The 72,089-nt window shown below is 30.4% G+C and overlaps 1 protein-coding gene and 1 long non-coding RNA gene across 3 annotated transcripts; both read right to left on the reverse strand.

The window, feature by feature from the left end:
- Nucleotides 1-23,265: 23,265 nt before the first annotated feature.
- Nucleotides 23,266-36,066, reverse strand: LOC121132088 (aminopeptidase Ey). 2 transcript variants are annotated; one of them, XM_071894119.1, is made up of 14 exons: nt 35,812-36,066; nt 33,573-33,964; nt 32,165-32,323; nt 31,859-32,102; nt 31,564-31,735; nt 31,172-31,499; nt 30,875-31,061; nt 30,621-30,804; nt 30,284-30,559; nt 29,317-29,509; nt 29,104-29,256; nt 28,903-29,040; nt 27,831-27,915; nt 23,266-24,538 (listed from the first exon to the last, which is right to left on the reverse strand). In XM_071894119.1, exons 1-14 carry the CDS (start codon nt 35,866-35,868, stop codon nt 24,398-24,400), a joined length of 2,709 nt encoding a protein of 902 aa, XP_071750220.1. In that variant the 5' UTR covers nt 35,869-36,066; the 3' UTR covers nt 23,266-24,397. The 2 variants fall into 2 exon arrangements, with proteins under 2 accessions (XP_071750220.1, XP_071750221.1); XM_071894120.1 differs by lacking the exon at nt 23,266-24,538 and adding an exon at nt 24,666-25,188.
- Nucleotides 36,067-53,919: 17,853 nt separating this feature from the next.
- Nucleotides 53,920-54,606, reverse strand: LOC121120096 (uncharacterized). Its single transcript, XR_011784362.1, has 3 exons — nt 54,426-54,606; nt 54,163-54,373; nt 53,920-54,099 (listed from the first exon to the last, which is right to left on the reverse strand). It is a non-coding gene; the product is annotated as an uncharacterized lncRNA (long non-coding RNA).
- Between the last annotated feature and the right edge of the window lie 17,483 nt (nt 54,607-72,089).

Below are 72,089 nucleotides of genomic sequence, written 5' to 3' on the forward strand. Positions count from 1 at the left end.
TGGCTACATCAATGATTAAGAGAGCACAGACGCACATCTATTTATAGTATTATTTTTTTTGAAATTCTATTGTTAATTAATAAATTATATCTTGTTCAAGTTAAAAATTCAAAATGTTCAGATTTTAATAGTCTACACGGGTTATGATCAATTTGTGGAAGCCCAAATCGAATAAACACAAGATGTTAGTAGCATATTTTAGTTTTGGGGTGGATAAATATCCCAGGGGGATAATTGACTCTATTTTATGACTTTACACTTTTTGCATGGGTAATCAATTTTAATATTTAATGCACGAATTGTCATTTGTATATCACTGGCTAATCTTCATCATGGAATAATATTTACAAGGTCTTTACCTGACATTGTCAACAATGATTATTATCTAATCAGTCAAATTTTAGCACTTGTTCACATAAAACAATATTATGGTATATTTTTTAATATGTATGAAACAATAAGGTGTGATTGCAAAAAAAAAAAGTATGACTTAAGACTTTTATATCATGCAATAATTTGCTAAAAAAAAGTCAATAATACATTGCTACAAGTGAATATTTAAAGTTTTATAATAGAAATCAGTCCAAATAAATCAACTGTTTAAGACACTTTCTTAACCACAAACAGCATGCCAGAAAAGTGTTCAAAACTCTCATTGGTAGAAATTAACATTACCGGCTTGAAACCGTTTAACCATTTTGATTCATTCATTCCTTTTTAAAATAATTTCCGTTCCAGCATTCGATTTTTCCGTCAATTCGTGACGGAACAATGACCACAGGACCTATTTTTGTACAAATTTAACTACCCACAAAAAAACTTTGAGCGAAATGCTCAATTTAAGGTACCACAGATGACGTCCTTCAATCATTTACACGAATTCATAGCGGTTACGTAGTTACTTATAGATTAATTCCTTACACCTTCAGCGTCCCTTGAGGAAAAAAAGTATTCTCGTAGCCAACTCAATTTGGGAATAATTGAATCAAAGGGCTGTCGTTTGGCCAATCGATTTTAGCTTTTGGGTTGATGTCAAGTAGAAAAATGAAAAAGAAGTGAAGAATTCAACAAATTGGTTAATTGTTCAATTTCTTCTATACAGGCGTCCAAAAATGAAGCCTTTTCGCTCGATATCCACCCTTTTAACATATAAATTACTGTTAAACTCTATATCTCCCCCTAGATCAGGGCTCGGCAACCTATGGTACGCGTACCACTGCTGGCACGTGGAGGAATATTCACTGACACGCACAAATTAGAACATATTTCTGTAGTTTGTGTATGTTATTATTGTTAATAGTAGCACACTCATTGGTTAGAAATGTTAAAGCTGGTACTCTAAGTCTAAAAGATTGTTTCCCCCTTCCCTAGATGAATTCGTCATCCTAATTTGATGATTTTTACCAATTAAAAGCTTTTTCCATCTCTAAGAACAAAAATATTGTGGTTTTTTTTGAAAATCGGTCAAAATCGAAGATTTTTGAATATTTTTTAAAAATCAAGATTTTTGAATATTATTTAAAAATCAAGATTTTTGTACTTTTTGAAACACAAATTATATTAGTAATTTGATTCATAAAATACATCGTTTTAGCACTTTTTGGATGAGACAGTACGTTTGCAACACTAAAAGGTCCTAGGCAAGAAATTCACATTTTTTTCTTCCAATTAATGATCCATTAGTTGTAAAATGTATCATTATGTCCTTTATGTTTTGAAAGCAAAATAAATGTCAAACTGATAAAATTGAGGATTTAAAATTCATGTATCAAGTAGGATAGGAATGGGTTCTTTCGTGACTTTGCGTCATACGAAGCTCAACTTCGTCTGCCCCCTCCACTTGTAATTTCTGATTGATAACCTAAAAAGACATAAAAAAACTTAAGTGGCAAGACTTGCAATAAACATAGCGCATTGTGTAAGTTTGCCTACTATTTATACATTTTCTTTATATCTTCAAATTGGAGACCGCAATTGCAAAAAGTTGAAATTAGATTATTGCAATCTTTTAATAATAAGAAAGTAACTTTACCAGGGTAAACAAAGCACCGCAAAGAATATATTATTATATTAGGAGGAGATATATCTCGAGTTTATTGACAAACAACATTTGGGAGATCATGAAAGGCCTCATTATGCGAGGAGGATGTGAGTTCGTCTCTTATAGAGTATGTCAGGGGGTAGAGGGTGATACATGGACTGAGGGATGATGATAAAGGAGATAATTATGTAAGGTACCACGATTTTTTTTTTTTTTTTACATATGAAAAATATATTTTCGAAAACATTACATGTTATTCACATGGACGTCTGTACACAAAAACAAGCTACAAACGGAAATGTATAATTGAAATTTGGGACGCTCATTTCTTTCCAGATTTCTTAATTACACCACGGACCAAGGATACTTTTTTATCAGCCTTTGCCGCTGCTTCCTTTGGTGCTTTTTCATGTTCTCGTTGTTTTTGTTTGAAAGCTAAATCCTCAAAATTCAGATCTCCTCCCTTCTTCTTGGTAGACATTGGAGGTTTTTTTGTCACCTTAGTGGAACGACATGCTTCACTTTCATGTATGTTGAATTAAATTTTTATTATTATTAAATGGTTGTGATAATTGAATTTCAACTTTCAACTGAAGCTGTCTCTAAATTCGAAATAGGAAGAGAAAGTATGACATGCCCCCAAATTTATACATTATAGCCCTTCTAATTTGTCCATAGCAACTCTACGTAGGGATGGAAGATGTGTTCTTCCAGGAGAGAACCTTCCTGTAATAATTAAAAACAGCTTGGCTTTGACGGCCCAATTCATCCTTTTGTTTGGAAAATGTTTTTCTACCTTTTGTTAATGTCAAGTTACACTTTTGTAATTAATTGAATTAATTATCTTTCTGTATTAGTCTTTAAAAAAAGTATGATAAGAATGGCGCTGTAGAGTTAATACATAAAGGGATTGAAATGATCTCAGTCTGGTATTGCCGAAAACAACATAGTACCAAGAGAAAATAAAAAATATTACTGCTATTTCTTTCGAAAATTATAATCAATATACCTTATTCTCGTTTTGGAAACTGAATCTAAGACTTGAGACCAAGACTTTGAAGTTGCAAAACAAAAATCCTCAAAAGTTGGTATTTATACCAAGATCGATGATCCATCTAGAGACCTACATAACTATTCGCTATAATACTAAAACCCAGGCTAAACGTGGTATAGCTTCAATCCGTTCAAATGATTAAATATCATTAAAAAAAATTCTTTGAGCATCCAATCAGATGAAAGTAATGGCTGACCAGCAGCGTTGGCTCAGTCTAAAAATTGAAATCTCTAGCAGAGAGATTGAAATCACACAGCCTCTTTTTTAAAATCTTGCGTATAACCCGTATCTTCTATGTTATTATTCCTCCATTACAAAGGTGACGTCATCCTTTGAACATCCATTAAAGAATCGCCTTTTTTTTAAAGATAGTAATGAATGGTTGCTCAGTAGTGTTGTATTAGAGTACAATTGAGGATCGACATTGGAGCAATTCCAGTCTATTGTTTCTTGCTATTTAAGGGGTTGGATAAATGTTTATTTCTTTCCTCTCACGGCTGCCTGCAGCTGATCTAATAAAACGTCATGACAGTTAAGTTAATCTCCTCCAAAAAATTATTCAAATTATCAGGATTAGCAAGATCGATTTCAGTTACTTTTATTTTTACATTCCGGCAGACATATATTATGCATCGTGGGAATTTTTGGGATGGCCCTGATTTTTTTTTTTTTTTTTGGAATAAGTAATTTAAAGAAGGAATTTTCCTTTCCTTCGAAGCTGTTGTAATTATTGTTTAATTCCTGAGTAATGAACTTCCTTTCCTAAATGGATTCAGTTATATTCAAAACCTGATGGAAACATTCGTTTGTGCTCATAAAAGACAGAGTGTAACCCCAAGGATTTGTTGCAAAGCTATAATTATAAGTCCTTGTTGGGCTGGAAGTAAAATTGGGGATCGACATCGTAGTAATTATTGCCAATGTCCTTGTTTATATCCTTCTCTCCCTCCTCCCTTGTCACAGCTGATTGATGCTCATCTCCTCCCAAACTTTCTTCAAATTGTCATGGTTACTATGTTGATTTTTGGTTGTTTTTTTAGCATGTACATTATACACGCAAATTTCATAACTATTTATGCCTTCTATATACGGAGGAGGATTTAATTTTATTCCTTTTTTCGCTTTCATAGCTACTCACAGCTAATCTAATGAAATGTCGTGACAGCTTAGCTGATCTCATCCATAACATTTTTCAAATTGTCAAGCTTACCAAGTTCATTTGCAGTTCTATTTTTTTTTTCAAGTATTTTTTTAAAACTCTTTTCATACCATGGGTTACTACTTTTATTGAAGTGAGTGTGTATGTATAGTGTATACCCCCCAATTGCTATATGGTGTCTTTATTTAATTATATAGCTTTCAATTCGTAGCAAACGGTTGTTGAAGGTTATTTTTTTATATTCCATTTTTTATCAACAAAAGACGCAGTGCTATTTATAGGATAATACGAAACTTTTGGAACAAATGAAAGAGTCACGTAAATTAGGTTTTGTATAAGTTACGTTTCTATGCAGGTTTTAACTTGTATGTATATGCAAGTTGTACATGTTGCAACAACAAAAAAGAAATACATATTTTTAAATACAGTATTTCCAGGACCTGGTACGAGAATAATGCATTAATAGAATATTCTATGGATGATCGATACATAATTGGTGTAGCTTTTAACTATTTGAGTAGAAATTACTATCAGTATTCAGTATCTGGTGGCACATTATAAAGTTCAAATGCCCACATGAGTCTATTTTACAAAGAATAATCCATCATATCTAATTCCGTTTTTCCGTTTGAATCGTTGTTCTGATATTTATTTTTATTATTATACTAATTTTCTTCACAATTTTGTCACTGGTTCGAACTCATTACATAATGAAGTTTTCAGTATAATTCTATCATTATTTATTTATATTTTAAGGGAAAATGTCGTCAGCCACAGTAGTATAAGGTAAAAGTGCCTAATGCATAATAAAAATGTAATTTTAGTAGATAAAAATGTAATTATTCTAAATTCATAGCTATTCAGAAAAAAAATTCATTTATGAAAATATTTTAAAAATGATATATCAAATATTAAATTTTTTCTGAAATAAATTCAAAATCTACAGCCTATTACTAAAAATTTAACTATTTTAAGAGAATTTCAAATATTAAATTTTTGGAAAAAATTTCAAAAAGTCTTTGCAAACAGAAAATTAAATTTTATGGAATTTGTTTTTCAAAAATTGAAAAAAAATTTCAAAAATTAAATTTCTAATATTACATTTTTGCAAAAATTGAAATTTGTGTCAATAGTTATTGTTTTTAAAACTTTTTTCTTGGGGATGTAGTTTTTTGAGAAAAGCTTTTGATTTTTGAAATTTTAATATTTGAATTTTTTTTTCCAAAAAAATTAATTATGTGTGATGAGCTTTGGACTTTTGAAATTTTGTTCCAAAATTTTTTTTTTTTTTTGTGAACAGCTACTTATATTTGAATTTTTTTTCCAAAAAAATATTATTTGTATATTCTTTTTTTTCCCAAAAATCCCATTTTTATGAATAGTTTATTAATATTAGAAATGTTATTAATTATTTTTTTTTCTAAAATTTAATTTTTGAAATGATTTAAATTTTAAATATTTTTTTTTTAATTTAATTTTTGGATTTATTTTTTAACAAAATTCCAAAAACCAAGCACCCCCCACCCCAAAAAAAAAATAAATCTATATTTATTTTCCTGCAGACGCCCTGATATTTTTTATTTATGAGTAAGTGTCATTATTGGTAAATAAAACAAACTGTGAAAGTTTACTTTTATTTTCATGAGGAAAAGTTTTATATAATGAATAATATAAATGCAAATTCAAGAACATGCAACATATGTACTTATAACTTATAAGTATTAAAAACACGCAACAAATATTGCAGGTTAAGGCATGACAATACCTCATATTTTGAAAAGTATGATATTCACAAAAAGTCTTTGTTGATAGACGAATAATTTTACGACAAACACAAAGACGTTTCTTAGCTTATGAAACACTATGGAGCTTATTTAATACCGATTTGAAGTCATTGAAAGGTTTTGTTTAGGTACGAAGGAAAAAGTTGCGTCAACTTTTTGAATCTAATGAATATTGATGTAAATCGTAATCATTTTTAGTATGTTGAAAAAAAGAAACCAAAATTAAGCCTTACAATGTAAGAAATATTTGAGAAGAGAGCTGCCATATTGTTATATTAAATTAGTTGTGAGCAGCTGAATTATGAAGAAATAAACGCTCCCCACTCCACTAAGCAAGTACTTAAGCCAGATTTACTCTCTTATTGATCCTCAATTCTAATCCAAGTCTAACAGGGAGTTACATTTATAACTCACTAACATTTTTTACTCTCCGTCTTTTACAGGTTTGGAAATTGAACGGAAAAAGGAACGGTGTTCACATTCTCCGTTCTGTTTTTGAACGAACGAACGATAAAAAGAAAAAAAAACCCAAATGAACGGCGTTCATAATTATAATAATTATTATTTTTGAGGGTCCCTAAAATAAAATAAATTAATATATAATGAAAAGTCATTGATTGGTTTCTTGAGAATATCAGGAGAATAAGGCAAATCGACAAAGAACTACATTTCCAAAAACAAACCTTAGTTTTAAGAGAACTTGTATATATGGGTCCGCTTGTTTAGTTCTAGTTTTTCCTAGTAGTAAAGATAGATAAAAAATAGAGTTTACCTATATAATTAATTTTATATATTAAATCACAAGATCTTGGTGGCTAATTGCGATCACCTCTTCGAGAGAAACACGATGAGTAATGATTTTTTATAGCCGGAATTGGATAATATTGATCTGGATAACGTTTACTTTCAATAAGATGGCGCTACGTGCCACACAAATCTCTTGATGTGGTGATCGCAATTAGCCACACAGATCTTGTGATTTAACACCTTGCAACTTTTTCCATTGCCCAGCGTTGACCTCAAAGATGGAATTCATGAAGCTATTGAGGGCATACAACAGCCAATTTGCAATTTGGTGATGGGAAATTTTATAAAAAGGATACGATCCTGTAAGCGTAGCTGTGGCCGCTATTTGGCTGATATTGTTTTCCATTATTAATGGCATAAAAATCATCAAAAGCTGTTGTTTAATCTAACTATAACACAAATGTTCTCTCTTTCTTTCATACCAGTTTAGAAAAATGAGCAATTTTTACACAAACAGGGGCAAAATGGGCAGTTCATCCGAATTAGTTTATACATATTTTAATTACCTTACAAAAAAATTATATATTCCAACCCTTATGTACAAATTTCTTTATTCATTACAGGACAATCAATTCAACAATTATTCTTACTAAATGAACAACTTGAAGAAATTATACGAGCAATTAGTTTCCCTATGATTTAATAGTATAATATTATTCATAGTAATTTTGTGCATTAACTGATAAAGTAATTTTTAGGCGTGAAGAAACGTGGGGAAGAGAGCATGAAATTGAACTTCATAACTAGGCACTAGTTACATTCTTCGAAAAATTTAATTATGGGATATGACTTGAACCTTATATATGCTTTATCTTTAAAAAGGAAAAAAATGTCTTCTATGAACTTAGAACAAAATGTATAAATTTAATAATCAAAAAAAGAATATTAAATCGTGTCGAGGTTGCGCAACGAAAAAAAATATAGTTCCGTAAATGAATATTCTTTATGTTGTAATAGTTCTTTACTAATTTGAGTCTTCTGTTCGAGAAAGGACTCATTTAAGCAGGACCGGACACGCACAAACAGGAATTCAAATACGCATGCAACATGGGTCGATTAAAAAAACAATAACAATGCAACGTGTTTGGTTAGATAATAACTAATAACTATTAGTTACCATGTTGGTTTTCGGTTTCTTTTTTCAGCATGCCCAAAATTTACGAGACTTTCATCACTAGTTATAACCAACGTTCGATAGAAAGAATAGCCCACTAGGTCGTGGTAGTAAAAACCCGTCAGGGTAGTGCAGAGTAGCCTGTATCAAGGCCGTTTGGCTACATAATGACATACCTTAAATACCGCATACAGAGGCAATTTTGGATTCAAATCATAAATATTACCTTGTGTCAACGTCTCACACATCAAATAGACATTGAAAACAAATATTATGGGTATTTTTTAAAGAAAAATTCCACAATATCTCACTTTCTATGAAGTTAAGAAAGGATTTTAAATAAAATTGATATTTGTAAGCACGAAACACTCTGTAAATCTCAATTCCAGAACCAACCATCTATTTCACAAATTCCGTAAAGTGTTTTACGTCCTTGTTTCTGATTGGACAAAACGGTATTATATGGGGGCATCCCTTCGAATCAAGCCAATCAAATATCTTCGTACATATACAAAGTGAAAAGATAGTTGATATTTTATGGTATTTTGGGCTGACAAATTTTTCACAGGTCTAGTAAATTTTTTTTGACTAGTTCTATTGGCTTGTGGCTAACTTTAACGACTGACAAGACCTGGCTATGACAATACGTAGATGAAAAGAATACAGTTTTTTCCTTATAAAAATATCAACTCCGCTAATACTTATTAATATAATGGACCATCACCAAATAAATCTTAAAGACACTTCATAAAATGGCTTAAGCATAAAAAAAACTTATCACCCCTAGTGAACTACTTGATGCCAAAGAAAAACATTGATAATTTAATTAAATCTATACAATAAGTACTGAAACTCCTTATGAAAGTTCTGAGCAGCAATAATGATATTTTTGACTAAGTTGCTTTATTGCTTTGAGTAGATTTATACAGTAATTAAAGCATAATTAATGTAATTTCAACATAATATAGAAGAAAATGTATTAATAATAAAATGAAAGAGTCATTAAATGTGACTCGGAGAATATGGATGGATCAAATTGAAACTTGTACTCATTTGTTATTCAAACGATTCATTCAATGGGCCCAAATATTGTATTGTTTTTATTTCACATTCTGATTGCATTTCTTGACATCTCATATTTTATTAAAGCCCCTCAAATATAAATGTATAATTATTTATTGTTCCTACCCTTATGAAGGACTTTTCTTGATTTCATGGAATCTCCCACAAGTCAAAACATCTAAATTTGACCAAGGTATTTATGTTCGTGCACTTTCCGACGATGGCAAGAAACCAATAGTGATTGCAAAGCAGTTGGGGATATCTATCATGAACCCGGACCTGAGCGTGGTGTTCCAGTAGGATGGTGCACCTGCACCCATATCCAAAAAAGTCCAGATATAGTTGGAAGAATACTTGTCTTTCTGGGCAAAAAAAAAATTGCCCCTACTCACCAGATGCCAAGCCATTGGACTTCACTTTTTGGTTGTATGTTGAGTCCAAGGGCTGCACCGCCCGTCACCCAAATATCATCAGCATCAAGAACACTGTCAACCTGCACTAGGATGCCATGTCTGTGGACCACATCTGCAATGGGTACAAGCCCTTTTATGGCCGCCTGGAAGCATCATTGCTGGTAAGGGGCCACATCGATTATTAGGGTAGCCAAGACATCATATTTTATTGAAACACCCTATAACAACTGGATGCTGAAATACATCTTGATAAAGTTCTACAGTATGTCCAAAAATTGATGGTGGTTTAAAAAAAAATCATGAAATAACCTAAACTAATAATTTTTTTGTTGAAAAACTTTATTTACTTCCCAATATGACGAAACTTTAAGCTTAATAATTTTTTTATGTGTTTTGGTATCCCTTCATATAGATTATTCAAAGTATCTGGATAAATTTTTCCCCAATTTTTTATCAGTTTTTTTTTGTTGGCAGGAATCCAAGTTGTTGAACACCCCTTTTGTGCCTTTTTGGAAGGGTGAGCAGGGGCACCATCCTGCTGGAAAATGGCTCTTGATGTGTCAGACAACATTTTCTCTTCAAAGGAAGTCTAGTTTCTTCAGTACGGGACAAAGTTGACAACAGAGACTTGCTGAGGATCTCTGTTATGTAGAACTCGGCCGCTGCAGTTTATTTTCGTGGAATTAGGTGAAGATTTGACACTCCCTGGTGGCTGATAACGGCCCAAACTTAAATTTTCATAGGAAATTTCACAATTGGTGTGGGTTCAACATCTACCTTAACTCTTGCCCAAACCCGATCTGTCTGGGAATTTGGGGTAAGAAGTAGCTCAAATGGACTTTCATCACTGGGAGGATACCTTTCCAGTCATCTGCAGTCCAGTGCTTCCGCTCACGACATAATTGAAGCCGGGCTTTCCTTTGGTTTTCTGGAAGTTTGGGGTGCAGAAGAGGTTGTATAGAAAATCATTCAAAGAGTGCCCCAGGTAGTTGTGGACAGATAACTTGGATATTGGATAGCCATTTGAAGTCAATCTTGCAGCAAGTTTCCTTGTGGATTGCCTCTTTTTGGTCAAAGATTTGAAGTCACAAGTTTGGGAACTTTGCTAATTTTTTTCTTCCTTCCTCGACCCTTCTGATTTGCAAGGGGTTTTCCATCCTTCCTCTTCTTACACCTATTCTCAATGGTCCTGAGAGGAATATGTGACCTTTGAGCAACTTCTCTCTGGCTTGATCCACCATCTGTCATGCCAACAGCCTTGGTCCTGGTCTCCAAAGAGTGCTCTCTCACCATTTCGGATATGGAATTTCAACTAACATCTTGTGTTGTTTTCTGTGCCCTTTTATACTGATGTATGATGCAATCATCAAAAATTATTGCTTGAGAAAAATTCAATATTGCCTTTTGATTGTATCAGCCAAATTTCGTTTTATTCCGAACAATAATATATTTTTTTTAATATAGAACGGATATTTTTTTAATACCACCATCAATTTTTGGACATACTGTAGATTGAATGTGTAAAGATTTTTTCACTGCTAAAGATGATTTTGTAGGACAATGCAATTTTGAAAGATAATTTTCATACCATATAACTGCTTTTTCACTCTAGTCGTAATCGAAATTTGAAAAAGTTGCAAATCAAACCGCTCTAACCAACAGCCTCTTTGATGCACCTTGACATGGTTGACCTTGATATATTTACGTATCCGGCTGCTCTTTTAGTGCTTTACTACAGCTAGATTATCAATTTTCTTGAACTACCACTCCTGCGAGGGGGAGAGGTCTCCGAGATCTTCATCCTTATCCAGGGATGCTTGACACGGTTGACGAAATTTTTATATGATTGATTAGCCCCCACACATGCTAGTTTGGGATCTTGAATACGCCATTATTGGGAGAGCATACTTAATATACCTTCTTATCAATAGATCCCCAAAAATAATAATGGAAGGGATGGAGTTTTGGGCGGTCAAAACTTTTTGCTCCGAATTTTTTAAATTTGTAAAAAGATGATTTTTGACTTTTCTTTTGATATATGGAATGGGGCACTGTTCTGCTAGCATAAAACCCTTCACTTGAACAATTTTCTTTGGAAAAGTAAAGTAAACTTTTCGGAGGACGCTTATGTGGAAGTCGAAGTATACTTTTGGTTCATCTATCCTTTCTTTTGAAAGATTTCTGCCCTTTTTTTTTATTCCACGGCGTCAAATAAATAATTGACAACCTTTTTCAGTTGATTTCCGAATGAGGTTTATTTTTTTGAAGTCACAAAACGGATTAACTATTGGAAAATGGACGAAAGGGCATGGAGCAAGCCAATGATTATTTGCCCATGACGTTTTGAATTCTTCGTCTCTAGGTTGAATGAAACAAACATTACCTTCATCAAAAGCCTTAAATCTTCATCTATCAAATAACATCATTTTCAATTGCGTGAATTCATTTTAAATGGCTACTATGGTGTTTGTTAATTTTGTCTAAAATTATTTTGCATTAGGACATTTTGCCTTAAACCATTTAGTTATTGTCCACTTTGAAATTTTTAAATCAAAATATGCAATATTTATTACTACATACTGCATTAAATGTGTTTTCTGTTGGTTTAATGATGCAATTATGCTCTTGCCTTAGATTATGCTTGTTTGACAATTCACTACACTTTTCTTGTATGAATAATCCATTATGTCTAATGATAATTACTAACGGAGAAGTGATTTGTAATTGTTTCATTCAAATGGTTTCCATTTTGTTTTTTTACTATACTAATTTTATTATCTATTTTGTCTCTTGCTTGAATTCATTTCATAGTAAGATTTTGTTGGTGCATGTATTGACATTTTGGGACATGATTCTATTATTTTTCCAATAGAAAACAGACATTTAATGCATTTTATAGTAACACACATTGCATATTTTCATTGAAAATTCCTGACGAACATAATTTTTTTTTTTTTTAAATTACATATAGTTTATGTTTAGGGCTGTGTTCTAATAATAAAAGTTAAAATTGAATATTCCATGTATAATCGACATATCAATGGTGTAATTTTTGACTATTTTAATAAAAATTACTCCCAATATAATTAAACTGTAGCACATTATTAAGTTCAAATACCCACGGTCATATAACTCATAACTACATAATAACCATGTAACTCAAATAGATCAAAATGAATTGATAATATCAATTAATAGTTTGTTACTTTAATGACTAATGTTGAAATTAAATAATGTATAAATGGGGGCACAAAGAAAAAGAGGCTAGAGACATCACTGGTTAAAGTATATATCTAATATTTTGCAACATGCAATATTATCCCATGACAGCACAAGCCATAAAATGGGATTACCAACCGTCCACTTTTACTAAGACATTTCATCTATTTACACTCTATTTAGACTTTAGAATATATCCGTTAAATGTCCGATTTTATGAGTTTTATCAAGATCCTTTGCTCTTTAACACTTTCAAAACTCTTGTGTTATCAATTAAGATAACCCTATTTTAATATTCATCCGGATTTATGTTCTTACTTGGGGTGGGGGGTTAATATTTTGAAATATCTAAATTTTACTCAAATAACATCATGGAATTTTGTAGGGACTTCTTGGATTTAAAAAATAAAATAACATTTAAAGCATATATTTTACAAAAACAAAACAAAAAAAAACACTGCTTCTTTTAGAAAAATAACATTTGATGACTCACAACTTCAAAATTTGACCAATAAATTCCTGTTGCTTTGTAAGTAAATATATTTTTGATCAAGATGATCCCTTAGTTATTTTTGTGTTGTTTACCATAAATATAAAAGTGAGTTTGTCAGATGCTTTCAAATTATTTCACTTTAGAGATAGGGAGAGTTTGTGTATAGCCAGGCCTTCCTGATCAAAACGACACATTCAATTACAAAATAGGTCACTATTAATTGATACTTTCATTTTCTTTTGATAGATTAAAATTGTGAAGTATTTACGAGCTAGATGACTAATTTTTTTGGGGAGATGATCAACTCTTATCAAGATATAATTAATATAGATATATGTATATAATTTATGGATAGACGTGTACACGCGTGTACATAGATGTGGTAATCCGCCATAAGACATGAAGAAGCAAATTGATCCCAGAAATTTACAGAAAAACATGGAATTTAGACTCTGAATTTTATCAGGCTCTTATTTTTTTAACCAAGGAGAAGGCAAGAACAAGACTTGTGCTGTCTCGAAGATATTTTTTAGTACGTCCGGGTGTTGTGAATACTCATAAAAAAGAAATGGGGTCGTAGGAATGAAAGAACTAAAGGTAGAAGAGATCAAAAAAATACTTTACTTATTAAAAGAAAGAAAAATAGGAAGTGTCTAGGAAGGAGTAATACAAATTTATACGAAAAGATTGAGCGATTGTAGAAAAATTACTTAATTAACTATTGAAATATTGTATCATATTAAAGCAGCTATATGAATGCCCTCATATCTTCTCAAAAGATGTTGAATAATATTTATAAAGATATATATTATTTTTTTCCTGTCAAAATTATTTTAATTTTATATTAGTAAAAGTTACAGAATTATCTCAAAAAATCATGAACAATAAACAAAATAATATCTTATTATTCTGCGGCAGATATAACGTTAAGTTGTCCATAGACATGTTTCTACTAAATACTTAAATAATTCTAATATATCAAAATGAAATTGAAGCATCAATGATAGGTTGTACCATCATTTGCATAAGTTACCGTCTCGTTTTATTATTATTTAATATAATTTAGTGGGAAGGAGTGTATAGGCAGAATAAGTAGCTGCAATGCTAAAATACATAACTATCAGAAATAACAATGTGGCTCCTTAGCTTAAACTTTGCTATTATTAGGGATTTGAAAATTGTCAAAATCTTACTGGGGACTATAAGTTGATATACCTTCATAAAGAACATCAGTTAAGCACCAGTCTCAAAGACTGACGGTCCTAGCAACCGATTGGACATAAGAAATAAGGACCGACACAACATTACCGGTAATATCGTTGTACCTGAGTACTGACACATTAAAAAAACTTACTAAACTAGAGGTGGATTCGGTCTAGGCCTGAACCTGAAAGCCTGCAGCCCGAACGTCATTTACCCTAGCCCGAAAATCCCGTGGTCGAAACTTCCAGCCAGACATTTATTTCTAATGTAAAATAATTCTTTTACAATTAACCTATGACGTCATCTCGATCTGACACCTAATGACAAATGATCTGAGGATGACTATATTGATTATTATACTAACTACAAATATGAAATAATAGCATTCATAAATGTGCTCCAGAAATGACTTAAAAATTATGAAGTCATAATGTGGTTAAATTTCAGTACAAGGGATTTCGAGTACTCTTATTCTCTTCTGGACGACACAAATGATCAAAAAATTCAATATACCATAATAATAAAATACGGAAAATTAGATAGAAATGGCTGGAGATCGAAATATGAGAGAACCACTAATAATTTCTTCTCATTTATAGATATTTTTGAGAAATTCAGAGCTTCCAAGAAAAATAAAACGGTGAAATGTAAAATATGCTCCAATATCACATCAAAAAGTACAATATGTTCAAACTATGGAGACATACCAAGAAGGAACTGGATAGATCTAAGAAAAATCGATCCAACCTACTTTCCAAACTAGGATGTCCAACCTTTTCATATAATGGGCTGCATAGCCATTTGAAGTATTTGTATGGGCCACAGAACCTATTAAGTTAAGTTGCATGAAAAATAACTTCATAAAAAAACTATTTCAAATATACTTATTTCAAACTTAGGCCAAATCTATTTGTTCATTCAAACAGGCCAAACTGTATTCAAACAAAAATATTTCAAATATACTTATTTCAAACTTAGGCCAAATTATGTTTTTTTTTTCAAGGCTATTTTTGTAAGTACATTTTTTAAATTTTACTTCATAAGAAAAATGAAAATTTACTTCATAAGGATATCTTAACATGAAAATCCAGAACAACCCGGAAGAATTATCCAGACAAATCAATTTGTTGGTTAATATATACTTTAATAATAAGTGTTTGAAACCTTCAAACCGGTGATTTTTTCTTTTTTGTAGATTAAAAAGCCTGCAATCAAAATGAACGATATTTTGAGCTTTTCAACAAATTAGCTAATATCTTGCCAAAAAAACGTACTTACCGTAATTTTTTGCTTAAATAAATTTAAGCGTAAATTGTCTTGTCTTTAAAAAGTTTTTAATATAAAACCTGTGCTACCAACCATTTTTCCAATAATTGATGAAGAGGTACTATTTTCCGAAAAAAAAGGTAATTGAAAAACTTTCAACAAAAAGTGCAAGGGTGTATTCTGAACCCCCAGGTTTTCAATTATCGACTATGATTATAGTTTTTTTTTTTTTCAAATAAAGACTTCCTTCGTTTAGAGAAGTTACATATATAAAAACATATATAAATAAACATTTTAGTTTACAATTAAACCCCTAAACTAAAGTCATTACAACAGTTAATTAGCATGGCGAGTCAAACGATTAAAATACTTTGTAGTAGTTTATCACATTTCATAAAAATCTTCAAAAAAATTAGTAAAATGATCAGGTTGAAAACAAATGAATAAAAATTATCAAAATCATACAACTAAAAAAAAAAAAAAAAAAACCGTAGGATGGAGCCAAAAAGACAATAATTAAGCATTGGATGCACTAAACTTTTTAAACCGTCTATGGATGTGTATTAGACGTCGAAGAAACGTCATATTGTCTTTCGAACTATATGGACAGTAGCGTATTAAATCCCCCGTGTACTTCCACTTTAGAATAGAAGAATCCGGAATTTTAATGGCAAAGACAGAGTATTTTTACGGCAGTTGAAATAAAAATAGTTCTAAATTCTTCATTAGGGCCGCCTTCTGTTAGCTTCTCTGCTATCCTACTTCTACAGCTCGAGAGAGCCAACTCTATGGCACGAGTTTTTGTCACTTGACATATTTGAAATGAGCCCGAATAAAAGAATAGCATTCACGAATTTATGACTTATTCCTGCTTTTGTTAAGCAATATGAATTTTTTCAGTGTATGTAGTGAAGGACAGTCAGTAAAGGCATGAATAGCTGTATTAAACAATTTTCCAGAGTCCTTGCAAGGAGCATTGAAGAATATACATCCTGACGATATTTGAATCGCTTTCCATCTTTTACTTTTAAAATTGAACCCATGATTCTCTTCTTCCACGACATGGGCAGGCCCAATATATTATTAAAGTTTCTGAATTTTCCTCTTCATCTTCTGATGAATTTTTGGAGCATTTTGACTTGCATATTGTATAACTGACGTTTACGTCTGATGGTATTAAAATTTTTTGAAATCTGTGATCAAAACATGGTTTTGCTTAACTTTTATATTTTCAGTAGTAATGAATTCAGTTATTTGCGGATCCTGTTCCACTGTCTAGCCAATTATTTAATTGGTTTAAGAAAAGTATAACTGTGTAAAGCACTTCAATTTAAGGTAGTAAATTATTTGCTTCAGAGCTCACAAATTCAATATTTGCATTGTACTTTTATTGTCTATAAGTTAGACTTATGCTTTTACAGGAACCACAAAACAAATACATTATTAAGGATAACCGAATAAGTGGAGTAGGATATTGTATGGTATACCTTATAAAAACGAGAAGAGGCGGTCTAAAGCTTGTGGATGACTGCAGCCACATCCATAGAGTAGCTTATAAAATATATCACAAGACTTATTGGAAATAAAACCGTGACTTATCCACTGACAAAGAAAATCCCTCTTTATAATTTTGATTGTAAGTTTATTTTAACAGTGAGGGACATTTGTTTATATGAACAAAACAAAAGGGATGGGGGGGAACAAAAATCCCCATCGTCAAACATGGGGTTGGAAACCTTATGTTTTCGGAGTGTTTCTCTACGAAGGGGAGATGATCAATTCGCTGCAACATCAACGGGAGGATGGACCATCCTCGAGGAAATCTTGGGTGACAACCTCCGTACCTCAGGGCAGGGAACAGAAAATGGATCTTCTAGCAGGGCAATAAATCAAAACTTATTACGATGGCAACAAAGGTGTGACTAAAAAAGAAGAAATATATTATGGTAATGGAGTGGCCTGCCCAATTTCCAGACCTCAATCTCATTGAAAATATTTTTAAGTGGGGGAACTAACAAAATCGACAAGAGATCAAATGTTTATTCTTCTACACTATAGATTTATATTAATAATAAAGTGAATACGACCTATTAAATATTATATTCAACCATAGAATGGTGAAAACGGAGCTTTTCTTACCGGTTATGAGTCAAAATGATTCTCGTTGAAAGTAATATTCTATTTATTTCAATTTTTCTGCCAAAAATGTTTATTCACCTACGATAAATTACGAATTAATCTCACATACAAAAAAGTCATTCCACATACTAAAAAAGTGTAACACAACTTTTTTATGAAATTCTCTTAAAAGTTATATTTCAATTTTTAATAGAACTATGCCTTTAAAATATATAGTGGAGGCTTAACTGAGACACTGAGACAAACACTCGAGAAAACTTTTCCCAATACACAATTTGGATTAAGATGGGAAAGGCAGACTGAGGAAGTAATTCTAATCAATAATTAATAGAAGACTGAAAACAATAGAAAGATTCTTTACTCGTCTCTTTTTGGATTTCCCCAGAAAGGCCCTTGATTCTTTGCAATATTATTTCCCTATGAGATAAATAACAAACATGGGATTTCTGTGAGTATTCAAAGACTTTATAATGTCCTATTAAATGTTAATTCGGTAATTATTGGGAGATTATGTCATTATAGAAAATGAAAAAATAAAAATTGGCGAGTTCAAAAATCCTTAGAATTTACAGCACTACCTAGAAGCATGGACTGTCTTTTTTAATTTTATTTGTTTACATACTAAGTATAGAAAATATATATGATTAAATTTTTATATATTTTAGAAACAGAGGTATTCTAAAAACATATTAGTATTAAGGCTGACGTGTAATATGAATCATACAAGTAATACTTTACAATATACATGCTTACAAGTGTTTCATTTTAAGTCTCAAGTGTTCTAACATTTGTTACTATGCGTGAGTCATCCTATATTTCTGCTCATACTTCTAAAATATTTAAACTTTTTCCTTGTGTATAGTCCATGGGAGAGAACGATGGACTTGTCAACTTGAGCTCAAGATTCGATCTCACAATAAAAGATTTGAGACTTGACTTGTACCCAAAAGCTAATACTCATGATTGGACTTAGACTCCAAAGCTAAGACTCACAATCAAAAACTCGTGACGTGACTTAATCCCTAATATGAAAAAAAAGGAAGTATAACGAGATGAGACGCGCTCAGCGCATGCTACAGTCCTACCAAAATTTATAGAGAGCCAAATCCATATATTATTTTTTATCTGAGAATATACAATTCATTTCATCTAAACATTTTAATCTTCTTCTTTTTTTTGTTTTTTGCAGATAAATATAAACTTATTATTTATTACAGCTTTTCCATTTTCAGTCTTAGTCCTCTGCGTATTTTCTGCTGTCTAATGGAAGAATAGAGGTGGTAATTAAGAAAGTCATGGGAATTCTGCAAGAAAATATGGGTCCGAAAGGAATATGGAACAATGATAAATTTGTGAAGGGTCATTCTTAAATAAAAAGAATGCACTGTCCGTGTTTTGTTGGATACTGGGTCTCAAATAGCTTGATAACTACTCGATTTGTCAGATCATTAGGGTTAAATGGATTGAAGACATCGATGTAAATTTGTGGAGTAGCTAATATGGAGAGTAAAATTAAGAATTATGATGTACATAAAATATTTTTAAAGGTATTGTATGGATCGATAATAGGTATAAAGGCTTATTAAGTTAATAAGATATGTTACAATGGACTCGTGGACATGGATATGATATATTCATTTATAGGATCATCAACTTTTCAGAGGATATACTTTTCTATATCTTGTCCACAGTGTCCGGAAACTTTTTTATGGGATGATCGGGCAAGCTGTTGATATCTATTCATAGACTAACAAAACAAATGAAATGGTAATTCAAAAATTATTTAACTTTGATAATTATATAAAATATAAAGAAGAATTAAATATCTTTTTTTTTTAATTCATAATTTGAATAATAATTAACTTTAAATTATAGCAATTTCAAAAGATTTAGAGACGCCTTCCTAAATCTAGACTGTTGCACCTTTTTGGGAAATTATAATTATTGGTTATTTACAAAGGGTTAGAATTACATATCAGTTATATCTATTATATATCATCTAACTGTTCTCCCTTAGATGTAAATAATGTCCTGTTCAAACTGGGTATGACTGATGTATTCTTTAAATGTTTCGCTTTATAAATTACGCTCATACTAAAGATTGTAATAAAAATAAACTACAATTCTCTTCAGAACTGCTATATCCAAAAATAATATTATGCTCAACATAATTTATCCCTATATACGACCCTCAATACCTTTCACTTATTCTATATTTAGCTGTATACAAAATCATCTAATTTTGATAACTTTATACAATATGAACAATATTCAAATATATTTTAATAAAAAAATTCATAATATTTGGAGCTCCATAAACACAAGATGACTCGTTGCAGACACGTACTGTCCTTGATGAACACCGATCTCGAATTTTTAATATAACTGTCTGTGTTTCAACCGTTTTTTTTCTCTCTTTCTTTCTTTCCCTCAATGTCTCTTTTTTTCTCTTTCTTCTAATAAGGGTATGCAAATATATGGAATTTTGTAAGAGATCAATTCAAAAAAGAGTTTATCCTTGATATATTGTCGTGGTCTTATCTCAAATGGACAACGACATAGAGCGTTTTTGGGGAGTTTCTTTTATTTAAATTGAAGTACAGTCTTTCAGCTATCAAATAAGATACTTGTAAAGTTCTTGAAGCTATGGGGCTCTGAATAAAAATAACTTATTTTCAAATTTAAACTATGATAACTAGATTTATAAGTATGCCACATACATTTTGAAAATATTTAAAAAAAATTTCGACATTGGGCTTTCAAATATATTTACAAAAAAAGTATAGTCTTTTTCTGAAAGCTACGAGGCTAAAAGACAAAAAATAAGGCCATATTTGGAATGATAGGATTAAACTATATTAAATTGAGCATGTCCTGGTTTTGTACGGTTTTTGCTGTTGAACATTTTTATTTACACTTGAAGGAAGAGAGATTGTTGCATACTACTAAATTATAACTTTTTCATAAATATATGAATGTATATTATACTCTGTAAATTTATGCGAGACGAACTATATTGTCAGTTAATTAGAGAACATAAAACCCATCACTACAGAAAGCTTACTCATTATTTCTTAGTAACCAAAGAAGAATGTATAGATAACTTTGGCACTAAATCTAAAGAATAGAAATAAGGTAATAAAGTGACTATATCTAAAATATATTGTTCATATTTGTATGTTGAGAATTAAATGTTTAAAAAAAATTTATTCCATATGGTGTTCAATAATTCCCTCAATTTCTTATTACTTAGTTTAGACGTCCCTTTCATATTCATCATACTAAAGAACCTCTCAGCATTATAATTCCCAAATGGATTAATTTTGTATAGAACATCTTCACTTTTTTGTCAACCTAGGAATTATTCATACAAACTTTTGGTATTCACATTATGTGGAAGTAAGAGCAAGACTTTCTATATTTTAGCTAACACAGGAGAATAGGATCTCAGGATGAAAGGAATCCAAAGTAAATTTGGTTAGGAAATTACAAACTGTATTCAAAGTTGAAGAAACGTATGGAAAAGCAAAAAAATACTATGTAGAAGACGTCGAGGGTCCGACATAATGCTCCAGTCTTATGCATATTATCCAAAGAAAAACAAGAACTAAGTGAGGATAGTGTTAAATCAGAATCAATATCTGAGTGAATGAATCACCCTTTTCCAACCCCGAATGAAATAGCAAAATCAATTCCACATTGTTCAAAAGTATTCTTTATACTAGATGGATTTAAAGGGATACTGGCAGGTTCCCATTGATGAAAGTAGCAGGTCTTTCACAACTTTCCTCACAAATTGGGAGGGGGAGATTTACAAGAGCCCCTATGGATCTCAGCAGGTGGTGAGACGATTATTGCTAGAGGGGAGACATTGCATTAAGCGAAAATAAGAGTCAAACTTACACAGGAAATATTGGGGATGAGATACTTGTATACTTGCTCAGAAAACACTGTTAGGAAGAGTCCTATACTTTGATGTAGATCCAGCAGCATTTGAAGATCTGAAAGCTATTGACTTCACGCTAAAAGTGGTTTCTGCAGGGAAGGTGAGCTTTCAGGACCCTCAAAACGCTCCCGTAACTCAAAAAAGTGAGAAAACTGTGAAAAAAGATGACAAATCAAGATTGAAATTGGGAGCCCTGTGTTGATAAGTCCTATCTATTACATAACAAATACCATTATTTTATGGTAGTGAATTGAATTGATGCTCGTACAAATAAATATAATTGTAAATATACTCCAAAGGCCAAGGAAACTAAAAGTGTTAGAGAAACATCCTACTGGAATGCCAGATGAGCCAGGAGAAAATCTGCTAAATCAAGCAGCAGGTGTGAAAGAATCTGGAAAAAATTCAAATATTGATTCAAAAAGTCGTGATGGCAAAAAGTAGTCCAAAATAGATATATTCATCGATTTGGCTGCCGAAACCCTATTATTGGATAAACCCAAACAAATGACAGCAAAGTGATTAGCTGCTCTTATATTAATACTACGAAGCAGCTAACTCTGAATTAAAACTAAGAAAATCTCATATAACCTTAATGACAGAGCCATACTTCAATAATTGCTCAATAAAAACTATCGCTCTAACTGGGTATATATTCCATTGTAAACATAGGTGGAATCCAAGAGTATGCATTCGAACTTCTAATCATCTTCATGTATGGTCTGTTTCAGAATTACCTGACAATGATGTTTGTACAGAGTGCTAAAAAATGTACGAGTATATATCTTACATTCGTGCAGCTGAAGCCCCTCCTAGCTACATAAAGAAGGCGGTGAGTAACTTTTTCTTCGAAGTTTGGTGCAACAGATATAGGGAAGATCAAAGAATGAAACATACACATCACATGTTGAAGAAGCCAAAAACAAACAGATTTTCATACTTTTGTGTCGAAACATGAACTTACTTGTTCAAGCCTACACAGATCATTGGTTATTTTTTTTTTTTTTTTTGGTTCATCTGAGAAAATTGAAAAATACTAGTTCAATGTGCAATATTTGCATGGAAGAACCTCAAAGTGAAAATTAACATATTAACAGATTTCTATTGTTCCCATACGAGAGATATCAACCCATGCAAGAAAAAGATGAAGTTCTTTGTATTCTTAAGTTTATAAAAATGAAACAAATTATTTATAATGACACTAAAATTAATTTGGACTATAGGTCACTTTCTGAAGTACTAACACTTATACCACTTTGTTTGTTCGTGTTCCTTGTCGTATGTATGCCTAGTTTTGTTATATATGAATAGTATTTTTTTGTATACTATTTTATACTGTTTTTATGTACTATAGACCTGATCAAATTTTACTTTTTTTTCCAAAATTTTAATATTTGACTTTTCCCTGTTCTCCAAGGTCTACAGAAACTAAATATACCAGTCTTTTAAATTTGAAACCGCGGCTATTCCTGCAGCATGCCATTGAAAATTTATTGTTTGTGGCTCTAAAAAGGCAAAAAAACCCCGTTTTTTCCTGGAAAAACGCTAATAACATAAATAAAAACTTATTTTTATATTATTTATTTACATATATAAGTTATAATCATTTTGAAATATAAGAGGATTTTTATTCATGACTATCGAATTATTGAATTACGTTAAGCTTAAGTAGTGGAGCCAAGTGTGTCGTCAACATACCTAAATAGGAGCCACAGTCAGGAAATACCCCTTCCCAGAGTGCCCGGAAAGTATTTTTCCGGGTCACCTTTATAACAATTACTTGTATTGATTTAAAACTTGCAAAACTAACTTACAGCTAACGCTCAACATCTCTCTTTAAAATTGAAATAACCAAGTTCTATGCTTTCCTGAATGTTCAGGATGTACTTAAAAATGCTCAATAAAAAAAGAAGTACTAAGTATTGTTGATATAAATTATGTTATAATTTTATAACGAAGTAGCTTTAATGAGTACTTTATAGGTGATATCAAAACCAAAATACATCTTTTTCGAAGACTTTAGGGTCGTTGATCTACTTTGTTCCACGCGTTCTCTTTACCACTCCCACTGCTATCCTCATCCAGCCGGCAATAGAGAAATGGCCTACCAGTTTGCCAATGTAAGAGAATACCCGTTTTCTTGTCATTGTTCCACTTACACCCATGTCCATCCCCCACGGTATTTTCCACTTCAATTTGCCATCCTTGCTCCTATATAGTTCAAGTCACAAAACCTTCACTTCGGATATATTCTCGTAGGGCTTGGTCTCCAGTTCATACTACTTCAATAACTCTATTGACATCCACTGTGTCTAAATTTATGATGATGTCATCGAACTAATTATCTGTAGAGTCTAACACAACGTCATTTGTTGAAAAGGCGTATTATAAAACCGATTTCATTATTTTTTTTTTTTTTTTTTTTTGGGGGGCACAATTGAGATCGAATCCTAAGAGGGTTAGTTCATTTTGATTGGATTTATATCTTATTTGCATCTCTTTGGAGCAACATAAATACACCTCTTAAATCCAATAAAACAATGTTATTTGAAAATTGCCTCCACTAACGAATTTTTTCGATGCATGATACAAACTCGTTTAATTCTATGAAGTCCAGCACGGGTCTCATTTATCTTTTTATAACTTATTCTAGGGCCCTAATTGGTATGAATCCACAATTTTGTACCGTACTTGGTTCTAACCATCTATTTTCAATACATCTTTACATCTCCTTCTCGAACTTCTCGTCGGATTCTGGCATAATTGGGCACTTCCCCACTGTTTTATATAACCTTGGCTTCTTTTTCCAAATACATTCCGCTTACTCTTTTTTAAAACCTATTTTAGAATGAAATGATTAGTTGATTTTCCAAATTATTCAAAAATCAACCTTTTTTTACAATAAGGCTTGTTTAAGTTCTAATATAAAGTTTGTTCATCAGTTTCAAAAAAGTTGGAAAAAATATAAGTTTTTAAATATGATTGTTTATTTTACTTGATTTTTGTGTTTTAAGATACATTGTTTAAGAGTAAAAATGAAATAACGTAATTAATCATTAAAATATCATTTACTGCAATTTTTATATTAGTTGATTTTCACTTTTATTTACATTTTAGTTGTGTAACTATAAAAGATTATGTATTTGAAAATAAATTTTAATAAAACCAATCAAACATAATTAGATAGCAATTAAATCAACTAAATCAATTCCAAAGCAAAACTTCACTAAATTATTATTTATTAATATGCTAGCTTTAAATATAACACGTTAAAAAATGCTTCTCTGACTAATCGCATTCAGAAAAACACCACAGCAATCCAAGGTCAAAATTCTTTTAACAAGTATTCTTCACAAACTAAGAATATTTTCTTGCATCCAGTCATTTACAACTTTGGCAATAGCTTGATTCTTGTCCCATAGGTCCCTTAGATTTTTCATTTCATCTTCAGATGTATATTTTACCTTTTCCATGATTAATTTGGCAACCTGTACATAGACATACGATGAAAATTGCAGATCAGGATAAAGTAACTAGGCTTGTTGATAATTGTTCAAAAGGGATATTCTTTCATCATTTAAAAATTGTTCATGAACAATAAACGAATTAAAAAAATGAACAATGGGAGATACGCTATATTTAAATATTCTTGTGCTAGTTTTTTTTTTCACTAAATTAGAGTATACTCATGATTTACTACCTAAAACCCCAAAATTGATCCCTAGATGGGATTTTAATTCCCTTTGAGATCTCATAGAGGTAGAATCTAGAAGTCTTCCAGTTTTAAATATAGAATACTAAGTATAAGAATTGTACATTGAGAACAATATTGCCTGAAGTATTGTGATAAACAACAGATTAGTGTAACCATTGAAATATACTTTAAACCTTTAAGCAAAAGGCTATTTGTAAAACATTTGTCATATTCTTATGAATAAGACATAATTATTATATTTAAATAGTCGAATTTATGCCTTTGTAAAAAGAAACAGGTCTCTAAAAGTCACAATCTTGTGATTTATAAATTTTGATGGAATGATTTGTTGACATAAGCATATTTTTCACTATTAATCAACTAAATATTTTTTTCCATTAAAATATAAGAAATTGGTGATAAATGCTTGTCCAAACTTCTGATATGTCATTCTAGTAATTTTTTTTAGTTTTTAACCCCATTTGTAGCGGGTGCGAGAGATCTCAAAAAAGCTGGAAAGGCGCCTAAAAACTTCATAACCACATTTAGGTCTTTTAAATCTTTGTATGACCCCTTTCTTACTTACAGCACTAGTATCAACTTTTCAACAAAAATAATTATGAGAGCTTAGGAAGCTGTTAATTATATCAACTGTCAATTTACTTCCTACTTTTGTAAATAATATAATAATGGTTAACTCTTCAAAAAAATAATTATGAGAGCTTAGGAAGCTGTTAATTATATCAACCGTCATAAGATTTAGGCTTGATTCACACCCAATACTTCCTTTTTGTTAATAATATAATAATGGTCCACTTTACAATTATTTTAGTTAAAGTGATCAGAGTATCAAACACCTTGAGCCAACAGATTTTCCACGCGCTTCTAAATTCTTTAAAAACATTTCAAATCTATAGTAGGCAGAGTCAAGCATTGTATGAGGATGACAACCCTTCTCAAGCATTTCTCCTCTCAGTAACAGCTTTAATATGAGAGAATTTAGAAGAGGAAGACCAGAATGAGTCAAGATTAGACGTCATCAGTAGTACTCAAAATATTCTACATGATGGCCTTGGTAACAGAAATTGTAACCTTCTGATGCATTTTAGGGAGGAGGCCGCCAACTGGAGGAACAGTTTGTACTCCAAAGAACATATTCAAATATCACATAAAATATTTTTGGGGTTTGCATGTGGACAAAATACAACCCCTATTCTAAATTCAGTGATAAGATTAATAGCTAAATTTGGTTACAAGGCAGCATTGGTCTCGCAGACTGAAACTCACTGGAGCAACATGAATTATTCAGCTCAAATAATTATTCCGCACAAGGAGCAAAACCAATCTGCTCGGGTCAGCGTATTCTTTGATGTATAGACCAAGCCATTAGAACCACAGGAGTAGTTGTTCCTTGAATAATGGGTGTCTATCTCCAGCCCTCTGGCCCAGGTCTTAGACATTCTTCAGGGGAAAAAATCCAAATTTTTCTTGGGGCATCTTATTCCTGCTTTAATGTCCCTCCTCTATCACTTAATAAAAGTAATTGAACAGCTGACCAAATGCAGGCTTTTAGTTAATGATTGGTCTGACTCAAATTTTGAGTTTAGGGGTATGTCGGTAGTAATAAGGTATATGCCAGAATTATAAATATTAAAATTTTAAACTCTAATGAGAAAGATCTGTCAAGAGGCACATTTATCGGATGATAACTTGGAGAACTAACACATTCAACCATATGATAACAAGTGAATTATTCTATATTCAATCATATATGGAAGATAAGTCAGACGATGAAGTGACTCAATTTTTGGTAGAAGGGTCAAGGAACTTAGTGGCTATCTTGGCTTACTGCATCATTGGAGGAACGGCTCATCAGTCAAGGAAAATTAATCCTAAGACATAATATTAGGATAAGGATATCTGATCAGCATTTTGAGGAGCAACTCCTAATATGCGTTAAAAAGGTGTTTCAGTAATAATAAGATTAAGTTAAAATAACTTCATCTTAATCTTAGTTTAATATAAGTAAATTTTATGGGATGGAATATATCAACTATTCACTTATTCAATACAAAATAATTACATTATTCCATAAACTGCAAAGGACCAGCTTATATAATAAGTGGGCGGAGAAGTTGGGAGCCCATCAAAAAGACATCTAGGGCCGGATGTAGCCCGTGAGTCTTAGTTTGACGACCCCTCTTTTTAAATATATTAGAAATTTTTAATTTACTATAATTGCTTTCTATTTTTCTGAAATTGGACAAAACGAAACGAAAAGTCTGTTACTAAGTGACGATTAAACAAATGCAATATGAACGATTTAGTGGGCTAAAAAAAATTGAAAAAGTAAACAATAAAAGTGAAGTAAAAAAATAAAAATCGTTTACAACAACAAGCTTCGATATAACTGAACAATTAATAGCAATTATTTACCTCTTCAAAACGCGTCTTGCTATCGGAGAGTTCCAGTACTTTATACAGTGTTTGTTCCATATCATATCGAAGAATGAAGTTATTCCTTAAAAAATAAATAATTATACCTCTAGTTAAATTATTATAATGTATTAATTGAATAAGGAAAACAAACTATGTTGAAGTCGAAAAATAACCTAAAAATTATAAACTTTAGGGTTACTCCGATTTTCATAAAAAGGGAAAAGGATTTCTTTATAAGTCAAAGTTTTGAATTGTCATTTCAGAAAGGAACAGCTAAATATATTTCCTTATATTTTGCGATATAAAAAATTGTTAGTAAACATTGAAAAACTATTTTTATGTTTGATTTTGGTCTTTTTGACAAAATATTTTTATTCTTGACAAAATTTATTTTTCCTAGGGTGTTTTATTTTTTTTTGTGTGTTTGCACCAAAATATTATTATTATAAAATAAGGAATAGGCCCATATACTATTATAGAAAAGTATAACTTATGTTGAGTACAATTTTTTGATTTTCAAAAAAGAGGTCAGGTGGTTTAGTCTTTAGGGAGAAGGGAATCAATATTTTGAAACTAATACAATTTAAAAATAAAATAAATATCTAAATAAAGTAATATCAATTTATATATTTTGAATTTACTCTATATTTTATGAAATTATTGTCATTTTATCTGTATTCTGAGTTTATCATCAATTATCCTTCCCAATCAATTTATAAACAAGTTTTCGGATAGTCTGACCAAGGTTTAAAAAGAAACATTTTGCAGGGAAAGAGGGCTGTTGGTCAACCTATACATACGTATCTCTGCCACAACTTTTACAAAAAAACGAAAAATTGATCAAAAATCAGTTGGGAGTAATTCCAAACTATATAATAATTATCGGTAATAGTCCACAACTTAGCAAAAGCTAATTCAAATTTAAGCAGTGAACGTTCAGAACGCTGATAAAAGGAAACAAAACAAAAAAGGCCATAGCTGATATCAAGAACACAATCGTAATATATGCATCATCTTTAAAAGAAATGAAAACATTATATCAATCGAAAACCACGTACAATTTACTTAAAATTTGCTCAGTTGTTCATGTTCATTTAGAAAAAAATCAATGAATGACGACCTTCCATTTTGAGTCTCACAAATTTTGTCGAAAACGAAATCTGCTCTGGAATTAAATGTTTGATTTTCCCGAGTCATGTTCAAATATCTAAATAAAATGAATAAACATTTAAGATTCCAAAACATTACTTTGACTTATTTAAAAAAATACTTTTCTATGATTGTATTATTTGTTGAGCATGCTAAACCCGCTAAAAGTTGATCTGATTTATCGACAGATGAATATTGAGTAGCAACAAAGTCCCAAAGAGATTCATTTCCATTTCGAACTGCTGCACAAATTGAAGCTTCAAAAATGTCTTCACTAGTAAAAAAGAAATGAATGAATTAAAATGAATTAATTATACATTTGAAAATACTATACTTCGGAATATGAGTGATATTTTGCATCCAGTCCTCAACTGCCAAAAGGGACCTCTGAATACATTTTGAATTATCAAATTTGCAGGACCATTGGGTTGAAAGCTGCCACAACTTTTTATGCAAGAAATCCTTTGATTCTAAATATTCCTCGTGGTATATATCGAACAATTTTTGGGTTATATTCATAAAAAAACCTAAGAATTGAAATTATTCAAAGGATAAGTAGGTACATCTTGTTAAGATTTATACTTTTGAACATGATTATACACTAAGTTATAATACAATGATGTAAATGTGCCTCTTAGATTGAAGAGATTGTTCAATCTAAAGTGACAATAAGTGAAAAAGGCGTCATGTTTATCTATCAAAAATGTGTTTTCTTATTTCTAATTCTGATTCATCTAAAATTACATACATGCGCTTTTTCATCTTTTGCGGAGTTCACAACTATATCACCTCTTTTGACTGAAATTTATCAAATGTAATTCTATAGAAGTCAACGTTTTGGACAGGATGATGTATTTTTCTTTAGAATAAACCAACAACATAGACTATTAATTAAATCCATGGTTCATAGTATATGAATGATAATTATGCTCTTAAAAGGATAAAAGTTATTTCAAAACAAAAATACATAACCCTAATCATATACGAAGGGTATTTCATTGGATATTTTTTGATTGAGGTTCCGGGAATCTTGAACATAATTCATATACATAGTTTTTTGTTTACTTTTTATTTCAAGCATCTTGTCTCCTCTTTTCCTTTCAGTCTCTTTAGTTCAATCGTTTGACAAAAAGTCGTTCTCCCTCTTTCCCTCACGTGACTTGAGATACTACTTTATCAATTTCCTTGTAATTTTTTTTTCTCCAATTGCAGAGTTCCCTTGTTATAAGAGTGGAGGTATTGTGGCATATTTATACAATAATAATGATTCTCTACTTTTTGTATAGCGTTATCTCCACCTACCTTTAATTTGTCATCATTTTCAATTCGAAATGTTTTTGATGTAATTTCCGACAACTTTTCGAAGAAAGTAATCCATATCAACGGCTGATCTTCATTTGGCAAGTATGTAGTTATGTTAAAGGGGATTACGTAACTAAGTAATCCCCTACTAGCCAAATAAAATGAATCATCTATCAATTGAGCTCTGTTATATTTGTTTATTCTTGAGTGGTTACGAAGTAGACAATGCGTGATTCGTTTCCAATTATCGTCATTATAATTAACTCGATAGTATCCTTAAAACAATAGTTACGAGGACTGAATTGAAAATATTGATATATGATTAAAATATGGTACCTGTTTGGTTGACATTGAAAATGACAGGGTATAAGGAATGAGAGCTTTCCTTTAAATCCTCATCTTGAAAAGTTTGACTCAAGTTTGAATCCTTCAGCCAAATTAGTTTTTGTATCCCATTTCCGTATTTGTCTATGATATCATATTTCAATGGAACCCACCATACATTACCATTTAATTCGTTCTAAAAAATAATAATTATTCAGACGTTTTGAAATCTTTTTTTTAAAAAGAAATTTATCAAAATTTCAAACCTGATAAATCTGAAGAGAGCCATTTTCATAATTTGGAGACACATTTATGACCGGATATCCTTTTTGAGTGAGCCAGGATTCCATCAAATCCTTCAATGTCAAATTTTGTGGAGTAATATTTTTTTTCAAAGATACGACCTCATTTATTTCTTCCCAAAACAAATCTTCATTGATATTTTTCAAATTACTGGAAAAAATTATAAATATTTGTAAAAATACAAATGTTAAATTGAAATTAAAATACATTATCATCCTCTACAATTATAATTCACATATTCAAAAAATAATTAGACTTACTTCTTTTGTATTAGATTTTTGAAAACTTTTTGAATGTTCTCTTCACCAATAAGATCACTTAACATTCTAATGATTGAAGCACCTTTGGAATAAACTATAGAATGAAACGAAGAGAATAATTCTTTATTATTATCTATTTCCGTCTTAATAGGTTGAGAAAATATAGTAGGATCCACTTTCATGGCGTCTTGAAAAACAAAGATTATAAATCTATCCCATGAGCCCTCTTCTGAAAAAAAAAAAATTGATGAAGCCAAGTAGGATAAATAAGTTGTAATCCCTTTTTGTAGCCACACTTCATTCCACCACGATAAAGTTACAAGATTACCTATTTAAAAAAAATAAATACAGAATCAACTTAATGGAAAACAATAATAAACTTCAAAATTCACCCATCCACTGATGTGTAAGTTCATGTGCTATGGTGACTATAATGTTCTCCTTTAAAAACAAAGAACGAACGGAGGACACATTTTCATCAATCAACAAGGTTCTAGGTTTGAAAGTGATAAGACCCCAATTTTCTAGTCCCTCGGTCTCAATTTCAGGGATTGCAAACATATCCTTAAATCAAAAAAGTTAATAGTTTAAATCTGCTCATATCAAAGGTCCTTTTGGGGATTTCCCCCTCTGTCTCCCTCAGAATTTTTAAAACTAGCCCTTTTTATGATTTGTCTGTTGACTTACCAGCTTAGGTATTGGCAATTCAATTCCAAAATATTCATTTAAATATTCATATAAAATTGGAGTGACCCGGCTAGCCAAGTATGTTTTTGACTTGTCTTCTTCTTCTGGAGTCCAAATCCTCACGTCTTCAGTGTTATTAAAGGGAATCGTTTCGTTTTTGTAATTTGTGATAATAAATGCAACTAGATAAGTACTCATTAATGGGGTTGAGTCAAAGATATCATGGACGAAAACCTCAGAATTTCTAATTGAAAGAATGGTTAAGAATTACTAAATGTTTATGGTTTGTGCTATGGAAAATTGTACTCAGGTTTAATTGTTTCTTTTATTGGCATATTTGAAATGGAAGTCATATTTTTTGGACGACGAAGAGTTATATTAAATACGGACTTAAAACTTGGCTCATCGAAACAAGGAAAGACAGTTCGAGCATAAATTGGCTGTAATTGAGTGTAATAAACTCCTCTGAAAAAAAAAACAACAGTATAAGCAAAATTACTAAGGAATTCTTAACAAATATTTAAGTTATTTAAATATCTCTAGTATCTAATCGTCTTTAAGTTTTGATGTATCGCTCATTGGTACCTTTATTAACTCAAAACTCTACTGATTCAGTACTATAAGTCCGAACAAAACATACGAACCATATTCATCTCATTTGTCGTATATATATAAAATAAAGTTCATGCTTTGATCTAGTATCACAAGCTTACATTGTTGTTTAGCGGGTAATACACCATTGTAAGGTTTTATTCCATGTTGTTTTTGCACCATTACGTTATAAAAATTGTAAATCTTGTCTTAGTTGTATAAGTTGATATAGGAGAAAATTGGGTCATAGAGTGAGAGTTAGTAATTCAATTTTAGATCTTGAAAACGATTAAATTTTAGACCACTCTCTGAGGGGGAATTCTAGACCTACAAATATAAATACAATTTTGACAACATAATATCGCAGGAACCTTTTGAAAGTCCCATACTAATGATCAATAAATCACAATTAATTACGTCATATCTGTATGAAGTAGTTATAGAACGATCTATACTTAATGACGTAATTGTATAAGAATCTATAATTAATGACTTAATTATAGAACAACCAAACATCATAACATAATCATTCTTAGTCCATTTTTATCAGAATAATAAATGCTTTAATCAGGTTAATTAAGGCTAACGGTACATTATTCTCGTGCATTATCAATTTTGTATAAAATTTACAAAACTAATTCAATTGGTGAACTTAAAGAGGGAGTTGACAATATTATTCGTGAATATGATGCCTTAAAGAGAGCGCTTTACAATTTAAAACGACTTTTAAGAACTTATAATTTCATCATTGAATTAATATTATCCTTACAGAAAAAGTTTTAAATAACGCCATTAATGTACAACATACTGTTTAACATATTTACTAAATAAAAAACAAAATATCACCTTGATAATAAACTAATTGCTTGGCTACTGCATTTTAACGTAATGAAAAGGCCCTTGCTAAATAATTTTATAATAAACGCGGATTTAAAACTGAATTGATTTAAAAAAATAAATAAAGACAGAGATATGCAAATGTATACTTGCTTTAAGTATGGTTCAAACAAAAACTGGTTCTGTCTAAGTTAGAAATGGAACCTACAATATTTTGCAAAAATAAAATTTTGTTCCACTTTCTAAGTTTTTCTACATTATTAAAGATTAAATATAAATGTAGTACTTATAAAACACAAATCCTCTAATTTGGTCATCTCCTCCAAAAAATAAAGATTTTTTCGTTTCAGTTGATGTTGTAGTGTAATTCATTGTCAGGATGTAAATTGATCCATTTTGCAGATTCTCAGATAAATTAATAAGAACAAAGTCTGTACCATTTTCTTCTACTGATGAATTGTTAATGCTTATATCTGTTTTATAAACCTTTTCCTTAATATCCAGATGTGTAATGTTTAAAAATTTGGCATGCAATGTTATATTTTTAGACCCTTCCACAACGCACTCAACTTCAATTCTGACGAATCCAGAGAGATTGTTGGATTCTTCATATTGTGGACTGAGTTGGATATCATAGCTTTTAGGTATAACATGATGGGGTAATCGTAAATCTAGAGCCTGAAAAAGTAATAAAATGACATTTAAAATACTTTTCTGTAATAAACTCCTGAGCAGTCAATCAGTTTTTTTTCAAATATTAATTATCTTTCTTTTGAAACTCAAGTATCGGCCCTAAATTCATAAAAAAATACATATATTTATTGCAAATAAACTATTATGAGTCCATTTAAGAAATAAATTAAGTGAATTAGATTAACTATCCATCACGATCACAAATGGGCAGGCGTAAAATAGATAATACAGTTAAAATACAAATAGGTATCTATGTTACAAAATTGATGTTTACATTTGCATATTGTTTTAACTTTAGCATAGATCAAAAAAATTATTTTTCAGTTTATCAATACTACAAACTGAGCGTTATAAAAAAAGTAATAGGTTTGTTAACAACTCTACAAACACTTGAATGATACTTAATAGGTGCTGCAAACAATGAAACTTGTATTAAGTGGCCAGAAAAGGAAACATAAAAAGCGAACGGTTATTAAGGAAGACCTTTTTACTTAGGTTTCCTATTTGTAATAATTCTGAATTTGTAAACTTTATATAGCCGCTCAAATCAGTTTTACATTTAAAAGATTTAGCCGTTAGACCAATTTTGACTATATACCAGGTGTAGAAAAAGTAATGCGACCTTATATAAATAAAGTTTTGATTAGTAATTGTTGATTAAATTTTAAAGTTTCAATTATTTTTGAATACCTTAGATTCCAACCCTTTGATTGATGTTGGAAACAAAAGTTTGGTATATGTAGCGATGGAGGCAAGAAGAGCCCTAATAGGTAATTTAATCCTCACTGGGAGGACTACCTTGGGTATCATGAAGGTCTTAAACGTCAGCAAGGTCACAGTCTGTCGGGTGGAAATAAATTGGTCTGATGGGGTCAATCTTTAGGAGCAACCCAAGGGTGAAGACCCACCAAAATGAAGCCTAAAGACATCATTGACGCCTTTAAGTTCAACCTAACGATGAAGATGTTAGAGTACGCCAAGAAGAAGAAAGTGCATCGCTCTTGTGTGGGCAAGGCCATCCCATGGCTGAAGGAAGGCCCCTTAGAAGAATTGAGATGTCACTCCTGTACCATCGTCAAAAATAACTCTCTCTTCAGCAATGTCAACAACTCTTGAATGACCTGAAGCACAGTTAACCCTGTCTACAACAAGCAGAATGATCAGGCGGTATGCTTTGGCAAGGCTGACAACAGCATCACGGTAGTCACCAAGACCAAACACCCGGCCTCTGTGATGATGTTGGGGGTTGTGGCGTGCCTCCAATTTTTTAAATCTTGGATACCAGTTACTCGCAGCCGACTACTTGATAGTGTTGAAGAAAAAATGGGGTCACATAAGTCACCAAGACCACGAGTAAGTCCAAAAAGGCCAGGCAAGAATTTGAGCAGGACGGTCCTCCGGCCCATACTGATAATATTGTACAAGAGTAAATGGTTAGGAACATGAATTTCTGGTCCAAAAACCTTTGGGCCCTTCAGTGCCTAGATCTGAATCCACTGGTTTACTTCATTTGGTGGCAAATTGAGAAGAAAATTGCATAGTCTGCCATCTGAATATTGATGCCCTGAATACCTCCATAGCCCACAGTGGATGATCATGAAAAAGGTTTACATTGCCAATATGTGCAAGGGATTCTGGAGGCAGTTGGAGCTTGTCATTGAGGCTGATGGTGGGCAGATTAATAATGAATGTGTATTGTTATTGTAAAGAAAATCTATCTTCACCATCATCCTGATCAATTATAAGTATTTTAATGACTACTTAGAGGCAAGTCTCAGTACTTTTTCTACGCCGGGTACATATATAAATCTAAAAGATCAAATAATTCTTACCCTAACACAATTACAATTCATGGACCACAGAAATATAAATAATAATATTCTTGACATGTTCCAATGATCAACCAGGTATAACTTTAAGCTTCAGTGATTTATATGCTACTAGTAACATTGTAAACAAGTTTGTTTTATATATATATGAATTGTTTATGCATTTAACCAAAAAAAAAAAATGTATTTGTTAAATAACATAACGAAATATTATAATCACTAAGGAGAATATTCTGTTACATAACAACGCATGTAAGCATGTCGCGAAATATTAGTGAGACAAGCACCTATTATACGGAAAAATTATTACATTTTATATCACACCTGTATTATTTTTTAACTATATGCTTTAGTGAGAGACGGAAATAAGGTACTTCTGACGTTATTACGTAGTAAGAATATTTTTAGAATAGTATAGAATGTTTAACTCAATAAAACAGCTTTGCTAAGTCCAATCGATTAACCTCCCATAAATTTATCCTTTTTTTTTTTTTTTGTAACAAACTCTGTAAATAACAATAAATTTACTTATATATCGGGTTACTAGTAAAATTGTTATTTTAAGATTTTTTTTTCATTTCAAGAAAATATTTCTCCATAGTTTAGTACTAGGAATCTGTATCAATCGTTGAATTTTTTTTTTCCTACATATTTTAAATTGTTTGATTTAACAAGGCAATCCGTTCCAAAAATCTAATTATTATTTATATTCAATGCCTTTTTTTTAATAAGATTGTATTGATTTTTCAAAAAAGCTTCCTAAACATACCGAGGTGCTTCAAAGTTCTTAGATAGCCTACATATCATTTCATATTCAACATTCTTTATTTGGTTTATATATTATATCGAACATACATAAAACCAGAGCAATTGCGTAAAAAGTACGTAAATAAACATTATAGTATATACTAAATGCTCCGGGATAGAATTTCAACTAATATTCTAAATATCAATCTTTAAAAAAAAACAACGGTAAACATGCAAATTAACAATTATGAGAAATATTTGTTAATATTTCTTAGAACCCTTTTTAGAATACTTTGATGATTCCGTGAATATGATGGAAGGTAACGGATTTCTTCCCCTGTAAAGTAGCTGAGATCAAATAGAAAAATATGCGGGAGGGGGTATGCATTTCAAATTTTTGAAAAAAAAAAAGTTATGTATCATGGGACACCTTAGTACCAGGTCGTTCAGGTAAATTCGGACCATTTTTAACTACATCTTGAACAATCTGGAAAGCAATTAACTTGGTTATTTGAATTTTAAAGTGTGATGTTGAGCGTTAGGTGTGAGTTAGTTTCGCAACTTTTAAGTCAATACAATTATTTATTATGAAAGAAACCCGGAAGAACACCTTCTTGGTACTCTGGGAACGGGTATCTCATGAGTAAGGGTGATAATTTTGGTAAGAATAGAAAAGCGTGCGAGGAGAAAAGAAGAATTACTTATGGCATCATTGATTAAACAATATACATCTTTAACTATCAATCATGAACTCATTCCCGTCTTTATTATTCAATATTAATATAATATGAGATGGTGATAGTCGATAGAGAACTGAATAAAAAACCACAAAATGGTGTCGCCTTCTGTATGGATTTATGAAAATGGAGGCCCAGGAATTTGGAAAATACTTACCGGATGAGAAACAAATGGTTTGTCGATATAAATTCCTTTAAAGAATTACACGCCACTCATTATCCTCATCTCATAACAAGAGTATTCTATAAAATCATGACGATGAATACATCAAGTCAGACTTTAACTTTGATCTCACAACGATGCTTATTGCATGTAATATAACCTTATCCATTGCTAATCATCTACGTTTAAAAAATTTATGGAGAAATACAAGGGTAAACATATCCCTTTCCCAGGAAACATCATTAAATTAATGGAGGATGTTGGTACTGATGTCATATATAGAAATACATATAAAAATGTTTTGAGTCATCCACACCAAATGATGATCAAGTTATCAGTAAAAGTATTTACGAATATCGAAATGGAACTCTGAATTTTGTACTATCTCACAGTAAGTATTCAATTTTTTTTAAATCTAACCATAAAATATGATTCTATTTTAGCTAAACATATCAAGAATTATGATACACAACTCAGTAAAGGGCAAAAACAACTGCTTAAATGGTCACAATAGTAGCTTTGGATGGTTTGCAACTAGTTTGTCTGATACTAGTTTCTTCGCTTTAAACTTGGGTATGATAATTAGGTTTTCCAATATTACATAGTCAATAAATATTACTTTTTTATCACTAAAGGCTTAGCTATGGTTGATGGGCTCCAAGAAATGGTGTTCAGAAAACTCATAAAAGGCAAAAACAACTGTTTAAATGGTCACAACAACGAGGGTAGTTACATTGGGTGTTTATAATTAACAATTGTGTATATCCATCATGATAATAGTATGATATAAGCATACCTAAATAACGGGGAAAAATCTTTTTGATGCTCTTAATAGGGAGTAATATCGCCGGACATTACTACATAATTAGCTTTTGCTCTAAATCTTTACGATGAACTTATTTATAACATTTTTTTATTAGTATATTTATTGTCTAATTTTATGATTTTGACATTTACTTTATTATTAATAATTAGTTAGATCTCATTGGTAGAGATATATCTATCCTGTGCACAATTGTATATAGCAACTTCCACATGAAGAAGAGGGGTGATTATCTTTTCGATTAAACTCCACGTCTCGCTTGTGTATTGCAACCTAAAGTTATGACATATTTAACTGAATTCCGATGTTAAAACAAGAAAAAATTATCTGGATCAATCTATTATTTCAATATTCTGTATTTATAATTTATTATTATTAATAGTTATATGATTTTAATTGTTTAATTTTGTATATTTAACTTAAATGTTTAATGGTTTATTTTTTAGTTCAATAATTCTTTTTTAAACTTTGACTCACTATTTGAGCTTAAAGTAATTCAATAATTCGATATCAAGAATATAAATCCTTCTATATTTCAAAATGATTATGACTAATATATATATAAATCAATAATATACAATTAAGTTTTTATTCTACAGTTAAATAAATAAATATATCATACTGACAATGAAATATAGGTTTAATAAATACACAACTATCAATTTAGTTTAATATTCTATTCAAATCAGATTATCAAATTTCTTCAGAGACTACATTGACTTGGTGATGGAGAAGCCAGAGGAAATGACTTGTCCCGTGTAAAGTTCCATGAAATTAACAAAATATGGATTATTCACGATATGGAGTGAAATTTTCCATTATACTAGTTTCTCAGTAGTATATTTGTAAATGTCCAAATTAGAATTAGTTACCGGGCTTAGGAGATGTAATGAAACTTTCTAAAAACACAGATTTGAATAGGTGTTGTTGATTAAATCTTAAAGTTCCGATTATTTTTGAATAGTTTAGATTCTTAACCTTAATTGATGTACATGTTGCAAACAAAAATTATGTATATATCGTGATGGAGACAAGAAGAGCCATCATAGGCAATTTAATCCACGCCAAGAGGACCACTTCGAGCATCCTGAAGGCTGAAACGTAGCAAGGACCAACCCAATATTATAATACCCAGCAAAGTAAAGCCCGAAGACATCATCATGGAGGTCTTTAATGTCAACCCAACGATGAACGATAGTAATAAAAAAATGACTACATATAGTTCAACCTGTATTGAGTGGTTATTCACATGGGACTGAAAAAACTACTGGTTAGTGAAGGGTCATCTTATGAACCAAGTTTCCCTGTTTTGTAATAATGCTAAATATGAAAACTGGAAACGGCTGTTTGTTGTCATATGACGTATTTTTGAAACTTTTATTAATTTGGTCAACAAAATATATTTTTGTATTTGCTAGTATCTAGAAATAAGGTATTGACGTGACGTGAAATGTGGATTATACAAAAACCTGTTCCGAATATAAAGTAATTGCGTTTTTGTATGTTGATCAGAGAGGAGCTGAATTTTTAAATGTTTAAAATATGAAGTTCTGAAGGTCTGATAATGTTTTTTTTAGTCTGTAAATATTATTAGCTAAGTTTGATTTAATAGGAAAAATATTTAGAGGTAAATCAATCACCCTAAAGTTTCGACATTTTACATTTTTTAGAAAAAATGTGTTTTGGTTTTGATATCATGTATAAAGTACACATGAAAACTTTTTCATGAAAATTATTTACATCAACAGTACTTTATAATTTTTTTCTCTTATTTTTTTGAGAATTCAAAAGTATATATATGAAAATGAAGACAATCGGAGATCTTTGGTTAACAGTACTTGTTGATTTGACATAAATTTACATTAAAAAACTCACTTCTATTCTTCCTATTCAAAATTTTATATTTTAAATAGCTGATCTCTATCCTCTTGCCCTTTCGATTGAATAAATCAAAAATGATAGTAATTTATAGCATATTTTACATTTTGTTACTTTAAAAATGAATTTCGGTATATATCCTAACATATAAAAGACAACTCCTTCAACATCTTGAAAAACACTTGATTTGATTCAATATTAGTGCTAATTCCCCAAGAAATATTATTAAAATTCAATATTAGATTATGAAAGATGAGATGATGGCCAAATGACAGTAAATTAGTTTTTTTTAAATTTATCACAAAATAAGGAGATGCTTGATTTAATAACAACATATACCTAAAAATAAAAACATGTATACTAAAACTAAACTAAATTACAACCAATACATGCTTTTAAATAATATATTAAATAATTACAATTTGATACGGATTCTTTCATATGTTACAAGATGATCAATAAATAAATAATCTGGGATGTTTGTATGGTAGAAATATTTTTTTATGAAAAATAGGGCCTAAAGGTAATATTATTGGTCGTGTGAAATGTTTGTACTATTTATCAACGCGAGCAAACTCTTTCTCTTCCTGAGTATCAATTAAGTCAGATGTGATAGATTACTTGAAGACATTTATTAAGCACACAATGACAGATATTATTTATGAATTTGGCTTTCATTTCTCTCAATGACGGCTCTGGGGAGGCCAGAAGTTCTTGGGTCGAAACCTTATGTTTTTTAGATTAAATTTCTGAGGAGTAAAAAACTTTATGCTGCCATGAAACCTATTACATATGTTATGGAAATTATTTACTTAATTCAATTTTGGAAAGGTATATATTTGTTAATTTAAATTTCCAATAATCTATAATTAACAAAATTGCTTCGTCCAATTTTTATTAAATAATTTGAAAACACTTGCAATTTAATGTCAGTTACTTAAATAATCTACTAAGTTAATAAACACAAAATAAAAGACCCTTAGACGTGATTCATTAAAATAACTTATAATATTCAAATATCCCATGTAAATATTCTTCTCTACTTTTAACCAACTACAAATAAGTTATGACTCCAAAGTTCGATTATCCGCTTCTCCGATATAAGTAGTTGGCATTGACACCAAAAATTACATATCAGTTGACATAAAGTATACAAAGACCGACTGTAAATATAGGATACCTTTAATTTTTCACATTTTTTGCACACTTTTGCATTGACGTGTAGCAAGCCCATATATGATTGGTGATTTTGATTTGATTTTTGATAATGTGTAAAGATATTTGAAAACTTATGTTTTGTAAATGCAGAATAATAATAATTAATGATTAATATGTCCAGTACTTTTGGATTGTGATTCGCTATTCCTCTAACAAATTCATTTAAAAAAGTGGGATCGAAATTAAGTTTATAACCTATATGTAAATATCACAACAAGGTGTATTTCAAATAATCTTGCCTTATCACTAAAAAATGAAAATATAGTAATACCTTGAGATACGAGATGGATGTAAAGCAAAATTAGCTTTAACTTACAAAGTTTTTATTTTTGATAAGAGCTTAACGAGTGTAAGTAGGAGGATGCAAGAGCTGCTTTAAGCTTCAATTTCTTAAGATATTTCTGTTGGGATAAATTGCTTGGACATAAGAAATTTTGACTATCGAGATCGGTTCAGGAATTAATTAAACTAGTATGTCATGGGACTACTGTTTGTGAAATTAGAAAAATGATTTTCTTGGAAGTGCGAACCTTCGATATGGCTATGGACGTTCGATAGTAAGCCTCACTCATTAATAAAATGATTGAACAATGCTTTAGTTCCATGTAAAGTAATTTTAATGGCGTCGAAAGGCCCCTGGTACCATTCAGGATGAAAGTTTCGATAGTTTCTAAGTAAGAGATTAGGAGATTTTTCAAAAAATCAACTTTAATTCCTTTTAACGGTGGAAAAGGCTGTTGATAGTTATTAATGGAATCAAAATAAGCATAAAAATTAATTTGAATTAAAAAAATATTTGCTCCCATTCCAATAAGCCAGCACTGTAGCCAGCATGTGTGTGTTTTTTTAACTCAAATTATAATTACCACCATAGACTATACGAATAATTGATACCATATACCTAAAACCTATTGTTATAGCTAAATTAAGGTGAATAATCCCCTGTTGTAAAATAATTTTTGACAATGATGAAAATATTTTGATAAACAGACACCAGTCAAACTTAAAAATACCTAGGCAAAAGTAAGACTCCATTGTCTATTTTTTTAGGTAAAATTTCTTTATAAATTAAAAAAAAAAAAATGTTAATATAATTTCTACAAACAAATTTAGAAATTTTGATTTTTATAAAGTTTTGATTATAAAAAATCAAAATCCTCCTTCCCGTAACGAAAAAATCCTTGTTATTTTTAAATTCAAAACTTTAGAACTATATTTGGAAATAAATGTGCAATTCATGCCTATTAAATGTTTACCTTATTGATTTAAATAATTATTTTAATTTAACTAAAGCTTTTTGTTACTAATACTTCTAGATATATTTAGGAAAAACATATTTCTCATGTCATTAATAGAAGTAAGTATAGATAAATTTTTGAAACTCCTCAATAGAGAGATTATTTTGGGGATTGAAATAAATATGTTTTAAAAATTAAACATTTTTTGAATCTGAGTTATTAAAAGATTGGGTAGAAGTCCAATTTATAAAATGAAGATGTCAGAAATGTGTAGGAAATTAAAAGTTCATTGATTTTGTTGTTTAAATTTAATTGATCATTCTTAAACGACACAAAATGCTTCCAAGATATTGATACTTAGTATTTTAGTACTTAGTATAACTAGAGAATAAAAAATCAAATTTACTGGCTATCGATAGAATTAACCAGAATATCTTGCACAAACTAAAACAATTTCTTCTAAAAGAAGCACCAAAGGTTAATATAGGTGCAATATTTGTTCCACATTTGCATTTGAGTTATGGCAGACATTTTTTTTTTTTTTCAGTGGCAACCCAAAGGGTTTGAGGTTAGATCTGGGTGAGGGTCACATAGAGTCATGCTTAGAGGAAGGTTTAAATCTGTCTAATTTTTTAGAAAAAAAAACTAAAAATTCTTAAGCCATGGAGTAAGTATTTCACCTCTCTTTGGGCACAACAGTATTCAACTTTCTGTTATGTTTTAAACGTAAATAATAAACTTGATGCTCAAGAGTTGAAGAAAAAAAGGTATATATATATATATAGATCATAAATTAAGACAGAAGGATTTTTTTCCTCCTCTAACTTTATTCAATCTACAGAAATTATATACAAAACATTTATAAGTAAAAATTTTAGTTGATAATTAGGCCTCTAGAAAAAAAAGCTATCCCATAAAAAACATTTATGACATTTGAGTAATAAAATTACTTGACTAAAATATATCCAACTTTTTTGAAATGATTCAAAAATAGAACTTCAAATGCATAACTTTTAAATTGTATTGGAATTAAATTATTAAAATTATCAAGCAACTAGAGACTATTAGAAAATAAAAACAAACAAACAATAATAAACTAAATTTGTGAAATTGATTCATTTGGAAACTTTCTAAAATTGCGAACCAATCGACACAGGAACTTTAAACTTTTATCAGAACAGGAAGGATAATATTTTATCCGATCTGCAGCTATGAAGTTAAAAATATTGATTTTAAATGATGAATTTCTTGTTGCAGTCGCAATCATTATTGTTCTAAGGTTTTCTACACTGATGGGCTCTCCAATAGTTTATTTTTCTCCAATCTAGCTTTTTTAGCATGAAATAGAATGATGAAATACTCGATTTTTTGTCATTACGGTTTTTCTAAAGGAGTCCAAATAACAATAAAGGAGTGACCAATTTATATGTAATCTTTGGAACATTTACATTGAAGGGCTTTCATACAATTTTGAGAGCCGGGCAACTAGCGAAAGCCTGAATCGTTGAATTAAACATCTTACCATAATCGTTACAGGGAGCGTTAAAATAAATGCAGCCTGATGAAATTTGTAATTAGGTGGTAAATCCTTTATGTTCGAGATTGAGAACTGTTTGTCCATTCAAAAGGTAAATCTAATAACTCCAGAAAATAATCACATATTCTTGCAGCTTCTGTTTGAGACGAATAATTAATTATTAAGTGCCACGTTTCAGTTGGCAAATGATTTAATGCTTCTCTTTTAAGTTAGGAAGATAAATTTTCCATAACTAAACACTAAGCCATCGGAAATATTGTTAATCGTTATAATGTTTCTCAATACAGCCTGAAATTATAGGCTTTTGTGGTCTAACTTAACTGGGACAATGTCAACTGTTATGGAAGATGTGAAATTCGGAGTATCATTTCAAATAATTATCCGGCTAGCTGCCGTGGATGGGAAATGTATCGAAATCAAAGTATTATGTCAGTGCCCAGCAGTGTGTATGTTTCTGTTTTTTTTTTTTGGCTTGCCTACAATGGTTGATAAGTCCTTATTACTTTCCTTTGAATTTTTTCTATCCATCTTCAAAGTGTGATTTCAAAATTTCTTCAATTGTATTCGCTGAGGAGGAGTAAATCGAAGTAATATTCTCTCCAATTTCCTCAAGGGAAAATGTTACTTTCCTCTAGTAAAGAACAATTTTCTTCTGAAGTAGATCCTTTTTTAGGACCCTCTTCGGGTTCTCTACTTTTATCCTCCTCGCATATCATTTCCAAGACCTAATAAGAGTTTTTAAAAGCCGTTTGTACTACTTTTTCGAGACGTGATGAGTCTTTTCTTGAATCGAATCCAACTTTTGCCTCAGAAACAACTAAGTGTGGATGAAATTATTCATCTGGAATAGGTAGTTAACTTGACGGGGAGTGGTTTGCCTTGTTTCTTACAATAATTTGTTTTAAAACATTAGCGTACTCTTGAATAATATTTAACTTGGCGCTGTTAAATCCATTTTTTGTATGTACAAGGCAAAAAGAGTTTTGACAATCCAATTTCGTTCTTTTAAATTTCAACTTGTTTGTTTAGCTCCTAGATACCCCTACACCGGAATTCAATCCAGTATCAGTCGGTAGAGGTTCATCTATGAGTTACTAACTTTATTATTACAAAAAAAATTAAAATTATATAATATCTTTCGTAAATTTTTTCATTAAAAGTTTATTTCTTTGTACTGTAACAACATTTGTATTCTATTCATCTTTGCTTTCTTTCTTAAAATCTTTCCTCGTAAATTTTTTGTGCAATTTATTTATGATGATATGAGTTGGTTAGTTTATTTCTTTGTACTGTTTTAATTCTTTTTCTAGAAGTTCAACAACCTCTTCTTGGTGAATATATCTTTTTTAAAAAATTTATATACGTAATCTTTTGGTTGTTGATTACATTTAGTATTTCCATGTCCAAAATTAAAGCAAAATTAACATTGGTTGATGGCATTTGCACATTCCATATGAAAAATCATACCGTATATAGAAAGGCAGGTTGGAATGTTTTTAGGTGAACCATCCACTAACACGTTTAATGAGGACCTCAGTTATTTTGGAGATGGGGAAATTGTTTCAAAATTGAGGAAACCTAAGCTCCATTAACTCATTAGTTTTATGCTGTGCCACATTAATTCCTCTAACTTTAACTAAATGAGTTTCATTATAAGATACCATACCCCAGGCATTTTTCAATTTGGTATAAAAGTTTGGGTCTCTTTGCATCATGTCAGTAAAATCTCGACATTATATTATTGCATTAAAGAGATTGCCTTATTTTTCTTTTAACTCTGCCGTAAGAGGAAAACATATTTTTTACCCAGAAGACTGTGGGATTGAGGTTTTATCGGAATTATTTCACAGGAGACAGATCAAACATTCATTGGATTGACAACTAAAGTATCCCTAGTAGTCTAAGCAACTTTTCCAGATTCATCTGTTGGAATGTTATTCTAATCCAACCGTTCTCAGGATTTTTGATGAAGTCAATTCCATCACGCTTAAATGCCTGAGAGATAGGCAAATGGGAGGGAGGGAGTCTTTTTTTTATATTAATAATCTTTTTTTACAACAATATCAGAGTAAAACCATACATTTTACTCCTTCTCTTTAGTTGTGGGAGTTATTTAGTTAATAATTTATTGCTGTTTACCATAGTGCATTAGACCTACTCAAATGTTAACCTTTCAATATTTGCCTTTTTCCGTTCTACATGCTCTATGGAAAATAAATATACCGGAGATTTGGATTTTGGACTGTGGTATTCCTGCTGCTTGGCCCCTAAACATGTACTGTTGGTGGCCTTAAAAAAAGGCAATCAACCATGATTGTTTGTATTCATTTTACTATGGCTTTGCAATGGGGCTTATGGTATAGCACTGTTGTTGATGCCAGTATTGCTAAATGTTGTTTCAAATCCTAGAGCAAATACGTTGTTTTCAGGTTCCATGATTCTAATAGGTTCAATGTAGCCTTGCGTTGTTGAAATCCGGTGGAGTCTGTTATGAATGGAACACTGTACAATTAAGCGTTGTTCTAGCAAAAATGCATTTGTTTTATTTAATTCTATTTTTGTTTACAGAGTTCGGAAGCAAAACGTTGACTGTTAATAAATGCTAATTTTGCAATTATATAGAAAAATTTAGTGTTTTTTTTCATGCATATTCAAAATGTCCTGTCCTTTCTGCATAATTAAACTATACATTTATCAAATCTTTCATCATGAGTGAGCAAAACGCAAAAAGGCAGAGGATCTCAGAACTTCTGGATGCCAAAATTAAGGTAGCAGATATTATGGACATTGTGGAGTGCTGCAGGTGCCTCATTTTCAAGGTGGCCAAGATGAAAAAGGATCGAAAATACCTCTCAAGGAAAGAAGGAACTAAGGGACCCAACTTGAAAAGGGATTTTGAGTTTCTGTGGTACCTAAAAGAGAAGATGAAGGAGGACCCCACAAAATCCATAAATCGCCCTCTTACAAGTTTGACGTGGACGAGGGAATAATCAGGAGGGTTGTGAAGGAGGATATGGGGTTGTTCTCTTACACAAGGAACCCATGCCACCTGTTAATGTACACTCTGAAAGAAAGACGACTGCAGAAGTGATAGAAAGTTTGTGCGTGGATCAAGGCAAATAGATTAACAGTAAAAAATTTATATAACGAAAAAGTTTTCACAGTGGACCAGGTCTACAACTGTTGGCTTCTAGGATCACCAGAGGAGGTTAAGAAGGGTGTTCCGTATAAAAAATCCACCCCAAACAATGGTCCTGGGGTCTTGGCGTCCGACGTCAAGAAGATGCCTCCCTTCTTTTTAAAGGCTTGGGAGAAAATCGGCCAGGAGGCCAACTACAAGGAGCTGATTCTCAACTTACTGACATAGCTCAAGGCCACTACCTGGAGGAAAACTATCGTCAAAGGAATACAAACAATCACGGTTTTTACCCTGTTTTAGTCCATGGGATAGCCGCGGTTTAAAATTTAAATGACTGGTATATTTAGTTTTTATAGGCATTGGAAATCGGGGAAAAAGTCCAACATTAAAATGTTTGAAAAAAAGTTAAAATTATGACAGGTCTATAGTACATACAAACATTATAAAATATTATGCATACATTACAAAACTATGCGTACATACGGCAAGGACCAAGACCAAACAAAGTGATATATTTGTTAGTTCTGCAGAAAGTGATCTTAAGACCTGATTAATGTTATTGTTATTATCAATAATTTGTTTCATTTTATAAATTTAAGAATACAAAGATCTCCATCCTCTTCTTGCATGGCTGAATGTCTCTCGTATGAGAGCGATGTACATCTGTTAATATGGTAGTCTAGACTTTTTGGTTCTTCCAAGTAAATATTGCACATTCAACTTGTATTTTTCCATTTGCTCAGATAGGCCAAAAATATCCCGTGACTTGTGTAAGTTCGAACAAGTAAGTTCATGCTTTTTGACGCAAAAGTATGACAATCTTTTTGTGTATGTTTCATTCTTGATCTTCCTTGTAACTGTTGCACCAAATTTCGAAAAAACTGTCACTCAACATCTTTTCTATGTAGCTACGAGAGGCTCCAGCTGCAGGAATATAGTAAACATAGTTGACAGGTAATTCTGGAACAGACCATGCATGTAAATGATTGAATTTCACCTATGTTTACAATGGAATGTATACCCAGTTAGAGCGAGGCTTTTGGTTGAGCCATTATTGAATTAAAGCTCTGTTATTATGGCTATTTGAGATTTTCTCAGTTTTAATTCAGAATTAGCTGCTTTGCAGTGTTAATATATGAGCAGCTGATCATTTTGCTTTCTTTTGTTTGGGTGTATCCAATAATAGGGTTTCAATTTGTGAGGACGGTTGTGAAAGACCTTCTACTTTCATTTTGATTGACCCTTTGGACGGACATTTCTATGGGAGAACTTACCTTATTGACTTGATTGACATTGAGATAGCAAGCACGAACAATGTATGGAACATTGTCTTAAGCTCAGTTTATAAGTTATTGGGAGAAGATTATGTGCCGTATAGACTTGAATGTTTCATCCTTGATGCCGCCTCCTTTTGTTCCAAGGCAGGATAATTTATTTGAGCAAATTTCAGAGATTTGAACACATGAAATGTTTTGCTCATGGATTACATAGGCTTTTAGATATGCTAGAGAAAAAGTTGTCTCTAACGAACCAACTAATTTCCAATTTGAAGAAAGGAGAAGAAAGCAAGTATTTACTGCTTCATACGAAATCACACCTTCGTCACCAATTATATAATAAGATAAGGCACTGAGTTAAAATTATATCATCACTTCGACGTCTTCAGAGTATATCTTAACAGCCTTGATGAAGATTTGGCAGCAACCAGAAGAAAAATTGCGTCTATATTCCAGCCTGACGATTGTAGAAAATGTGACTCAAGATTTGAAGGAGGATCCATTCAAGACCAAGATAAAGGAAGTGCATCGAACAAACCCTGGCTACACAAAACTAAAATAACTCTCAACAAGCGAAAAAGTTGCTCCAAAATTACTCTAATCGTCATTTCTGATGCTGAGAGATTCTTTAGTATGATAAATACGAAAAGGACGTCCAAACTAAATTTTTCGTTAATATTTAAGTGTCAACATGTACTAAATATTAACAATATATTTCAGATAATTTGTCACTTTACTACTTTATTTCTATTCTTTCGATTTAGTGTCAAAGTTATCTATACATTCTTCTTTGGTTACTAAGAAGTAATGAGTAAGCTTCCATGAATGACGGGTTTTATGTTCTCCAAGTACCTGACAATGTATTTCGTCTTGCATAAATTTACAGACAGAATATAATATTCATTTATAAGAAAGTTATAAGTTAGTAGTATACAATAATTTCTCTTGCTTCAAGTGTAAATAAAAATGTTCATCAGAAAAAATTGTACAAAACCAGGATATGCTTAATTTAATATAGTTGAATCTTCGTAGCCTTCAGAAAAATACTATATTTTTTTTGTGAATATATTTGAAATGCCAATGTCAAAAAAATTTTAAATTTTAAATGCATCATAATTATAACTTCAGTTATGATAGTTTAAAGTTGAAAATAAGTTATTTTTATTCAGAACTTCATAATCTTCCAAAGGAACATATTCGAAAGGTTTAAAAGTATCTTATTTGATAGCTGAAAGTCTACACTTTAATTTAAAAAAAATCCCCCAAAATACTCTGTATTGTTGTCCATTTAAGCTAACACCACGACAATATTTCAAGGATAACCTCATTTTGGTATTGATTCCATAAAAAAATTCCATAAATGTGCATGCCCTTATTAGAAGAAAGAGAGAGAAAAAAAGGAGACAGTGAGGGAAAGAAAATTAACTTATCAATTTGGAGACATCTAAGCATCATGGGAGAAAGCACCCTTGATATGTGATGACAAAGTATCCGGATAACAGTTCTTACACAGATACGAAAGTTTAAGGATCAACTTTGATATCGACTTCTTTAGAACCTTTTTAATTATACAAAATTATTTATCACCTGTATACAGCCCAAGCACCACTTTTGAAATTCTGAATCCTTCATAATTTAAAAAATGGCAACATTTGTGCATATGTACAATATTTTCACCATAATATAAGGTTTTTTAAAGGATCATGTTATGATCATAAATATATGTCGTTCAATACAAATATAAGTCGATATTATTGGTACTTGGCAATTTATAATGTTCATGTTAGTCTGAATTATCTTCCTATGTTATCATTGGTAATCTGAAAGGGAAAAGGTATGAAATAACCATAATCTTATAACGTTGAAAATCCCACTGTGTACACAATCTTTTTTGCCTCTTGTTCCAGATCTCGTATAGCTTTGATTTCATCTTCTTCGATATGTATTGACTCCACTTGACTTTGTATTTACGATAACACCCTTCACACTAACTCATTTAGACTCTTTAGATTATTCTTTGCCGTTTCTCCTGTTCTCCATTAATAAATCCTTCAGATATTTTAGTTGCAGCACCAAATGGTCTTAATTATGCTTCTCGTAATTTTGATCAATTTGAATTGTATATTAGACGTCATACCTGTATGGACTCCAAAATACCCATCGGACATCAGATATAATTCCTGAATAACGGTTTGTTTGTGTACAAAACAAAACTGAGGAACCAAATATTTGAAACTATATTTGCAGGCGTGCAAAACACGATTCCCATAAACCAAATAAATATTACTGGTATAAAGACTAAGCAAGTCCGAAAATATTCTAAGCAACGACAACTGTCAATCATAAATACATTACAAATATTTTTGAACTATCAAAATATTTTTATTGTTTATTAATATATGAAATTAAATTATAAAAAGTTTAAGAAAATGTATCTCAACAAAAATCAAATAACACACACACCATTTCAAATGAAAGGAAAAACATTTGTTCACTCAAGTAATCAAAAACTAATAATATTTTCTTTTCAGAAAAATAAGATTTTGACTTCATGAATTCGGCAACCTGAATTTGGACACACAAGGAAGAATGCAGATAATGTATGGGGATATAACTGAATAATAGTTATCAAGTACTTACCTCCTCAAAACGCAGTATTTATTGGAAAGTTCCAAGACTTTCTACGATGTTTTTTTTACCGACAAGATTAAATCAATATCCTTCCTAAATAAAATACGTATACGTAGTAATAAGTTCAACTTGAATTAAAATAATGTAGAAATAAATAAGCTAAAACAATTAATTGGGCATGCTCAAATTAACAAAACTTTCATATATAAAAAAGGAGCATTTTTTTAATCTATTATTTAATAGGATTTTTATAAGAAAAGGGAGATTTTTTAAAATACCCTTTCTTTAATAAAAGTCGGAAGTTTTCATTGTATAATACAATTTTTTTTTAAAATACTAATTAAATTATGAATTTTTTTATTAAGAGATATGTGAATTTTGTTAATATTTTATAAAATTATCAAAATTAGATGATTTTTATAAAGCTAAACATAGAATAAGGTAAAAATACTTTGTGTCTTTTATAGGTATAATTATGGTGAGCATAATATTATTTTTGGATTCGGATACAGCAATTGTGAAGAGAATGGTAGTTCATTTTTATAACAGTCTTTATTATTGACGTAATTTATAAAGTTATACATTTAAAGAATACATCTGTCAACACAGTTTGAACTGGGCATGTATTATTACATCTAAGGGACAACAGTTATATGATATATATTAGATTCTAACCATTTGTAAATAACCAATAATTATAATTTCCCAAAAACGATGCAACAGGCCAGATTTAGGAAGCCTTCCCTAAATATTTTGAAATTGCTATAATTTAAAGTTAAATATTATTTAAATTATGAATTAAAAAAATAGATATTTAATTCTTCTGTATATATTATATAAGTTTAATAATTTTTAATTGTCATTTCATTTGTTTTGTTAGTCTATGAATAGATATCAAGAGCTTGCTCAACAATCCCATAAAAGAGTTTCCAGACACTGTGGACAAGATATAGAAAACATATCCTCTGAAAAGTTTATGATCCTATAAATGTAAATTTGTTATCCATGCCTCAAAAATGAAAAGAAAAAATGTCAAAAATCACAAGATACAACTAATAAGCTAATTTATCTCTACTATAAAATAGTTTATTAATAATTATTATAAATTGTACACAACTTAAAAACGGATAATTCAAATGCAACCATTTAACGTTTTAAACCTTTTCAAAGGAGAAAAAAAACACCGATATTAACGGCTGATAACAACTAAACAACCGTAATGAATGTATCATCTTTACAATTGTTTCAGGAAATGTAAACATTTTAAAAATCTACATGCAATATGATAAAAAACAGTTAAAGTTAATGAGAATCACGTAAAATTTACTTACGATGTCATAATTTGATCAATTTCAACTTTCAAAAAATCAATAAATGCTGATCTTCCAATTTGAGTTTCACAAACTTTGTCATAAACGATGTTTGCTGTGGAATTAAATATCTGGTTTTCTCGAGTCATATTCAAATACCTTAATGAAATTAATTAAGTTAGAATATCCTGAAAAGTATTATTGATCCGTTAATATAATACTTCTCTATGATTGACACATTTTTTGGGCATGCTAAACTGCTATAAGTTCATTTGGGTCATTAGTAGAAACCTTTTGACTAGAAACAAAATCCCATACAGACTCATTGCCCACTTGAATGGCTGTACAAACTAGAGCTTCAAAAATATCTTCACATGTTTTTAAAATAAACGAATTAAGATTAATTAATTAAAAATTTGAAAAAATATACTTTTGAACTTGATTAAAATCTTTCCTCCACTCCTCAACTGCTTTGATTGATATATTTATACATTTAGGATTGTCAAACTTGCAGGACCACTGAGTAGAAAGCTGCCACAATTTTTTTTGCAAAAAATTGTTTACATCTGAATATTCCTTTTGATATTTATCGAACAAGTTTTGAGAGTTGTATTTCGTAAGTAAACCTAAAAATTAAAATGATTTAAAGTATAAGTATCTCATTCAAGGGAATTATTCTTATGTAAAGGATATATGAATAACTCTGCCTTAAAGTATAATACAAACGAATTAATTATATTATGTTGCGTGGTACAAGACTAGCTTTATATCCAACCACAACCTCGTAAGTCAAAAACGAAATTAATAGTTTGAAAAACAATATGGTAGCTAATCTTTATTATTTTTTATTTGCCAATTGTTTATTACTATTTAGAGAATAGCTCATTATATACATTAAATTGATAATTTGATCAATGACTGAGCATAAAGTAACATTCATTCTAAGCGAAGCCCATGATCTATTTTAATTAATATAAAAATCCAAATCCTATTTAATACTTTTTTGAGTCTTTAATACGTAGAGTCAGCTTATACAAACAGCTGAAAATAAAATACACTACACCTTTTGACGTTACAAAACTACCATTTTCGATGTGAAGCTTTCTTTTTTTATACCCTTCAAAGAATTAATTTGTTTAACGATTCAAAAAGTGAATTCATGGAGGTTGGGTAATTAGTTATAGATTAAAATTCATATTTTAATAATAATTTAAAATAATTCAACGTCCCTAGCAGAAAATATTTGTCGACACTATTTTATTAGGCCAAATATTAATTACTTTGTCTTTGTTTCGCCACATTGACGGAAGCTTAAATTCTACCTACCTTTATTTTGTCTTGAATTTCAATTCTAAAATTTTTTGATGTGATGTATTTTAAAGATTATTAAACAAATCAATGGTTCATCTTCATTTGGCAAGTATGTAGTTATTTTAAATGGGACTAAGTAATTAATGTACCCTGCAATAGCCAGACTAAATGAGTCATCTATCAATTGGGCTCTGTTATATTTATATATTCTTGTGTAGTTACGACGTAGATCAAGTATAATTCGTTTCCAATTTTCGTCATTGTAGTTAATTCGGTAGTATCCTTAAAAAGTAGTGAAGACAAACGAAAAAATCGTATTGAAATACTATTGATTAATGATCGTACCTGTTTGATTAATGTTGAAAATCACAGGGTATAAACAATGAGAACTAATAGTTAAATCCAAATCATGAAATGTTTGATTCAATTTAGTATCATTTAGCCAAATTAGTCTGTTTGTTCCATTATTGTGTTTGTTTCTGATATTATATTTTAATGGAACCCACCATACATTTTCACTTCTATCATTACTCGAAGAGTCATCAGCAAAACTTTTCTATTTAAAAAAAATAATTTGGGATTTGAAGAGGTTAACTAAAGTTTCAAACCTGGGAGATCTCAATGGAGCCTTTTTCGAAATTTGGAGACACTGTAATGACTGGATATCCTACTTGAGTAAGCCATGGTCCCATCAAAACCTTGAATGTTAAATTTTGTGGAATAACATGTTCTTTAGAAGATACGACCTCCTCTATTTCTCTCCAAAAAATATCTTCATCAATATTTTTAAATTTACTAGGATAAGTTAGAAATATTTTTAAAATATCTATTTTCAATTCATATTTAGTGAATAAAATTAAGATAAGAATGTGCATAAATTACAAATAAAATAAGACCAGACTTGTTAAAATCGAAAATGAGAAGTAATTAGACTCACTACTTTTGCATTTGATTCTGGAAAACCTTTTGAAGTTCCTCCTCTCCAATGATACCACTTAACATTCTTATGATTGAAGCACCTTTATCATAAGTTATAGGATTATAAATATTTAATATTTCTCTGTTATTCATTATATTTCCTTAATCGATCGAGAAAAGGCCGTAGAATCTATTTCATAGCTTCTTGAAAAACAAAAATCACAAATCTATCCCATGGAAAATATTCTGTTGAAGCCAAATAGGATATATAAGTTGTGGTCCCTTCTTTAAGGTAAATCATCCCACCACGATGGAGTTACAATATCACCTATTTTACAAAATAAAATATTCAAAGTATTTTTTGAATGACATGAATAAACTTCAAACATTACCCATCCACTGATGTGTAATCTCATGTGCAATAGTGACTACAATTTCATCCTTTGAAAATAAAGAATGAACTGATTTCATATTTTCTTCTATCAACAATAATTTAGATTCGAAAGTTGTAAGACCCCAATTTTCAATGCATAGCTTGTTAGTCCATGGACTGCAATGAAATCCTGAAATCAACAGAATTAATAGTTTAGTTCTGCTTATCTCTAGGATCTTTTGGAAAAAATTATTAGACCCCCCCCCCTCCCTAGAAAATTGAAATTCCCTACAAGCTATTGTCACGATTCATGTGTTAACTAACCTCCTTAGGTATTGGCAGATTAGTTCCAAAGTATTGAACTAAATATTCATACGAAGTTGGACTGATCCTCTTTGCCCAGGATGTTTTTATCTTGTCTTCTTCAGAACTCCAAATTCTTAATTTAAAGAATTATTTGTGATAATTCTTTCATTAGTAATTTGAAATGAAAAATGCCACAAGATATGAGCTCATTAATGGAGTGGACTTGAAAACATCTAAGACGAAATCTAAAGAATTTCTAATTGAAAGAATAATTATGATTATGAATTATATATATGTATATAGATTATAGCTATAAAAACTGTACTCATGTGTAATTGTTTGATTGATTGGCATATTTGAAATGGAGGTCATATTTTTGGGACGACGAAGTGTTATATTCAATACGGACTTAAAGCTTGGCTCATCAAAGCAAGGAAAGACAGTTCGAGCGTATATTGGCTCCAATTCTGTGTAGTAAGTTCCACTGGAAGGAAGGAAATATAATTAAAAATTAGGAATTGTTGGCAAAAGTTACCATTAACTAGATATCATTAGATAAGGATAGTTTCCTTTGTTGTATCTCATTATTGAGGGGTGATATAATATTTTAAAATATCGTAATTTAAGGGAGACTGATTTTAAAATATCACAGCTGATAAAATGTAAAAAAATATGTTTAGTGCTCCTTAAGGGACGTCATATGTGGTGATAGATGTTTATAAAATGCAAATTATAGGAAGGAATACCACATAAGAATATTTATAATTTACTCTTAAGGCGGGTTACCACATCTATCGTGGGTGTATATGTCTGAGTGCTTAGCTATATAGGCAATGTATATTGATATAATGATATTGGGAAAAGAGTCGCTCTCACAAAAATATCATTTATATATATATACTTAGACGTGTACACGCACGTTAAATGTGGAAACCCACCTCTACCAATAAATTTGTTGTTTTTTTTTTTTTACGCTCTCTGCAATTTAGCCAATGTTCATATCCATATATACAACCTTTCTTTTGAAAAAGTAAAAAGAAAAAGGAACACTCTATACTAAATGACGTCAACACAGCCTTGACTATATTTTGACATGGAACCAATAATATTTTTGAATAACTAAAATTTTGCAATTTTGAAATCGCTTCTACATTGTTAAAGATTAGATATGAATGCAAATGTATTACTTATCATATAAAAATCCTTTAGTATTTCCATATTCGTAAAATTGTATCTGTAGTTGAATTATAGTCGTATTCGTATTCCTCGTAATCAATTGTTCCTGCTTGATTTATTTCTTGTTCTTCTATTGTTAAAGTAGTGTAATTCATTGTCATAATGTACACTGATCCTTTACTCAGATTTTCTAATAAATTAATAATAACTAAGTCTGAAGTAGGTTGTCCGTATGATACATTTGCAATGTTTTTGATGTTTCCCGATATTTTGTCTATAATGTTCACATAAGTAATATTTATCAGTTTGGCATGCAATGTAATATTTTTAGACCCTTCCATAACGCACTCAACTTCAATATTTACGACTCCAGAAATTTTGTTGGATTCTTCATATTGTGGACTGAGTTTGATATCATAGCTTGTTGGTTTTATATGATGGGGTAATCGAAAATCCATACCCTTAAACAATAATCAAAATATATTAAAAAATGAATTATATGTATTTTAGGAATACTGAAGTATTGGTAATTTTTAACTTCCAACAAGTTTAACTGAGATGTATTAAAGCTCTTTTGTGGAATTATTTCCTAAGCTATGGCTAATCTTATAAATTTATTACTTAGAAGATTTTTTACTCATTGCCATTATTTTTCACCCAAAACATAAGTTTTAGTATAAATTCATAAAATCTATTTATTCTATAAAAAATATAGTATTTAAGGTTAATTTAAAAGTTGAATGTAATTAACTAGATCAATTTTTCCCCATTTATGGGGTAATAAAATTGCCAGCATTCAATTTTATTTTATTTTTAAAGTACAAATAACTTTGTTATAAAGTTAGTTTCAAAATGTTTTAAACATTCAAAGGTAACTTAATCTCAATTCTCCAAACTGAATAACACAAAAAGTTTAAATTGTATGAATAAATAGCCATACACTCTACATAATTGATAAAAATAATAAAGCAGTGAATACTAAATAATCAAATCTGTTTAACGCGATCAAGGAAGGGAAACTGAAAAAGTGAACGCTTAGTGGTAGTTACCTCTTAAACCAGATTAACTATTTAGCAGTTACAGCTCTAAATTTAAAAGGAGGATATGGTCGATTAGTGTGGAGACACGCCTAAAACAGGTGGCTATTAGGCCAGGTCTGAATTAAAAAGATAAAATAATACTTACCCTAACACAATTAAAAACATTTACCATGAAAGAATCAAAAATAATAGTCGTGACATGTTCCAACTATTCATCCAGTAAGACTGAAAGTATATTGGGATTTATGGCTTAACATTGAGTACAAGTGACTTTTGTATATTTATGTTATTTTGGATATTTGACCAAAAAAGGATTATTTTTTTTTTTTTGACAGTTTAAAATATTTTCAAAATTTTACAACATACAGACTGTAATAGCTAGAAATAGAGTATAGGGTTGCATATGTTTATTGTATTAATTGTTCGGCTTTCCTTGTTTTGTTTTAATTATGCTACCGTTTTTGTTTCTGTTCTTGTTTTTTTCCTCTTTTTTATTTTTATTGCTAATAAAAACCTTATCGTAAATACCCGCGTGTTTCAACTGTGAAAAGAGGTTAGTCCTTAGATATGGTCCTTCGAACTAATTAAATATGTATACAATGGCGCTCTGATGATTCCCAAAGAAAGAAATATTAGGTAAATGGATTTCACCAAAAGACTTCTAACTTAGATTGAGTAAAGGTTTACTTATACGTAATCAGTGCAACTCCATCTAACTAATTAAGTGAATATTTTCAAAAATCAACGAGGGACACACGATTACTAAAAGATCAAATTTTTTGATGACAGTAGGAACTGAGACCGTCTTTAAAAGAAAGAATGCACTGTCCGTGTTTTGTTGGATTCTGGGTCTAAAATAGCTTGATAACTACTCGACTCGTCAGATCATTAGGGTTGAATGGATTGAAGACATTGATATCAATTTGATAGAGAGTGAATTTAAGAATTATTTTGTACATGAAATACTTTTAAGGGTATTGGATGGATCGATAATAGGTATGAAGGCTTATTCTGTTATTAAGATATGTTACTTTGGACTCGTGGTACCTAAAATTGTCATAGAATACCTTCATCTTAATAACGTAAACCAGCATTTTCCAAAGTGGGCGATACTTTGATGTAATAATGCATAAACCAGCATTTTCAAAAAAGTGGTGATTTTATATTATTAAATTATACAAACAAATTGATTTACAAAAAAATAAAATAAAGTGCTTACCAGAAAGCAGGAAGCATATGTTAAATATTATCCGTTTGATAGGATAGAAGAACGTTATATCAAGATCGAATTATTGTACTTCATTATTGGTACCATATTCTAGTTTATTATCCTATACTCAGTGTACTATTACTCTTAAATGCAAACAGACTACTTAGAGTAAATTCTTATACTTCACATAAAAACCTAGGATTATAAAAAAAGTAAGATCCATAAACTAAACCCAAGGTAAACCCAGAATAACTTTAACGGCTAATTATGAGACTTGTATAAGAGATAGAGAGATTATTTTTATTAATTTGAGAACCACATTAAATAAAAATGATTATTCATAATGAAAGCCTTCGTTCTCGATAACGATCAGTAGACGGCGTCTGAATGGGAGGTATGCCTTCGCTACCTCGTGCAGATCCATGTTCTTCATTGTATTGCCGATGGGGACCTTCAAGACCTCAAGTGAGCCATGATTATTCTTGCAAGCAATCATTTCTACCCTCCCCGACAGGTAAAAACCATACGCATTGAGATCCGTTCTGTTGGCTGGCCAAAAAAATGGAGGTCAAATATCGGCCATATTTTGTCCCAAGAACTCTTGGACAATCTTGCCCTTAGGTGCTGAGTCTTGCTAGAATATATGTGGGCTTTTCACTTCTCCCTTACACGATTGTAAGAAAGAAAGATTATGCAGGGTGCTGTAAATTAGTCAACAGACCAAATTAAGAAGTATATACATCTCAGTATTAGCTCAGTTCAAGGAAAAACAGAATAAACGGCTGAAAACATAGATTTTTAAATTGTGCAGCATTATTTCTGCAACATAATTTACCTTGGATTTAGATTAGTCCATTTTACTATAAAATGAATGTGTGCTTCTTGCTTATGTTTTTTTTGTCAAAGATGAAAATCTGGTTCCAGAATTGATTTTTGTAAGATATTGTAGCATAAATACTAAAGGAGAGTCAGTATTTGAAAATATTGATAATTTATTCCAAGAGAAAAACTAACCCTTTTTAACATTCTTGTGGTGCAATTAATGGTCGTTATGATAGGTCGTCATAGTCCTTTCATCAGCTTCTTGAAAAACTCTACCTGGTGTACATGTTAGGCACATTCCCTCAATTCCAAATTGTTTCAACAGTTTGACATTGATAATTATGAACAGTAGTAACGTTTCTTCAAATGGAAGTTACATGGCTATCAAAGGGAAACTTATTGAAACATTTCTTATTATTTTTCCGACCATAAAACTCGGCTTTGTCATGATCTTAAAAACACCAAAAATGACCTTGCTTATTGTTAGATGTATTTACAAATTTTTCTATGAAATTATACTTGGAAAAGTTAAAAAATAAATGCCAAAATGATATCAGGATCTTTTACAGTTAATATACCTTACTGGGTTGTCAATCCATTCTCAGAAGTCAGCAGTGAGGAAACATGAGAATTATAACAGCATCACTTTTTAATCAAGAACGACTGGTGCATTGCATAAGTTTACCTGCACGTCATACGTTCTTTTTCTTTCTTGAAATTGGAGAAAACGACACTGAAAAGTTGAAATTTAATTATTGCAAACTTTAATAATAAGGAAATAACAAAGCAAAGACTATATTATTGGATTAGGAGGAGAGTCAACTCGGCTTTTTCAAGATATTCGGACAGTTAGCAGTTTGAAGGATCATGAAAGTACATGGAAGGTCACATTATTTGACATAAGTTATCCGTGGACTGAGTGATGAGGCTGCAGGAGATCACATCTAATTAAATTAAGCACAACAAATTTTTCTTGTATCTACCATGAATAATAAAAAAATGAATGTTAAACGGTATTTTGAAAAAGAATTTCTATGGCATAAAATCCAATAACTCATGGAACAGAAAATTAATATAAACATTTAAATAGAAATATGCAGTAAAAACTCCAATTATTGTCTAATCCTTCGTAGAAACTTATTCGAGCAATTATGATCGATTGAGTCGATATCCTTCTTCTCTTACTCCAATAATATAATATAATATATTTGTTTCAAAGTTATTTCATTATTTTTAAAAGGCCGACATAATTTATTTTAGGGTATCCGCTGTTGCCGTCTCCCATTTTGAGAAAGAAAGATAAAGTATATGTTTTATTTCTTTTACATAATCTTATTTGGTAGAACGGGACCTCCATTTAATTGTTTTCCTTTTTTTTTCAATCAAATGAACAAACTTAGAATTCCCGACCGTGAAAATCTACTTCTTTTTTTTAGTAAGTTTAAGCCTGATCAAATACACCCATCCCATTATTTTCGTTTTGGAAGAAAAACTTATATGTTTTTAGGGGGTGCTAGAGGTTTGTATAAGGCCAAGTTTGGGAAAACTTCATCTAAACCATACCAAATCTATCGATCTACCTGGAAAGATAGATATTTTCAATTTGGCGGATATAATGTAACGATTTGTTACTTTTACTCCTGTGAGATTTGGAGAACCGAACTCAAAAAACCAAAAACCAAAGACGTTTCAATAGCAGTAGTAGTTATACACTACATATTTAATTAACATATGTAATCAATCATCAATGCCTTTGGAGTAAACATGGAAAGGAAGAATAAAAAAAACTATTTGTTCCGTTGCTTCATGCCATTCTCCAAATGGAATTACTTACTTTGGATCCCCTAAAGATGATCATTTTCGTGATATATGGATACAAGTTTGCAGAAGGACTGACAATATGCCGCAGTTTCCCAAAATCGGTTCCATTCATTTTACTGATGAAAATTATAAGAGAGATTTGAAGAATGAATTGTTGGGAAAGGCCGCTGGGAAAAAAACTGAAGACGGATACCACTCCAAGTTTGAAACTGTTTAACTCTGTGGTGGATGATGGAGATCCTAATCCTCGTGAAGATGAAAGAGGTGAAAGATTGGCTAAGAGACAGAGGAGAGAAATGCTTCATCAAGGCATTAAAGAAGTTGGAACTAAAGCCAAGGCACATTCCATTTTTGACAAAACCAAGAGTCTTGAAGTGAAACCTGAAATGGCAACTACCGGATCCCAGGCTGTCAAGGATTTCCAGACTAAGTTGTTGAAAATCTAAATCAAAGTGTTGTAGAACCAGGTGCAATCACTTACAGAATCCCTCAATCTATATAAGAAGGCAAATGTAAGATTCAAGTCAAAGAAGAGTGTTAAACAACTCGTGAGAAAAGAACACATTAAATGGTTCACACCTTCTCAAACAAACATACATATAGCTAAGGACAAATCCAAGACACGGTGGGAAAAGTTAGACATTAGTAATGGCCTTGCTTTAAATAGCCTCTCAAGTAGGACTTATAAGTATATAAGGGACAAGAAGTTATTTCCTTTACCGAGTTTGACAACCCTCAAAAGGTGGATTAAAGATTTTGAAACACTTCCTGGAGTAAAATGAGATATCTTAAAAGTTATTGAAAAACAAGTTGAAGTCAGTAAGGAGCCAAACTATGAATATGGTGTCCTGTGTTTTGATGAAATGTCATTATCCAAAGAAGTGACTATTTGTCAAAGAAATAAGCAAATATTTGATATTAAAGCAGAGCCTCTGGTACTCCATTATCTTACTAAATGAAAACAGCAAATTTATTAATCATTGCAGATTTTTTTAATTATACAGCTTACCTATTTTATCATGATAACAGGCACCATTTTGATATTACTACATCCATATTAACAATGGAATAAGGTAATAATAAATTTTTTATTGTATTTTGTATTTCCTTATCTTCTCTTCTATTCAACTATTTCCTATTCAATTAGCTCCCTTTGCAAAACTTTTATTGTATTGAATTATAATATTTTTGTTTCATCTTTCAGGTCATTATGGTTCGAGGTTTGATTTCATCCTGGAATCAAATGGTTTTTTATGATTATGATAGAGTGATCACCAAAAATTAATTGTTTTAAATTATTTCCGAGTTAGAAAAAATAAGAATCAAAATATATGCAATGGTTTCTGACATGGGAACGAAAAATCAAATATTCTGGAAACAGTTGGGAATAACAGTTGATCAAACGTCATTCGTAAATCCAGCAGTTTCTAGTCGTTCAATTCACGGTTTTGCAAATGCTCCTCATTTAATCAAGCTCCTAAGAAATCACTTCATCAATGGCGGTTTCAAACTACGAGATGGCATAAAACCAGACTCTCTGAAAAGAATTCTACAAATGGACAATAATGCGTTACGAATTGATTATAAATTAACCCCTAAACATTTCCATTGCGTGAAAAATGAAAGACAACGCGTCCATTTAGCTACACAACTGTTTAGTAAGAACTCTGAGTTGAGTCTTCGCTTATTATTTCTCCATGAAGAAGACTCTCAAAGTGTTGCTAATTTTGTGGATTTAATCCATTCTTGGTTTGATGTTATGAACAGTCATGATCCTTACAATTCCAAAAATGACGTTGGAAGCGGATTTGGAAAGTACCTTCAAAAGCAAAAAAGGTTCTCGTGGACACCATCAAGATCATTTCATCCATGATACAACTTCCAGTTACGAGCAACAAGAAAACCAAATTAAAACCGTATCAAAAAGGAATTATCATATCATCCAAGCCTCTTATGAATTTGCATGGTGATCTTACTTCTCAAAATACCACCATTGAATATATTTTGTCGGCTCGATGTAATCAAGTTATCATTGAATATTTTTTCTCACGTATCTGAGGAATTGGTCGATTTCACCAGCATCCTAACTCTGTGGAATTTATGGATCGATTTCGTATACTAGATATATCCAATTCATCACAATTTGCTGTTTCAACCGCTGTTGTTAAATGTCAATATGAAACTGCATCATTTGACTCCTCTATTTTGGATCAGATAAAATGTACTGGTAGATGAACCAAAAGAAAATAACTATGATGAAGATGATATTGACATACGAAATGATATTCAATTGCTGCTTGAAGAAGGTAAAATGATAGCTGATGACCCTAATACTTATGAGTATGAAAATTGTAACCATGAAGATAAGGACATTGATGATATTTTAGAAGATGAGGGTAACAAAATCAAAGATAATGAACTACTGGATCCATCAAAGGAATGAGAAAAAGAAGCATTCACGTATATCACTGGATTCTTGGCAAATAAACTTTATGAAGAATTTCCAAGTCTTGGTACAAAGACAAAATATTTAGATTCTGATCAACTCGTACAAGCAAGTCCATGGATTGTTTCTAGATCTCAAGGAAGTCTCATGCAGCCCTAAGGAGAATTCTTGGAATTTCGTAAAGATATGTAAAGTTACTTTTTAAAATTTCAAAATCCTAGAGTTGACTGTGATCCTTTTGTAATAAAAAGACTGACTGACTTGTTGTCTATAAAAGACCCCCACCAAAATGTCAAAATCATTAAGAAATTTGTCAGAACAAGAACCTTTCATCGTATAAAGTACTTAAACTTTCTCAAAAAAAACACTAAAGACTGCAAGATTAAAGCAAGAAACACAAGGAAATTTATTCATTACTAAGTCATACTCATATATCATTTAATTAACTCTCCTCTCAGCATATAACTAAATCTGACAAGTTATTTATTGTATGTAATTGTCCAATCTATTATACCATTTATATGTCTACTATTTTCTTGTAACTCTGATGTTTTTAATAAAGTAATGAACAGTGTTAAATCTATAAAATTGAACTCTTTTGTCCTCATTATTTGATTTTCATTTGTGAACGTACGTAAGTTTTTTATATTTAAAAAAAAATGTGTATATTATATTAAATGATCGAAATTTGCCGTTTCGATGACGTCATAAAACACTTTTTCCTTTTTGCGTTTTAAACGCTGCGAGAAGAGCCATCATTATTATATTATAATTTGTCGGGTACCACATCTATTGCGTCTACACGCCTTAGTGTATATATAGGTTCATAGTCGTAAATATATAAATAATATTTTTGTCAGAGAAACATTTCTCTTCTCCAGACCAATAACATATGCAACTTATATTTGTTTCATGTTCCTTTAATTGAACAGATAGATGCCATATTGTATCCTCGCACACTAAAAAAGGCAGGCATTTTATCTTCTATATTGTTAAGTATAGAGTTTTACAGGGTACTTTAAACACTTTTTGCTTTCTTTTTTAAAAATAAAAGTACAAACTGAGCGTAAAATTGTTATAGACAAACTCAATTATTATATTGATGCTAATACATGATAATATATTTCTTTAAACAAAAATTACATTGGCAAATTTTCCAGAGGAGCGCTTGTAGTTTGGAGAATAAAAATTTGATCAATAAATACTCGACTAATTGCTCAAGTAGATATCAGCTTGCGAATGTTTAAATGAACCATCATTAATATTATCAAATAAAAACCTTGCTCATTGCTTTCAATTCTTTGATATTGAACTTTATGACTCATATACTAATATAAGTTCTCTAGTATATTGTATACCTGAAATATATCATTTTTGTAAAGAAAAAAATATTGACTAACAAATGGTAAATTTTGTGACATAAATTGTCCCATTTTACTCAAAATATATTTGATAATCCTGTATTTGTATTTTTTAAATAAATATAATTTAAAATATCTTTAATGATATTCATAATTGACCTAAATATTTAATTGTGTCTAATAAGTTAATATTCATAAGAAAAAGCATCAAAACTTCACTACCAATTAACTGTAAAAATAAAAACATAATCTGTCATAAAAAGTCTAACAGATATAAAAAAAATAAACGTTATGATATCGAAAAAGACACTTAATCAAACGACAACTTTCTCATTTTTCAATTGAGATCATAATAAATTAAATAATTAATATTGTTTTGGAAATGCTTTACACTCAAATTTGTACATTTTAATGAATTTATTAAGATGTCGTCGATTCAGAACAATAACATTAACTTCATTATCATTTCTTAAGTTAATAAAATACCTTTGAAATGTAAGCTTGATGGTTCATTCTAAACAAAATATTTCAGTGTAGCTCTGAATCAAAGATTTTTTTGCAAGCAAAAATGTACTATATATCAACTAAATATACTTTATAACTTAGATATTTATGATTATAAGCGGTAGTAATATTTAAAAAACTTAGAGCCAAGTTACTAGATAATGCTAATATCAATGGCAAAACTCGAATATCCTAGCTTCAATACTGATAGATATAAAATCACCCAAAATAAATTCTTAATGAGTGTGCAGATCCTTATAGAATTCTTTTTTGTAAAGACTTTTATTATAAATATTTTTCTTTCAATCAAACCCCATGCCTAATGGAAGTACAGAACCCATTCGGTTGCCTAGGTGACCATTTTTAAATTTGTTGAGGCAATAAAATGAAAAATCTTTTGTCTCTAACGCATTTTACAATAAGGACAATGTCCTTATTGTCCTGAAGGGACACTCTTTGATAAAAAGTAATATACTTATGAACTTAAAATTTTCACAGTCGATTAAATAGACATAATTAAAATGTAATATAAGCTCTAAATTAGTAAAAACTGTCTAATCTAAATAATTCAACCTGATTCTACAAATTTTTAAAAATTACAGAAACTAAAATCCGTTAAAATAAGATATTCATTTAAATACGAACAATATGACAATAAAATAAATGAAAAAATCATTTGAAAGTAAAAAAAGAACATTTTCGAATTATTTTAAGAAAAGCTATAGCCAATTAAATAGGTGGGACGCTCATGTGCCAGAAAGTTTAAATGCTCTATTTTACGAGGAACTCACTATTCATGATATGCCTTAAAATATTTTAATGCTTATTACAAATATATACAGTAAATTGTAATCAACAAGATATCTAAGATAATAAAAATTAAATGAAAATAACATTTATGGGTGTCCTCCCATTTATAAAAGTATGATCATTATATTAAATTAAAATAGATCCTGTAATAATTCCTGCGTTTAATAAGTAACTATTCTGTTAGACATAAGCAGGGGAGTTGCCGGCTTTCATCAGCACTATCAAAAAATGGGTTAGAGACGCCACTGATAAAAATCTACTATATTTTTTTGTGGGCCGTACATCAGATTTCTTTTTTTTTTTAATTGTATGTTTAAAGAATAAATTTTCTTTTCCTTAGCAGTTATTATTATTATGAAATTTTTGAGTAGTGATACAATTATATTCCAAACTTGATTGAACATGCGTGTGTGCTCATAAAAGACGGAGTGTCACCTCTAGGATCTATCGCAAATATATTAATAAAAGTCCTTTTTGGAATCAGAGTAGAATTGAGATAGGAGTTTATATCATTTTCTCCTTCTTCCCCTGTTACAGCTGACTGTAGCTCATCTAACGAAACAGATGAACATTATTCTTTCTCTCCTTCGAAACATTCTTTTAATTGTCAGGGTTACCAAGTTGATTTTCAGTTTCTTTTTTAAAATGCCCATTCTACACCGGACTAATAAGTATATTAGAAATGATAAATAAAATAAAAATATAACTAACAAACGAGGGACATTTTTTTTTTTTTGATTGGAGAATATTATTCTTACCTCAAATATGGGTCAAAATCGGTCGACCAAAAATCCCTTAAGACCAAACATTTAAAAATAAATCTTGAACCGAGTCTTAGCAATATTGTTTATCTCATTCCTCAATTCATAGGCATCTAAAATTAGCCCAAATTTAATTTAGATAAACTAACTGCTTATCATAATATTATAAATTTATTTAAAAAAAAATTGATGCACCTGCCTCAATATGAAAAACTTATATTCACTTTTATCTATTCTAGGCTAGGTTCATGTTATAAAATTTATTCTTGCTTGGGAAATTCCTATTTCAGGGTTTGCTTTATTTATCAGAGTTAAAATAGCCTGCACAAATTTTTCCTTTCTGACCAATATTGTCTTGCAGCATTCCCTTGACTTTCTGAATTACCAAATTACCACCTTTATTCTTCCATTAGACTGCGGAAAATACGTAGAGGAACGAGAATGAAAAGGGAAAAGCTGGAATAAAGAATAAGTTGATATTTATATAAAATAATATATGGATTGGGCTCTCAATAAAATATTGTAGCAGGCTAGCGCTGAGCGGGTCTAGGCTCGTTATACTTTTTTCTCACATGAGATATTAAGTCACGTCACGAGTTTTTGATTGGTAGTCATGGCTTGGGAGGCGAAGTCCAATCATAAGTATTAGCTTTTGAGTACAAATAAAGTCTCAAATCTTTTATTGTGAGATCGCATCTCGAGCTCAAGTAGACAAATCCATCGTTCTCTCCCATTGACTATATCCAAGCAAAAAGTTTAAATATTTTAGAAGTATGAGCTGAAATATAAAATGACTCACAATGTTAGAACACTTGAGACTTAAAATGAAACACTTGTAAGCATGGATATTGTAAAGTAGTTACTTGTATGATTAATATTACACGTCAGCCTTAATATTAATATTTTGTTAGAATATCTTTGTTTCTAAAATATATATAAAAATTTAATTATGGATATTCTATATACTTAGTATCTAAATAAAAAAATATAAAATACAGTCTATGGTTCTAGGTAGTGCTGTAAATCTTAAGCATTTTATCATGTCAATTTTATTGTTGGGATAACCTGGACAGTAGTTTTTATTTTTTCCTTTTCTATAATTACATAATGTCCCAATAATTACCAAATTAACATTTAATAGGACATTATAGAGTCTCTGAATACTCACGGAAATCCCATGTTTATCATTTATCTCATAGGGAAATAATATTGTAAAGAATCAAAGGCCTTTCTGGGGAAATCCAAACAGAGACGAGTAAAGAATCTTTCTATTGTTTTCAGTCTTCTATTAATTATAGATTGGAATTACATCCTTAGTCTGCCTTTCCCATCTTAATCCAAATTAATTGTTTTTTCTAAGTTCATCCTCAAGCACCTTAATATTTCAATTGTGAAATTTAAAAAAAAATCTTCACACAAGAAAAGTATTTTTCTGAATGGTAAAATAAATATGATTCATGGCAATCTTCAATTACGAAAATCTTTGGTACGATTTAATGATTTTAAGACTGAAACCATGAAAAAATTCATGATTTTTTAGCTAATTAATCAATTATTCAAATAAAACATTAATAGAGACGCCATTATAGTTCAATCAATGCAAACATGGAATTTGTATTTACTAAATGTATCCAAGGGTTCTATAGAACAGCAATAACCCAAACATTCCAATTTCCCACTTTCACATCTCCGAAGTTTGGATATAAGAGATATTGATGAATAAGAAATCGGGAATTAATGATAATTAAGCTATAGATTAATTGAGTCGAAGAATGGAACAGAAGACTCTATTAAAAAGAAGAAAGTCATTTCAAATCAACCAGTTAAGAACCTTATCCTACCAAATATACTTAAAGACAGGGTCAGTCATACATAAGGATGGAATATTGGAAAAATAAGTTGAACACAACTTGCAACCCATTAAGCATTTGGAAAAACATATGGTAATATTATTTAAGTTAGAGACTTCGGTGGCTTCTTCCTGACTTGAATCCGGGGATGAAAGACGCGTAGTAGGGTTTGTTAAGATGGCCACAGAACTTGAATTTTTATGAATACTTAAGACCGTTGCAATATTAGGTCAAATCTAGCTTGACCATCGTACGGGCTATGGTTCGTTTAGAAGATGGAATATACATCCTTATTCAGTGTCCCTAAGAGGTTAGGAACGAATGATGGATCCAATAGGTGATTAAAGGTAGCAAGAACTTTCTTGGACGACATTTATTCGTCCGTGAGAAGATCAATGACTCTTCTTACCTGTTTTTAAGATAAGATGCACTTCACAGGCCGAAGGACTGTGCCCGGAAATTGCAAGGCAATCACGCTCAGGGGAAATATAATTTGAAATGGTATAAGGCAAGTTGCAGCTAAAATCCGCGTCACTAATGAAGGAATACGTCACGTAGATTTACTAGCATAAAGTGATTGTATTTCAATGTTCTTATAAACAATATATAAAATTGATCTAAACCTGTATTGTCTTAAAAGTACTACATTTACACAGATATCAACTCAGTTGACAGCATTAAATATGTATTTCTACTGATAGTATCCTTTCTATTTTTTTAAAAGTTTTCCTGTATATATTTTTAAAAATAGAAACACAGAATTAACGAATATATTGTGAGTAAAATGGGTCATTTTATGTGTAAATAAGGATATATTTTAGATATACAATAAATGGAGAACTATACAATTTGCTTTAAAATGGAGAACTATATTGACAAAACAAAAAATGAAGATGTAATTTAAAAAAATTTCAAAAAATTAGTATCCAAAAATGTATTGAAAAAATAATTTGGAAAATCATTACATCTATTAAAAATACATCAAAGGTCCATTTATTTAATATAGTCTACAAAATTACAACAGTACTGGATTTAAAAGACTGATTAGCCTATTTTAGTACATATATATTTTTTCGAAAAAATTTTATATTTTGAAATTTTTTTCCAAAAATTTTATTTTTGAAATTTTTATTGTACAGCTGTTGACTTTTGAGGTTTTTTTACCAAAAAAAATATTTTTTTGTATACAGCTGTAGTTTTTTGATTTTTTTTTGTGAGCAACTCCAGATTTTTAAGAAGATTTTCCAAAAAATTCAATTTTATGTAAATAGATGTTGATTTTTTTAATTTTTGTAAAAAAATTAATATTTCAAACTTATTTATTTTTTGTTTTGAAATTTAGTTTGAATAGCTATGAATTTTTAATTTTTTTTCAAAAAATCTAATTTATTTAAAGCAATTTGATCATTACAAGCCATTTCATAATATACTGCAGTGATGTCCAACTTATGGATACAAGGCCCATTAGGACCCACCTAATATTTAAGTGGGGATCACTAGTCATTCTCACTTTGATTTGATAATATACAGAATACAAATTATTGTAAGTTATATTGCATTCAGACAATCAAACTTTAGTTTGATAAGAAATTGCAGTTTTCAGTCCTAAATAACAACTGGCACAAAAATAGTGAGCACACTATTTCGATTTCCGAAAAAGAGGACTAATGTTTTGGTCAGTGCCGGCTTTAGGGAGAGGGTAAATATTTTGAAATTAATAGTATTTAAAAAAAAAGATTGATAAAATTATGAATTTATTTATTCAAATATAAAGTAGAATTGTATATATTTTATTAAATCGTCAAAATAAGATAATTTATTTATAGTAATTATATAATTATTTTGTGTTTTCTAAAATAATCAATTGGTTGCTCCACAATCCACATTAATAAAAAAGTTTTTGGACGCCATGGACATGATGTACAAAGATGCATGTTTAGGGAAATGTTTACAGTTCGTTATAAAATATACATATCTCGTAACCCTTCAGACCAAAAAAAAAATAATAAAAGGTCACAAATCAGAGCCACTATAGAATATTAAATTATTAATTAAGGGAATTGCTCATGAGAGTAAATACAATCTACTTATGAAAGCTAAAGAAATGTACAAATGTGTTAAAAATAATATTGTGACACTACATGGACGCATATGTTTTTAACTTTTTTCATGAAAAGGCCCCTAGGAACAGAGTATATGAACATATTTTGAAATCATACAAGCAACTATTATACGTATGAGTGTTACATTGTTCGCCTCACGTGTAATGACATTTTTAACAAAGTGCTTTAGTGAAAGATGGGTATTAAGTTTTTTTTTTTTGAAAATAACTTTATTATATGTTGAAGTACATGCCCTTTATTTGTGCAAATATAATTTGGAGGGGATAAGATATTTTATGAAAAAAAGATACAAATTAAACATATAAACAAAGTTAATATTAGTTTTTTTAAATGATTTATCTCTTTTAAAATAAATTGTAAGTACTTAAATAGTTACAAAACCTTCCCCATTGCAAAAAAAAAAAAAAAGTTTACATATTTGTTTTGAAATTGAAGAATGAAACAACCACAAAAATTTTTACTTTTTCTTTAATGTGATTAGAATTATGATTTTTGAGCAATGTTTACGCCAAAATGAGGCAAAAAAAGGCTAAAAACAGTTTTATCAGAATAATTTAAAATAGTTAGCTTTGCTTTGTATTTTCATAATTTATTAATAAGTTTTTTTATATTATATCTACAAATCAATACTCTAAAAAGATTTTCTGATTATTTTGGATTTGTTCAGTATTCATAGTTTTAAACATGACTGAGACCTTTAAACATTTAAATTTGTAGTTGGACCGAATTTGAAGTTGACAAAGCTCTTCAT

This window comes from Lepeophtheirus salmonis, chromosome 1 (assembly GCF_016086655.4).
Source record: "Lepeophtheirus salmonis chromosome 1, UVic_Lsal_1.4, whole genome shotgun sequence".
In the NCBI taxonomy this organism is placed as follows: Eukaryota; Metazoa; Arthropoda; class Copepoda; order Siphonostomatoida; family Caligidae; genus Lepeophtheirus; species Lepeophtheirus salmonis.

Coding starts and splice junctions, on each gene's coding strand:
- LOC121132088 (XM_071894119.1), bottom strand. CDS start 35,868: ATGTCAAGAATATTATTATTTATATTTCTGTGGTCCATGAATTGTAAT. Junction 29,510..30,283: donor AAATGATGACAAATTAAAGG/TAGGTGGAGATA, acceptor TTCAATTCTTAG/GTTTTTTTATGAATATAACC. Junction 27,916..28,902: donor CATGAACAACTGAGCAAATT/TTAAGTAAATTG, acceptor TTATTTTTTAAG/GAATAACTTCATTCTTCGAT.